This window comes from Poeciliopsis prolifica, unplaced genomic scaffold (genome assembly GCF_027474105.1).
Source record: "Poeciliopsis prolifica strain line A6 unplaced genomic scaffold, Auburn_PproV2 SCAFFOLD127, whole genome shotgun sequence".
Taxonomy (NCBI): domain Eukaryota; kingdom Metazoa; phylum Chordata; class Actinopteri; order Cyprinodontiformes; family Poeciliidae; genus Poeciliopsis; species Poeciliopsis prolifica.
Genome location: NW_026562502.1, coordinates 340,150 through 402,500, shown reverse-complemented (window position 1 = coordinate 402,500; position 62,351 = coordinate 340,150). Strand labels below are relative to the sequence as shown.

The following is a 62,351-nucleotide window of genomic DNA, read 5'->3' as shown; positions in this document are numbered from 1 at the left end:
ATCACTGCAGCGGCTCCAGGCTTTTGTCCCTTAGTTTGGTAGTTGTTGCCACAGCAACAGGTTCAGGCCTTCCTGTTACCGCCAGGAACTGTGCTCTCCTGGACGGTGCGTTTCAATGACTTGAAAATCGTTGGATTTTAGAACCAGACCCCAATTTGCTGGATAAGAATCAGAGTTTCCCTCACCATCATCTGCGGCGCTAGCCCCGCCTCTCAGCTTTTGCCCCGCCTCTCAGCTTTTGCCCCGCCTCTCGGCTTTTGCCCCGCCTCTCTCCCGGTCCAGGTGTTAGCCTTTCCTGATCTCTCTGTGTTTCTGATGGATCGCCCTCTGCTGGTCGTCAGTTAAACTTTTTCCCGCCTTGACGGTGAATCAGTTCCTCCAGCTTCAGTTTCAGGGATTCCTGCAGTGCAGGATAAGCGGCGCGGTGAGTTTCGGTCTGTGGTGGGTGAGCGCATCGCCCCGAGGCCGGGCCGCGTGCCGCGACATGCAGCAGCTCCTCTGGACTCACCAAGCGCTCAGTCAGCCTGAACCGCCGCTGATGAAAGACTTTATCCTGCAGTCACACCCAGCCTGCTGCTTTCTGTGAACTGCAGAAGGAACAGCAGAAATCAGTTTCCAAAATCCTCCTGCTGCTTCGCTTCGCATCATAACCCCCGTATTACCGCAGCAAACAGAACCGATTGGGCCGGGCCGGGGCCGGGTCGGGGCCGGGGCGCATGTCTGTAGAACCAGAAAAGTTCCTGTGAAAATTTAACAGCAATAGTTTGGTTCATATGTTTCAAAGTTACAGTTTAACTTTATTTAAGGTAAATATAGATAAGCAAATATTTAGTGTTCAAGCTAAACAAGCTAATTATTTAGTCATCCAGGAAAATACCTAACTATTTTGTAGTTAAATAAGCTAAACATTTAGCTTAATGTTTAGCTATTTTAGTTTGAAGCCATGACATTTACTTTGACTATGCCGGTGTAAACGGGTCTCCTGGCTTCCTGTCGAGTCGCTGCTGTTGGTTTCTGCCTGGCTGTGCCGTTATGGATGTGGCCAGCTGTTTGAGAGAACAGGCGGGATTTCCCTCCCCGTGTGTGTGTGTGTGTGTGTGCGTGTGCGCAGCAGCTGCTGAGTGTGTGTGAGCACACGATGAATGTATCGCTTGTTGAGCAGAGAGACAACTGCAGGAGGAGGAGTGTTGGAGTCCTCTCAGGATGGATGGAGAGCGCAGGAGGAGAACAGAACCGCAGCAAAACGGAGACGTTTTGGGGATAAACAGCAGCTGGTTGACGAGTCGGGAGATCCAATCAAAACTGATAGATCATTATTGATCAGCAGAATCAACTGAAAGCACATTTGGCTCAGCAGGCGTCAGAATAACAGAAATATAAAATCTGCTCAGAATGATGTGATGGTTAACTTTTCCCTGATCTGTGACTGAAGGCAGCCAGGTTAGCATCTGTTAGCTCTGGATGAATAGCAGTCTGAGGAGAGGTCAGAGGTCGCTACTGTTTCTGACACCTGTCTCTGTGTGTATGTGTGTGTGTGTGTGTGTGTGTGTGTGTGTGTGTGTGTGTGTGTGTGTGTGTGTGTGTGTGAGAGAGAGAGACAGCTGCTCCCATGTTACTGCTCTCCTTTTCCTCCATGTCTGTAATTACAGAAGAAACCTGGACAGAGGAAGAGGAGCACTGAGACATGATGAAGAATGTCCAGTTTGTCCCTCTGTTTTCATAACTGGAGGCTGTGTGTGTGTGTGTGTGTGTGTACGTGTGTGTGTGTGCAGGTTTTATTCTGCGTAATGAATCTTTACCATCAAAATAAAAGCAGAAATTAAATCTGAACTTTGCTGATTCAGATGAAATGATAATTTCTGCAGTTTTTTCCGTCTGCACCGATCAGCTTCTACCGGCACCCACCGATTTTCCTGTTTATCAGACAGACTCACATTAGGAACCTGATTCATTAATGACCAGAAACATGTTCATCTGGTTACATTTATAACTTACCATATTTTGCTAATTTAGCAGCAATTATCCATAAGAAACATTTAACTTGTGAACAAAGCAAAGATGGCAGCAGCTTTACTGAAGATGTTTTTCTCTAAAAATAAAAGCATAAATATTTCTGCTTATTTTGTTATTATTGAGGATAAATCAACAGTTTCCAGGTTAATTATTTTAATGTAGAAAACATTAAAATGTGACAAACAGAAAGAGATAAAAAAGAATCGAAGTAACAAAAAAAAGCTTAGAAAACATAAAAAATAAATAGATCAGGATGACAGTTATGAGATTTATGGCTGCTGGCCCGGTTCATATTTGTGATGAAACCATCAATGAGATTCATTTTATGACTGGGTGACCTTTGAACCCAGAGGTCACTGATAGGAGATGAGCCATAATGAGGAGACCTGCTGACTGAAGTGGGTTCTGGAGGAAGCGGCCATCTTTACCGGTTTGGCCCGATTCGTTTTGGGTTTGTTAAAGTTTTTCTCATCATCAGCTGATGAGAAAATCTGCAGCGTTTAAGTTTCAGGCCATGGGGTCAGGAAGTGATAGTGCCGCGTCACGCCGGACCAGAACCGGGCCGGCACCCCGAACAGAACCGGCAAGGAGCGGCCCTGCCCTCCGGCCTATCAGCTGTCAGCTTGTGGGCAGCCGGCCAATCAGGGCAGAGTTTGCTGAGAGCGGCTCGTCTGGTCTGGCTGGATTCTGAAGACGTTTGCTTCTTTCTCGGGCTTTCCGTCGCCTCGTCTTACTTCCTGTTCTGCGTCGCCGTTAGCAACCACTCCGTCCACATTCTCTCTCATTCCTCCTGTCGCTCGCCCCTCCATCCTGCTCACTTCCTCAGTCTCTGAGTGTTTTTCCCCAATTTTCCTTCTTCGCATAGCTCAGGTGCTTCTAATGCTCCTCATCCTCTTCCTGCTCCTCCTCATCCTGCTCCTCATCCTCTTCCTCATCCTGCTCCTCATCCTGCTCCTGCTCCTCATCCTGCTCCTCCTCATCCTGCTCCTCATCCTCATCCTGCTCGTCATCCTCCTGCTCCTCCTCATCCTGCTCCTCCTCATCCTGCTCCTCATCCTCCTGCTCCTCATCCTGCTCCTCATCCTCCTTCTGCTCCTCCTCCTGCTCCTCCTACTGCTCCTCATCCTCCTCCTCATCTTGCTCCTCCTCCTGATCCTGCTTCTGCTCCTCCTCCTCCTACTCCTCATCATCCTCCTCATCCTCATCCTGATCCTCCTCCTCATCCTCCTCCTCATTCTGCTCCTCCTCCTGATCCTGCTTCTGATCCTCCTCCTCATCCTGCTCCTCCTCATCCTCCTCCTGCTCCTCATCCTGCTCCTCCTCCTGATCCTGCTTCTGCTCCTCCTCCTTCTCCTCCTCATCCTGCTGCTCATCTCATCCTCCTCCTCATCCTGATCCTGCTCCTCCTCCTGATCCTGCTTCTGCTCCTCCTCCTCCTGCTCCTCATCATCCTCCTCTCCTGATCCTCCGCCTCATCCTGCTCCTGCTCCTCATCCTCCTCCTCATCCTCATCCTGCTCCTCCTCCTGATCCTGCTTCTGCTCCTCCTCCTCTCCTCCCTCTCTCCTCATCCTCCTCCTCCTCCTGATCCTGCTCTGCTCCTCCTCCTCCTACTGCCTCATCATCATCCTCCTCCTGCTCCTCCTCATCCTCCCCTGCTCCTCATCCTGCTCCTCCTCCTGATCCTGCTCTCCTCTCCTCCTCCTGCTCCTCATCATCATCCTCTCCTGATCCTGCCTCCTCTCCTGCTCCTCCTCATCCTCCTTGTCCATCCTCCTCATCCTATCCTCCTCCTCATCCTGCTCCTCTTCCGCTCTGCACTTGTCCATGCCTGTCACCAGAAGCGGAGCAACATTCTTCGGCGCACACATTCCTGCTCTGCGGGTTATTTTTACCACCGCTGCTGCTGCTGCTGCTGCTGCTGCTGCTGCTGCTGCTGCTGCTGCTGCTGTTGCTGCTGCTGCAGCAGACTGCAGCTACTGCTGCCGTTGCTGCTGCTGCTGCTTTTTCAACCACTGCACTCTGCCATCACAGCTCTGGTTTTCTCCAGTCGGCCCAGTCCAGTGCAGCAGGCTCCCAGGACAGAGTGAACGCCTCGGCTGGCTGATGTTTCAAGCCTCGTCACTCGATGTGGTTGGAGAAAACAGGCTGTTCCTGTTCAGCAGCAGAAAGAATTTAATTCACTTTTATGACAATTTGCTTCAGAAAAGCTGCTAATAACCAGGATGTTGACATCATTAACACTTAAAAACTTTTTGTGTATCATTTACTTCATTTACATCTTTGGCATTAAAAAGTTTCCCTGCATGTTGTTTAAAAGCACCAAGTAAAGCAGCTGGGAAGCTGCTGGCTTATGAAAAATTTAAGCTAATTCCAACACGTTTTTTCAAATTTTATCTAATACTGGAAATGAAAATAATATCTTTTCAGTTCTAACATCAGTCTGAGTTTATACATCAAAATAAACCTGAATTGTTTCCTTTTGACATTTAGAGGAAAGGCTACATGTTAGCACTACAAACCGTTAGCATGCTAAAGATAATCCCAACATGTTTTTTACATATTTTTTCCTAGCAAACTAATCCAAGCTAAGCAGCTAATGCTAACATGTGGCTCATGATTTTTATTTTGAGTAAATAAATTTGTTTTCCTTTTAACATTTTAATTTTGATGAAAACTTTTTCTGTCGATGGAGGCTGAGGCTTAGCATGACTCAACAGAAATATAAATCTGAAATTCAAGATTTATCAAACTTTATGGAGATTTTATAACTCATGGCAGCATAAAGCCTGATATGTGTCGTCTTTGTCAATGTTATCAGGACTGATCATAAATCATTAACCTTTGTTGAAGCGCTTAGCTGCTAACAATGGCTCTGACTGTAGCAGAACCAAGCTAACGTCAGTTAGCGGGCTAGCTCATTAGCTGCAGGCTTATCGTGGACTTTGTGGCGGCGGGGGACATGGTGATAAATCCTGGGTGAGGTGGGAGCCGCAGCTGTATCAGCTTACACCTCCTTTATCTCCAACAATACTCAGCTCATTAACAGATCCTCCTCTGAACAGTCCCTGAGTTTTATGGTCTGAAACTGTTAGCCCATTAGCTGCATGTAAACCACATCTGTTTCGGTGATTTGTAACTAATTGAGCTTTAATGCTGCTTTATTTTGGAGAATAATTTCTGTCAGCTGTTATTGGTCAGAGAAAACCTGGGATTTGACTGGATGTGTGTTTTCTATGCATGCATTCCTCAGCATGCACATCCTCAGGTTATCTGCAGTTTTACTCCCAGTTGCTCCTGATTGGTGATGCAGACCGAGGCGGTTTCTTTCCTCCTCACCTCCATCCTCAGTCGCCTCCTCCTAATTAGCCTTACCAACCCTCTAAGCTCTTAATCTTTTCTTCTGTCTCCATCCCCCTCTCCTCTTCTTCCTCCTCCTCATCCCTCCATCCATAAATACGTGGCTGAGCCCTGCAGCCTGTTGCTTCCCTTTTATCCGCCCATCTTTCTGTCTTGTCTCCTGTTTCCGTTAAGTTTCCTCACTTTGTGCTGCCTGACAGCAGCAGATTATCCTCTTTGTGCCGTTCGACTAAGCCTCCATTTGCAGCAGACACGGCCTTTGTTTCCTCTGCTCCAGCATCCTCTTCCTCCTCTGCTGGATGTTCTTATTTTGACTCCTCCTTTGGTCCAGCTGTCATTATTGTATCAAATGGTCCGTTCAGAACGCACAGGGTGTCCTTGTTATCTGACTTTGGCCTACATACTGCAGATACCAGGTATCTGTTGGCTTCCCATCATGCATCGGGCCGCAGCATGGCGCTCCTGTTAGCGTTATCAGGCAGCGGTGATTGCATCAGCAGGCCAACCTCTGACCTTCAGACATTTGGGACTGCATGTGTTCAGAGTAACTGCTGCAGGCTGATTACAAACTGCTTTCTGTCCATGATGCTAAAACAACTTCCTGTTTGTCACTTCCTGTTCTGCTGTGCATCGTTTATGTTCACATGTTGGTCATCGTTCCAGATCTGGTCGCAGAGAAACGGACTTTAAATAGACAAACTGGTGCAATAAATGTTGAGAAGAAAACTGTTTTTTTACGTCATATCAATAATAAAACTTGGATTTGTTGATAAGTCCTAAACGTCTCTCGGACCCTGAAACTTGCAGCAACAAACAAATCTGATCACAGATTATGGATCATCATCCATCCATCAGGCTTCACCCTTTCATAGATATACATTATTAATCACTTCATTAAACTTTCATTTCTGTCACAGTTCAGAATATTTACATGAAAACTTTCTGTCCACTGAACATGAGGTTCTGACCGGTATCGATCCGGTCTGACGTCCTGCCAGATCGCATTTATTTCTCTACAGATTATACATTTATAAAAATGACTTTACATCACCTGCCAGACCTGAAGCGGTCCAGAACCAGAAACTGGGTCGGTCGGTACCGAATGTTTTCATGACATCTGATGAGATAAAATATCAGTTTCTGTTATTATTTATTTAGATTAAATTTAAAATAAAATAAATCAACAAAACTCTGATTTCAGCTTCTCAATGCCCAAAAAACAAAAAGTAAACATTAATCATTTTAGTTCTAACGGATTTTAAACTAAACATCCAGATATTAACGAGTTTATTAATGTTGGGATTGTTTTTGTTTATTAGTAATTTAGATTTATTGTCGTTTTGTGACATCTGAACATGTTTTCTGTTAAATGTTCAGAACAAATTTGATTAATCTTAAGTTAAGAAAAGTTTTTGTTATTTGATTGTGTGTTGTTTACTTCCTGTTGTTTCCTGTTGTGTGTTGCAGGTGTGTGTTACTGTTACTGTGTGTTGTAGGTGTGTGTTACTGTGTGTTGCAGGTGTGTGTATTGTTGTTGCAGTGTGTGTTACTGTGTGTTGCAGGTGTGTGTTACTGTGTGTTGCAGGTGTGTGTTATTGTGTGTTGCAGGTGTGTGTTACTGTGTGTTGCAGGTGTGTGTTACTGTGTGTTGCAGGTGTGTGTTACTGTTACTGTGTGTTGTAGGTGTGTTACTGTGTGTTGTAGGTGTGTGTTACTGTGTGTTGTAGGTGTGTGTTATTGTGTGTTGCAGGTGTGTGTTACTGTGTGTTGTAGGTGTGTTATTGTGTGTTGCAGGTGTGTGTGTTATTGTGTGTTGCAGGTGTGTGTTATGTGTGTTGTAGGTGTGTGTTACTGTGTGTTGCTGGTGTGTGTTATTGTGTTAGTGTGTGTTACTGTGTGTTGTAGGTGTGTTATTGTGTTGCAGGTGTGTGTTATTGTGTGTTGCAGGTGTGTGTTATGTGTGTTGTAGGTGTGTGTTATGTGTGTTGTAGGTGTGTGTTATTGTGTTGCTGGTGGTGTTACTGTGTGTTGCAGGGTGTGTTATTGTGTGTTGTAGGTGTGGTTATTGTGTGTTGCAGGTGTGTTCATTGTGTGTTGTAGGTGTGTGTTACTGTGTGTTGTAGGTGTGTGTTATTGTGTTGTGTGTGGTGTTACTGTGTGTTGTAGGTGTGTGTTATTGTGTGTTGCAGGTGTGTGTTATGTGTGTTGTAGGTGTGTTATTGTGTGTTGTGGTGTGTTATTGTGTGTGAGGTGTGTGTGTTACTGTGTGTTGTAGGTGTGTTACTGTGTGTTGCAGGTGTGTGTTATTGTGTTGTAGGTGTGTGTATTGTGTGTTGTAGGTGTTGTTATTGTGTTGCAGGTGTGTACTGTGTGTTGTAGTGTTATTGTGTGTTGTAGGTGTGTTATTGTGTTGCTAGGTGTGTGTGTGTTGTAGGTGTGTGTTATTGTGTGTGCAGGTGTGTGTATGTGTGTTGTAGGTGTGTGTTATTGTGTGTTGTAGTGTGTGTTATTGTGTGTTGCAGGTGTGTTAATGTGTGTTGTAGGGTGTGTTACTGTGTGTGTGTGTTGTGTGTTGTAGGTGTGTGTGTGGTGTGTGTTATTGTGTGTGCAGGTGTGTTATTGTGTGTTGCAGGTGTGTGTTGTGTGTTGTAGGTGTGTGTTATTGTGTGTAGGTGTGTGTTATTGTGTGTTGCAGGTGTGTGTTACTGTGTGTTGTAGTGTGTGTTATGTGTGTTGCAGTGTGTGTTATGTGTTGAGGTGTGTGTTATTGTGTGTTGTAGGTGTGTGTTATTGTGTGTTGTAGTGTTATTGTGTGTTGCAGGTGTGTTATTGTGTGTGCAGGTGTGTGTATTGTGTGTTGTAGGTGTGTGTTATTGTGTGTTAGGTGTGTGTATTGTGTGTTGCAGGGTGTGTTACTGTGTGTTGTAGGTGTGTGTTATGTGTGTTGCAGGTGTGTGTTATTGTGTGTTGCAGGTGTGTGTTACTGTGTGTTGTAGGTGTGTGTTATTGTGTGTTGCAGGTGTGTGTCATGTTGTTGCAGGTGTGTGTTATTGTGTGTTGTAGGTGTGTGTTATTGTGTTGCAGGTGTGTGTTATTGTGTGTGCGGTGTGTTATTGTGTGTTGTAGGTGTGTTATTGTGTGTTGTAGGTGTGTGTTATTGTGTGTTGTAGGTGTGTGTTATTGTGTGTTATGTGTGTTGTGTGTGTGTTACTGTGTGTTGTAGGTGTGTGTTATTGTGTGTTATTGTGTGTGTAGGTGTGTGTTAGGTGTGTTATTGTGTGTTGCAGGTGGTTATGTGTGTTGTAGTGTGTGTTATTGTGTTGTAGGTGTGTACTGTGTGTTGTAGGTGTGTGTTATTGTGTGTTGTAGGTGTGTGTTACTGGTTGTGAGGTGTGTTATTGTGTGTTACTGTGTGTTGTAGGTGTGTGTTACTGTGTGTTGTAGGTGTGTGTTATTGTGTGTTGTAGGTGTGTTACTGTGTGTTGTAGGTGTGTGTTACTGTGTGTTGTAGGTGTGTGTTACTGTGTGTTGTAGGTGTGTGTTATTGTGTGTTATTGTGTGTTGTAGGTGTGTGTTATGTGTGTTGTAGGTGTGTGTTATTGTGTGTGTTATTGTGTGTTGTAGGTGTGTGTTATTGTGTTGTAGGTGTGTGTTATTGTGTGTGCAGGTGTGTGTATTGTGTGTTATTGTGGTTGTAGGTGTGTGTTACTGGTGTTGTATGTGTGTGTTATGTGTGTTGTGTTATGTGTGTTGCAGGTGTGTGTTATTGTGTGTTGCAGGTGTGTGTTACTGTGTGTTGTAGGTGTGTTATTGTGTGTTGCAGGTGTGTGTTACTGTGTGTTGTAGGTGTGTTATTGTGTGTTGCAGGTGTGTGTTATTGTGTTGTTGTGTGTGTCTCTGTTACTGACCCTCTCTCTGTTTCCCCCCCGCAGTGTGAACGCTCCTTCAGACTCAAACACAACAAACCCCGCCCCTTCCGCCCCGCCCCTGAGACTCGAGGAGTGAGCGTGATTAACGAAAAAGAACGGGTAAATAGCTCCTCCCTGTATCCATGCTGACCTCTGACCCCTGCTCCTCTCTGTTCATCCTCCTGTAAACCTGCCCGCCTCCTTCCTGTCAAGTTTCTCTCTGAAATGATGGAACTTGTTTCTGTTTCTCATCACTGTGCTGGTTGGGCTCTGTCTACGTCCTGGATGTCTCTGTTTCCTCTGCTGCAGTTTCCTGTCTTACGTCTTCTGTTTATAGATGCAGCCAGAGGTCATCTGGGTTCATCCAGGGAGACCTCTTGACCCTTCCAGGGTCAGCAAATATTAGCTTCAGGCAAATATCAGGATTTTACTTCAAATATGGAAAAAAGGAACATGAAGTTGAGTTTCACACATTCTTCTGGTTGCATTCTTAGAACATGCAACCCATTGATGGATCCCCCTGATGGATCCCCCTGATGGATCCCCCTGATGGATCCCTCATTAACCAACGGGGCATTCTGCTGCTTTTTGGGCCCCAAGAATCTCAGGGAGTAAACTGGACCTGGGTCCGGTTAAAATCAGTTTTAACTGACTTTGTGCAAGAAATTTTTAAATTCTATGAGCAAGATGAGATATGAAGGTTTGGCTGCACAGTATTAGAGGAGAAATATTTATTGGCAATAATCTTAGCAAATATTGTGATCAAATTAAAATACAAAATACTACTATAAATTAGAGTTCTTTATCTTTAACATGCATAACAATGTCAGTTTACATAAAATAAACTAACCAATTGTAGCTGTTTATTCAGCGTTTATTAATATAAATGTTCCTAGATTCCTTTACAGCAGTCCTATTATTATAAACAATAAAAAACTGCAGTAAGTAATTTCCAGACCATCAAACTGTCCCAGTCTGCTTCCGTAGATAAGATAAAGCGGCTCACAGATGGATAAACCTGCGTGTTTGGGAGGAGAAGAACCTGCCTCCTGATTGGCTGGCAGTCGGCAGATCTCTCCACTCTGAGAGGAGCTGTCTGATTGGCTGAGATGCTTCCCTCCCTCCTGCCCCTGCTGCGGTATGCCGTACAGTGGAGCTAACACACGGCTGATGCTATCTCAACACTTTATCACGGCGGTTCTAAACTCCACTTTGCTCCACCGCAAACAGACAGTCAATGTGTAACCGAACCGGGCCGGGAGGGTGAAGGGGGTGGAAGACAGAAATAAAAGATGGAGGCAGGAGAGGTGGAAAGCTGGTGTCTGTCAGTCTGGGGCGCAGAGGAACCGAGGAGCAGAACCTGCCAGCTCGGTTTCATAAGAGACAGTTAACAAGTTTGGGCAAAGTCCTGCCGGGAGACAGGAGCGGAGGATGGGTGATGGCAGCTGAGTTTTAGCTGGAGGCCTCTGAGGGGCCTGTCGGCCAGGCCGGCCGGGCGGGTCAGCGGGAAGCTCCATCAATCACATGAGGGAAGCAGCGAAGCGTCTCTGTGACTCCCGAGAGTGTCAGCTTCCTGTTGCGGTCGAGAATTTGAGAAACAGAAAGATAAAGAGAGAGATGTTCTTTCAGTTTCTGCTGCTGGATTCAAAGACGGCGGCAGCATCGCTTGTCACGACGCGGCCGGTTGTAGCTTTCTAAATTTAGCTTCACCCGTCAGTTATTCACCCGGCCTCGCTACATTAATGCGCCACAGAAATGAGCCGCTGCTCTGAAACTTGAGGCTGAAACGTTGGATTGGTTCCTGTTTTAACAGTTAACTGTTTTACAGAGATAGTTGTGTAGAGGCGACAGGTTAAGTTAGCTTAAACTATTACGTTAATCCAAAATGCATCAGGGTTAGCTAATTAGCAGTGGCTAGGCTAATTAGCGTAGCAGCTCAGTGGTGGGAGCTATTTTCTGGATTAAACTTAACATAAAATAGTCATTTTGATGTTTTAGTGTAAAATTATATAGATATATGAATATTATAATTATTGCAACAATCAACGAATAAGCAAATTATTAAATTAACAAATTGTTTATACTTCCAAGGATAACATTTAGTTAATTAGTGACGTTTTGGTTGCTCAGCTGAACCTGGTTTCTGCTAAAAATAGTATTGTTGGGTTTATATTTATTGTAATATATCATTGATATAATTCCTACAACAGTCAAGAAATAAAGTATGATAATAAATCTTTTAAACGTTGCTGCATCAAGGCTGAGCTAATTAGCAAAGCAGCCCAGTTTTAATGTAGTTTTTGTCTCTTGTAACAAAAAGAAATATGGTGTAAATTCACAAAACTTAGTGTTATTTTTTTGTTGAAAATGGGCAGAGGATTTATCCTGTGGTCTGATAGAATCATAATCATAACTTTAGGGTTACAACTACCTATTAGCTTTGCTGAAAGCTGGTTTTATGTTTTTAGCATTAATATCTCAGTGAAACAAAGATATATGATGAATAAAATGCTTTCAGTCCAGGACGAAGTGTTCCAGTAAAAAATATTAAAGTATTTTCTATCGGACTGGTGTTAATGGGCTGAAGATTTATGTTCCTAGTAAACATGGAGAGACATTCAACTTCACAGCTAATCTCTGGAGAGAGAAAACAAAACCTCAGATTTAGAATGTTGTTTTTTCTGCGTTAATCCTGACTTTAAATCAAATATATTCATCGTAAGCGGTATTAAACCGCGGCAGCGTAGCATTCTGGTGGCCGACGTGTTGCTGTGATGCCTGGATGCATAAATCTGGAGCAGTGGGAGTTTGTTGTGTTTGATTCCCAGGTCGTATCTGCCAATCTGAAACAGTGATGGATGTTCAGATGAGGACAGAGACAGTTAGCCTGAGGTAATAAATAGCCAACATATGGTGAGTGGATCCTGTCCTCCCCCACTCCTCTATCTGTCTCACCATACATCCCTCCATTGCTGCGCTCTCACTCTGCCAAGCGCTGTTAACCGACACCAGATATCCACCTCGCTTCAGCCGCCATGTAAAAGCAGACGGAGGGAGTTAAAATAAAAGACTGCAGCAGCACAAATTTATTGGGCTGAGAGCGAGTCGGCAGCACACAGCCAATCACACGGCCGCTTTTATTTCTGTCGAACTCTGGGCGAATGAAGAGGCTGCAGAGGATTTATAGGCTTTCTTCCCCTCCTCAGCTCTCCATCCTTCCTTCCATCTCCGTCATCCCTCTGTCCCGCCTGTCACAGAGTTACATCCTCACACAGGTGCCTCTCAGCAGGAGGCGGGACAGGAAGCCTTCGCCCTCAGTTTGGGCTGCAGGCGCCGTTTCCAGATGCTCTGCTGCATTTTTACCAACAGACTGGAACATCGAGATTCAGCTAAATTAACTCTTCTGATCACTTTCTTTAAACCATAATCAATAATTAATATTTGTGTTGAAATACTTAATATTTTTGTGCCTTTTTTGTAGGATTTATTTACATAAACTTTTCAAACTCTTTTCCTTCGTTTTGTTTCAGTGTCTGGAAACAGATTATCTGCTCTGACTGGATCAGGAATTGGATTATTAATAATTACAATAATCCAACATTATTACTGGATTATAAAAGGCCAGAACGTTATTTGGTCCTGAAAGGGTTAATTCAGATCAGACCGCCCACTTTATCACTTTCCCTAAAATGTCTCAACCCGGCCCGGAGCCGAGTCCGACTGACACAGATCGCTCCTTTTACTCGCCGACTCGCTCGCTGTGACCTTTTTCCAGCTTTTGCAGGGATGTGCAGGAATGTTGGAGCGTCAGCGCTCTGTGTGAGTGAGTGAGTGTGTGTGTGTGTGTGTCGCAGTGAGAGCTGACGGCCGGGAACAGATGTAGTAACATCAGCTCTCTCTTGCTGCTGCTGGAGTCGGAACCACCGGTTTGGGTTTAAGCTCCTTTTCAAAGCAGAATCATTTCAGAACATTAGCCTGGTCCAAACCTGGTCCACACTGAACCAAACAGCACTTCTCTGGCCCTTTGACACATGAAACATAAAATCACTTTAACAACATGAAGTCAACCATCTTAGCCGTGGTTCTGGTTCCTGCAGCAGCTCTGCATCTTAAACGAGGTTCTGGATCTTGGCTCCCCTCACCGTCGTCTGCAGGGCTCTGAGGAAAAGTTCAGCCAGTTAAAGTTACTAAAAGTTTTCTATTTAAAGCCTCAGGGGCTCTAAAAGTTGCTGAAGTTGTTCTTATTGTATATTTCTAAAGTTTGCAGCTAATTAGCAGCAGCTATGCTAGTTAGCATAGTTAAAGTATTAATCTGATAATTCTGGTGTAAAATATAATTAATATTATAATAAATGAATAAACAAAGCATCTCAATGACCTTCATTGTTTTACTGCAAATATTATTTAAATAATAAACAAAATATTCAAATTCAAAAAATACTTTATTGATCATTTAAGAAATTAAATGTTGTCAGAACGGGTCTGGAGCCAGTTTCATCCTGATCCAGTTCAGTTCACAACAGAATCAGAACCGGGTCCAACTCAACCCAGTCCTGTGAGCAGAACCTCCCCAGCGTTCAGTGGACCTGAACCCGGCTAAAGATCCAGATGGGATCATTTCCATCCCGACTCTGAGGGAGGGAGAGGTTCTGGATCACAGGAAGTTCTGGACCGCGTGGCGATCAGAACCGTCTCCTCTTCAGCTCCAGGCTTCCTTCCTGTCGGAGCGAGGAACAGCGACTTCCTGTGGGGGCAGCCCAACAGGAAGCAGTAATTAGCTGCTGCTGGGTAGAGCCAGGTGTGGAGGCCTGACCCGGTCCGGTCCGGTCCAGACAGAAAACACAGAATGTTGATCAGAGGGAAGGTTTTCCCTGGGAATGTTGGGAATGCTGCACCTTTCCAGACTGCGGCGTGACTTCCTGTCTGACTTCCTGTCTGTTCTCCTTCCAGCCATCATGGAGAACCCAACAGAGGAGCCGCAGGAGGAGGGCGGAGCCAGCAGCGAGGCCACCACGGAGGAGGCGGAGCTACAGGTCCAGGCTGCACACACCAACCTGGAAGGTAGGCAGCCGCACGGCGTCACGAGACGCCATGATGGCGTCTGGCCTCCATCGTGGCGTCTGCAGCGCAGCAGGAAGTAACGGTCTGGTTTCTCAGCAGCGATCAACAGAGCGTCTGACGGAGCGAAGGAGGCGGCGAGTGAAGGAGAAGCACTCCAGAATGGAGAGCGAGGAGGAGGAGGAGGAGATCTGTCCTCCATCAACGCCATGATGTCCACTGTGATGTCAGCAGCCGGGACCATCAATGGAGGAGGAGGAGGAGGTGATGAAGGAGGCAGCGGCGTCACCTCGGCCAACTCCTCAGCTGGACCGTCTCCCAGGTGATTCCAGATGTTCTGCACACCTGCAGGTTGTTGTACGCCCGTCGCCTCCTGATGAAGATCAACCTCATCCTCCATGTTGTAGCGGATATAAATATTCCTCATCATTATTATCATGAATTAAAAATAATTTACAATAATACTCAGCAGCAATTGATTAATTCAGTTTATGAAATATTTTAATTTTATTCATTTTAATATTTTTCTTAATAGGTTGTTTGGTTATATAAATAATTGCATTTTTGTTTTATTCCGTATATTTAAATATTATATATTTTCTTTAAATTATTTTAATGTTTTTGATCAAAGTTTATATTTTTTAATAGAAGAAAATTAAATACAATTATTCAGAGTTTCTGTCTTTAAAATAAAATAAATATTTTCTCTCATGTTCAGGACGTTTTGCTGCCTGATTAGTTTTTGAACATAGATTTATAATTTTATTAAATTTTCCCTTTAATCGCTGAATCAGCAGAAAGTTGGTGCATTTCCTGTAATGATCTGTCAGCTGCTGCCTTGCTTCAGGGAATCCAACCTGCAGCATCTCAACCTTCTTCTGTCTGCAGCCCATCGCCCAGCAAGTCCCTGACGGCCGCCATGCGGGCGCCGCCCAGCCGCAACGCCCGCCGCAACCAGGTAGGCCCGCTGGCCCCGCCCTCTCCCATCATGCAGCGGGGCATTCCTGCTGCCGTCAGGGCTTCCTGTGGCTTCAACAGGAAAAGGAAGTTCTGGCTGCATGTGTGTGTGTGCGTGTGTATGTGTGTTAGTGTGTGTGTGTGTGTGTGTGTGTGTGTGTGTGTGTGTGTGTGTGTGTGTGTGTGTGTGTGTGTGTGCGTGCGTGTGTGTGTGCGTGTGTGTGTGTGAGCAGTAATCTGCAGAGATTGTTTGGTCAACGTTTCCTCAGAGTTCAGCGGCTCAGTGAGGCGTCTGTCCTCCGGTAGGGGACGCATCCTCATGGGGGAGGTTCTGATGGAACCACTGAGGTGGTTCTGATGTACCACTGAGGTCCATCAGAACCAGTAGCACCAGCTGAACCAGTAGGACCGTCTCACGCTGCTCTGATGTTTCCAGGACTCCAAAGACGACGGCTCGGCCTTCATCTGCCCGCTCTGCGACAAGAACTGCCAGACGCAGCACCAGCTCACCATGCACATCCGACAGGTAGGCCCCGCCTCCGCAGGTCCGACCCACACACACCGACACATTCTGACGCACTCTCCTCCGCCCGCAGCACAACGCGGACGCCGGCGCCACCGACCACTCCTGCAGCATCTGTGGGAAGTGTCTGAGCTCGGCTTCGTCTCTGGACCGACACATGCTGGTCCACAGCGGGGAGCGGCCCTACAAGTGCACCGTCTGCGGCCAGACCTTCACCACCAATGGCAACATGCACCGGTACAGACACACACACACAACACACACACACACACACACACACCACACACACACACACACACACACACACACACACACACACACACAGCAGGGCCAATCAGAGCGGAGAACAGTCTCCAGCCCAGCACAGAATCGTCCTGGTTGTTTCCAGCTGCTGCAGCCTGAGGCGATGGGGGAGACAGGAAGTGGGCAGCAGATTCAGATCCAGCCGCCATCACACCCACCAGAGCTCCACCCGGCCAATTATCGGCCGGGGCCGACGACCCGTCAGGCTGCAGGAAGAGGCCGGGTCCAGAATCGGCTCTTAGTAACCAGTAGCGGGTCCCAGCAGCTGTCCCAGTCCTCCCAGTCCTCCCAGCGCTCCCTGTTGGCAGCGCTGTGGTTCTGAGGGTTTCTGTCGGCCTGCTGGCCGTGGGCAGGAAGGAATGACGGAGGCTGACAGACACACAGCCGTTATTCTGCTCCAACACCGCGATCTGTTACCGTCATGGAATCAGACTTTCAGTTCAGATCTGAAGGCCGAACCACGATTAGAGTAAAATATTTAATAAAAGGAAAGGAGGAGGAGAAGGAACAACTCAGGAGAAACAGCAGATAAACCCGACAAGTCAGCAAAAAGCAGCAGAGACGCTGCAGCAGGAAGAAACTTTACAACAAGAATGAAAGCAGAGAAAGAATCAGAAAGAGGATTCACTGAACAAGAATCTGTTCATTTCATCAAACATTTATACAAAATATCTTCAATAACAGCTTATCAATGACAGCTTATTGATAACAGATTATTGATAACATCTTATCAATGACAGATTATTAATATCAGATTATCAATAACAGCTTATCAATAACAGATTATTGATAACAGCTTATCAATAACAGCTTATCAATGACAGATTATTAATAACAGATTATCAATAACAGCTTATCAATGACAGATTATTAATAACAGATTATCAATAACAGATTATCAATAACAACTTATCAATAACAGATTATTGATAACAGCTTATCAATAAGAGCTTATCAATAACAACTTATCAATAACAGATTATCAATAACAGATTATCAATGACAGATTATTAATAACAGATTATCAATGACAGTTTATCAATAACAGATTATCAATAACAGCTTATCAATAACAGATTATCAATAACAGCTTATCAATAACAGCTTATCAATGACAGATTATCAATAACAGCTTATCAATGACAGATTATCAATAACAGATTATCAATAACAGATTATCAATAACAGATTATTAATAACAGATTATCAATGACAGATTATTAATAACAGATTATCAATGACAGATTATCAATAACAGCTTATTGATAACAGATTATCAATAACAGCTTATCAATGACAGATTATCAATAACAGATTATTGATAACAGATTATCGATAACAGATGATCAATAACAGCTTATCAATAACAGCTTATCGATAACAGATTATCAATAACAGCTTATCGATAACAGATTATCATAACAGCTTATCAGTAACAGTTTATCGATAACAAATTATCAATAACAGATGATCAATAACAGATGATCAATAATAGGTGATCAATAACAGCTCCATTAGTTTGACGTCACTGATCTTCATAGCAGAAACAGGAAATAAAGTCGTAGTTTGCTGTAGTTTGATCTGCAGGGCAGCAACAGACAGGAAGTATCAGACATTATAAACCGATTTAATAACAGCAGAGGGGCTGATGGGTAATGTAGTTCCCTAGCAGGCTGCTGGCAGAGCACAACATGTGGAAACATCGTCTGCTTTGAATGTTTAAGGCTGAGAGATGAAAACTGATGGAAATGTTTCCTCTGGTCCACTGGTCACCAATCCTTCCTCTTCCTTCTCCTGTTCATCCTCCTCTTCCTCCTGCTCATCCTCCTCCTCTTCCTCCTGCTCATCCTCCTCTCCTCCTCTTTTTGCTCCTCTTCCTCTTCCTCTTCCTCCTGTTCATCCTCCTCATCCTCCTCTTTTGCTCCTCTTCCTCTTCCTCTTCCTCCTGTTCATCCTCCTCATCCTCCTCTTTTTGCTCCTCTTCCTCTCCTCTTCCTCCTGTTCATCCTCCTCATCCTCCTCTTTTTGCTCCTCTTCCTCCTCCTCTTCCTCCTGTTCATCCTCCTTCCTCTTCCTCCTCATCCTCCTCCTCCTGCTCCTCTTTTTGCTCCTCTTCCTCCTGCCCATCCTCCTTCCTCTTCCTCCTCATCCTCTTCCTCCTGCCCATCCTCCTTCCTCTTACTCCTCATCCTCTTCCTCTGCTCATCCTCCTTCCTCTTCCTCCTCATCCTCTTCCTCCTGCTCCTCTTCCTCCTGCTCATCCTCCTTCCTCCTCATCTCTTCGTCCTGCTTCTCTTCCTCCTTGTCCTCCTCCTTCTTCCTCTTCCTCCTCCTGTTCATCCTCCTCCTCTTCCTCCTCATCCTCTTCCTCCTGCTCCTCTTCCTCCTGCTCATCCTCCTTCCTCCTCTTCCTCCTCCTCCTCCTCTTCCTCCTGCTCATCCTCCTCCTCTTCCTTCTCCTGTTCATCCTCCTCTTCCTCCTCCTCATCCTCCTCCTGTTCATCCTCCTTCCTCCTCTTCCTCATTCTCTTCCTCCTTCTCCTTCCTCTTCCTCCTCCTCATCCTCCTCCTCTTCCTCAATGTTTTCTCAGGTCTTAACTTTCTTCCTGACTCTTCTGTCAGTCTCACTTTCCTCTCAACTTTTTTATGTTTCCATCCCTCCTCTCTCCCTCTCTCTCTCGCTCGTTCTCTGCTGACTCTGCGAGTTTGCTGCTCTCTGATTGGACGGTTCAGGGGTCATGGGTTTGTTTGCAGCAGCCTCTGCTCCCTGATTGGGCCCCCGCCTCCCTGCGTTCTGATTGGTTGATGAGCGTCTTCCTGTCAGCTGCTCCAGATCTGCTGACTGACTATCAGGACCTCTTATGGTCGTCCAGCCGGCTGCCTGAGGCCGCTATTAATAGCTGACACCTCGGAGCCCCTCTGCCTCTTTTTACTCATCTTCCTCACTGGTTTCTAGCAACCTTCCTCACCTTCCTCTCCATCTCCTTGTGTCCTTTGTTTCTTGCTCCCTTTTTGTCTCCTCAATATTTCTATTCTGTCCTTCCTCTGTCTCTTCATCTCAGTCACAATCTGCTGGCTCCGCCCACCATGCTGGCTCCGCCCACCATGTTTTCCCAGAGTTTCTCCTGCAGCTCCTTCCTGATGAAGATGATGACCTTTGACCTCCTCTCCCCCTCAGGCACATGAAGATCCATGACAAAGACCCGGCCAGCGGCCTGGTGCCCCTCAGCAGCCCCCCGTCCCCCACCAAGCGCCGCCGTCCCTCCATGAAGCGGCGCCAGGGCCTGGAGGACGACCTCGGAGACGAGCCGCCCGCCAAGAAGGTAAGAGCCGCGTTCCTCCTGCCGGTCCGCCCGGCGCCGCTCAGGGAACCAACAACCCGGCTCTGTGTCCAGGTGACGGAGGAGGGGGGGGCGGACGAGTCGGCGGCGCTGCCGGGGGCGGAGGAGGAGCTGCTGCCGTGTCCCATCTGCTTCAAGACCTGCAGCTCCAGACTGGACCTGGACGCCCACATGGACACGCACCCGGACACCATGCTGAGGTACGGAGGCACCAGTTACAGTCGGGTCGGGTTGGATTCTTCAGACCCCATCTAAACTCACGTTCTGCTCCAGAACCGGCCCAACGAGTCCGTGGTTCTGCTGGGTTCCTTTCACATTCAGATGTGCTGTGTTGAAAGATGGTTGGATGTTTAGTTGGATGTTTGGTTGGATGAGGAAGTTGGGTAAAAGGAGGAGGCACTCTGACAGGCTGTGTTGTCATTCATGGACAAAGAAACTAGAGATGGAGGGATGAGAAACTGGAAGCAAGAAAGTGATGGTCAGAATAAATTGATGAAGTGATGATAAAAGGAGGAAAAAATAATGAATAGAAAAGAAAAGCTGGAAAGAGGTCAGCAGGCGGCGCTGAGCTCGTTATGGAGGGAGGAGAATATTTAGAGGTAAATCCTCGTTAATCAGCCAGTAAGAGGATCGACTGGAGGAATGGAGGGAGACGAGGAAGGATGGAGTCGCGGTTTAATGGAGCAGCAGGAGGAGAAAGAATTTCAAACTTTTGAGGATCGAACTCCTGATGTTCCGGTTCGGTTCTGCTGGTCCGGTTTCAGTTCCAGGACCTGGTTCTGCAGCTCAGTCCGTTATCAGGTGCTGATATCAGATGCTGTTGGCTGTTTCATGCAGCAGAACCCATCCAGGATCCAAATGTTTCCAGGAACTGGAACCAAACGGGTCATAAAGCTGAAGAGATGAACTGGTACTGGGTTAATGTCCAAATCATTGCTAAAGAATCGTTACAGAGAGTAAAGACCAATGACTCCGCCCACTGCCCCCTAAACACACCCTGACTCCACCTATTGCCCCCTAAACACACAATGACTCCACCCACTGCCCCTAAACACACCCTGACTCCACCCACTGCCCTAAACACACCCTGACTCCGCCCACTGCCCCTAAACACACCCTGACTCCACCCATTGCCCCCTAAACACACTCTGACTCCACCCACTGCCCTAAACACACCCAGACTCCACCCACTGCCCCTAAACACACCCTGACTCCACCCACTGCCCCCTAAACACACCCTGACTCCACCCACTGCCCTAAACAAACCCTGACTCCGCCCACTGCCCCTAAACACACCCTGACTCCACCCATTGCCCTAAACACACCCTGACTCCACCCACTGCCCCCTAAACACACCCTGACTCCACCCACTGCCCTAAACAAACCCTGACTCCACCCACTGCCCCCTAAACACACCCTGACTCCACCCACTGCCCCCTAAACACACCCTGACTCCACCCACTGCCCCCTAAACACACCCTGACTCCACCCACTGCCCCTAAACAAAGATGTTCAGATTTAAATCTAATTCTGTCTGGTTTCTGCTCGCCAGGTGTGATCTCTGCTGCCTCTCTTTCCGGACACACCGTGGACTGCTACGGCACAACGCGGCGGTCCATAAGCTCCTCCCCCAGGACCCCAGTGGCCGCCCCTTCATTCAGAACAACCCCTCCATCCCCACCGGATTCAACGACCTGGCCTTCATCGACTTCTCCTGCAAGAAGTTTGCTCACATTGCTCAGGTGCGTCCCGCCGTCCCGTGGTCGGTCCGGCTCCACCTCGCCATGCCACGGCCCCGCCGGCGCTCTGACCCGTCCGTCTGTCCGTCCCTTCAGGTGTGGTGTGAGACCAACCTGCGGCGCTGCATCAGTAAGTTCCACCGCTTTGTCTGCGACTCCTGCGACAAGGCGTTCCCACTGCGCTCCGCCCTGGACCTCCATAAGACCGCCTCCCACCCGGACCGACCCGCTGAGGCCGCCGAGAAGCAGAAGGAGAACAGAGAGGCGCGGGCCGACGAGGAACGCCAGGAAGCGGGGAAGCCACCATCAGAGCAGAGCAGCTTCCTGGAGGCCCTGGGCCTGCAACACTTCTCCAAGGTTTGCTCCTCTCCTGCTTCCTGAGGCCCAGAGCTGCCGGTTCTGGTTCTGATGCCAATGTTCTCACGTTGCAGGTGAAGTCCGGTCCGACCGACGACGAGATCCATCAGGCCCACCTGGACAGCATCAAGGTGATCCACGTGGAGCCTCCATCCTTCAGCCTCCCTCAGGAGTCGGCGTCGGCCTTGCTGTCCGGCGGCCTGGGCGTGGCCCTGGGTCTGGGCGGCCTGGCGGCGCTCAGCATCCCGCTGCTGGAGGCGTCCGGCTCCGCCCTGCAGGGCCTGTCGCACCGGGACGCCCTCAGCCTGCTGTCGCTGCAGCCCTTTCAGGCCGGCTTCCTGCTGCAGCCGGAGGGAGGCGCCGCCACCGCCGGCACCGCCTCCTCCAGCTGCAAACCAGGAGAGTCCGGCGGCTCCGGAGTCGTGGAGCTGGCCGACATCCAGCAGATCCTCAAGGTGGCCGCCGCGGCGCCCAACCAGATGGGGCTGCCTCCGCTGGCCAAGGCGCCGGGCTTCACAGGTCGGTCCCTCACCAGCTTCTCCCAGTCTGACCTCCATACTAGTTCTTCTCTCTAACTGGTTCCGTCCTCCAGGTCAGCTCTCGGGTCAGAAGGCGATGCCACCGCTGAAGCCCAAGCCTCCCATCAGCCCCCGCTCCAGCCTGAGCACCACCACCCCGCCGCCCCTGCAGAGCTCCCAGCAGGCCTCACTGGGCTGCATCAGCCCCAGCCTGCCTCCGCCCACTCCCTCCATCTTCAAGACGCCCTCCTCTTCCTCGGCTCACATGGAGGCCGAGTCGATGGGCGACGCCAGCACGCCGCTGTCCGACTCGCCGCCCACCGCCACCACGCCGCTCCAGGAGGAGGCGGGGCTAAGCGTCAGGAAGGCGGGTAGCAAAGCGGGGAGCGCCGCCTCGGCTAAAGGCTCGTTCCCCTGCCGCTTCTGTGACCAGGTGTTCGCCGTCTCCGGCGCCCTGCAGGCCCACATGCGCTTCCACCTCGGCATCCTGCCCCACCAGTGCAACATGTGCGACTACGTGGCGCCGGACAAGGCCACTCTGATCCGCCATCTCCGCACGCACAGCGGCGAGCGGCCGTACGTCTGCCGCATGTGCCACTACCCTTCACTGTCAAGGCCAACTGCGAGCGCCACCTCAGAAAGAAGCACGCCAAGACGTCCAGGAAGGACATCGAGAAGAACATCAAGTACGTCACATTCAGCAGCGGCGGCGGCATCACCGCGGCAACCACCACACAGGAAGCGGAGGCGGGCTGCGAGACCACCTGCCGGTTCTGCGGCGAGGACCTGAAGACGTACCGCGCGCTGCAGATCCACCTGCGCACGCACAACGGCTGCCAGAGGAAGCCGTTCGAGTGCCGGCGCTGCGGCGCCGCCTTCCTGGCCAAGCGGAACTGCATCCACCACCTGCTGAAGCAGCACCCAGAGGTCCAGGAGCGCGAGATCGAGGGCCACATCACCACGCTGCTGCCCTCCACCGCCGCCGGCGCCGCGCTCAACGGCCTGGGAACGGTGAAGGCGGAGGAGCTGGTGTTCCCGGCGGAGCTCGACCAGCCGCTCGACTTCTCCGCCAAGGGCCGGAGCAGCCGGACGGCGTCTCCGGCCATCAAGACGGAGAACGCCTCGCACGGCTTCGACAGCGCCGACCCGGACCAGCCCATCGACCTGTCCATCCCCAGCAAGCGTCAGCGCCGGGAGGCCGGCGGCGGCACGGAGCTGAAGACGGAGCAAAGCGCCATCGTGGAGCAGCAGCTCGCTGCGTCTCCAGAGGAGAAGGCGGCGAGCGGCGTTCTTCCTCTGCAAGCTCCGCCCCCACCGGGCTGCTACCAGCTGCCTCCTCCCGCCGGCCGGGTGCAGCGCCTCAAACCGCTGCTGCCCAAGCCCTCCGCATCCTCGCCGCCTTCGGTGAAGGATCTGGCGCCGCTGGCCTCCATCGCTCAGATCATCAGCTCTGTGTCCGCAGCGCAGGGCATGCTGGACGGCGCCGCCCAGACCACAGCGCCGTCCTCACAGCATGAGGGCGAAGCCTCCGGACCCGCCGCCCTGGAGCCGCCCAGCGACGACGTGTCTGAAGGATCCTCCAGGTACTTCCCCTTCTTCTGCCAAACTTCGCCACCATCGGCAGCGTCTGACTCTTCCTCTCCTCACAGGCGGCGGGCGCGGAAGAAGCCAGCCGCTCTGGCGATGAGGGAGAAGGCAGTGAGCGGCGGCATCGACCTGGAATCCAGCGGGGAGTTCGCCAGCGTGGAGAAAATGCTCGCCACGACCGACGCCAACAAGTTCAGCACCTACCTGCAGACCGGGGCGGCTGAGCCGGCGAAGAGGCCCGAGACGGCGCCGGCGGCACCAGAACGGGCCGCGGCCGCCGGAGTGGAGGAGAGGCAGGGAAGGGCGAGAGAGGAGGGGAAGCCAGCGGTGGCCATGACGGTTCCTCAGACTAAAGGAAAGAAGAATGCCTACTCCAACTCGGTCCAGAAGATGACCTGCCCGTTCTGTCCGCGCGTGTTCCCCTGGATGAGCTCGCTGCAGAGACACATGCTAACGCACACAGGTAACCCGCCGCACAGACTGCTGCAGCAGCGCGGCAGGAATCCACGCGGCGAACTCAACCATCTCTCCGTCTCCCTCAGGCCAGAAGCCGTTCCCGTGTCCGCGCTGCGACGCCTTCTTCTCCACCAAGTCCAACTGTGAGCGCCACCTGCTGCGCAAGCACGGCGTGACGCACCGGACGCTGCGGCGCAACGGCGCCATCGTGAAGAAGGAGGGGGATGACGGCTCGCACGAGAGCGCCGGTACGGACCCCAGCCACTCCCCTGTGGTTTACCACCCGGTCCCCCGCCGCCACCCTGAGCCTCGTGTTGAGAACCCCGGGTCGCCTCCTCCTGACGGTTCCTTTGTGTTTCTGCAGAGAGCCAATCAGAGACAGAGCAGCTGCCACCAGAAATCAAGGATCTCACCCCAGAATCAGCCCCCGCCTCCATGGTCAACAGCCCCGCCCACTCTGACGTCACTCCATTAAGCCCCACCCCCAAAGCAAGCCAAGGTCAGCCAATGAAAACATTTCAATCTGTTAATGCCTCAACTATAAACAGTAAGCTAATGCTAACGCTAATGTTCATGCCTCAGGCTGCAGTCCACCTGCAGAGCAACAAGACACAGAAATCAGTGAGCAGCCTGACCAACAGGGGGCGCCAGAGACCAAAGGCACAGCAGCCAAACAGCCTCCGCAGAGCAGCAAGGTAACAGCCTGTCAGACACGATTCAGGGCTAAAACATTTACTGTCCGTTTAAATCCCTCGGCTGCCCTCATAATGCCTGATTTTACATCTCATTAAGTTATTACCTGTTCTGTTAGATGTTAAATTGATTTGAACACGACTAACCCGCTTAGCTTAAATTTAGCTATGATGCTAACTAGCTACACAGCTAACTTTGTGATGCTAATTAATCTATTTCATCCCAAACTCATTTAAGGAATGACAACCTGGACACACAGGTAGAACACCACCTGAGATTTATCTGCAGAGACAAATAATTATATTATTACGATAAAATGGTATTTAATGGTCATTTATTTCATTTGATATTTAATGTTGGCCTTCAGGGGTCACATTATTCTGACCCCACATTTGGGGTGAATTTACAGATATCAGTCTGATTCCACAGTCGGCCCATTTCAGCCGACTGCCTCCCATAAACCACATGCACTACACACTCCGACCACCAGATGGCAGCACACCGAATAGTATCTTTAGCATAACGACCAACATGTCTTCCGCTCTTCAGGCCGAGAACACGGACGACGACGACTGCCACAGCAACAAGAGTCTCGACCTGAACTTTGGCAAGAAGCTCATCGACTTTAAGCTCTCCACTTCCTCCTCAAGCTCCGCCCCTCAAGAAGAGCCACGCCCCCTGACTCCATCAGCCACGCCCCAAGATGCCACGGAGGTCCCCGAAGACCAGGACAAGCCGGCGCCCTCCTCTTCCTCGCCCGGCAGCCCAGCAGGGAAGCAGCAGCCCGACAACAAACACGTCTGTCGGGTTTGTACGAAGAGTTTCCGCTTCGCAACGACTCTGGCTCGCCACGAGAGGGCGCACCTCTCGGAGGAGGAGCAGGCTGCGGCGGTGACAGAGGAAGAGGAGGATCCTTTACCTGCAAAGGAGGAGGAGGAGAGCAGAGCTGCTCAGCCGGAGGCAGAGGAGAAGGAGGCGGACATGGAAGAAGATGATGGAGGAGAGCGGGAAGGAGAGAGCGACAGAGGCGAGAGTGGAGAGTCAGAGGAGGAGGAGAAGGAGAAGGAGGAGAGGAGCGACGAAGAGGCGTCAGAACCAAAGAACAGCGAGGGAGGAAGGGTGGACAAGAGGAAGAAGATCTGCACCGAGTGCGGGAAAAGATTCTGGTCTCTGCAGGACCTGACGAGACACATGAGGTCACATACAGGTGAGATAGACCCCGCCCCCTGGACAGGTAGACCCCGCCCCCTGGAGAGAGATAGACCCGACCCTGGAGAGAGATAGACCCCGACCCCTGGAGGCAGGTAGACCCCGCCCCCTGTAGGCAGGTAGACCCCGCCCCCTGAAGACAGATAGACCCCGCCCCCTGGAGGCAGGTAGACCCCGCCCCCTGAAGACAGATAGACCCCGCCCCCTGTAGGCAGGTAGACCCCGCCCCCTGTAGGCAGGTAGACCCCGCCCCCTGAAGACAGATAGACCCCGCCCCCTGGAGGCAGGTAGACCCCGCCCCCTGAAGACAGATAGACCCCGCCCCCTGGAGGCAGGTAGACCCCGCCCCCTGGAGGCAGGTAGACCCCGCCCCCTGTAGGCAGGTAGACCCCGCCCCCTGAAGACAGATAGACCCGCCCCCTGGAGGCAGGTAGACCCCGCCCCCTGGAGGCAGGTAGACCCCGCCCCCTGGAGGCAGATAGACCCCGCCCCCTGAAGACAGATAGACCCCGCCCCCTGGAGGCAGATAGACCCCGCCCCCTGGAGGCAGGTAGACCCCGCCCCCTGGAGGCAGATAGACCCCGCCCCCTGGAGGCAGATAGACCCCGCCCCCTGGAGGCAGATAGACCCCGCCCCCTGGAGGCAGATAGACCCCGCCCCCTGAAGACAGATAGACCCCGCCCCCTGGAGGCAGATAGACCCCGCCCCCTGAAGACAGATAGACCCCGCCCCCTGGAGGCAGATAGACCCCGCCCCTGGAGGCAGATAGACCCCGCCCCCTGGAGGCAGATAGACCCCGCCCCCTGGAGGCAGATAGACCCCGCCCCCTGGAGGCAGATAGACCCCGCCCCCTGGAGGCAGGTAGACCCCGCCCCCTGGAGACAGGTAGACCCCGCCCCCTGTGGTTGCCATGGTGACCCCCTCCTCTGTCTGTCCCCCAGGTGAGCGGCCCTACCAGTGCCAGACGTGCGAGCGGACCTTCACCCTGAAGCACAGCCTGGTCCGCCATCAACGGATCCACCTGCGGCCGCGCGGCGCCGACGGCGACGCCAGCGAGGACGGAGACTCCTGCGCCCCCACCCCCACCTCCACCTGCCCGCCGTCCGAGAACGAGAGCGAGTGCGGCAGCGGCACGGCGGGGACCAAGGAGCTGGAGGAGGAGGAGGACTGCAAGGAGGAGGTCGAAGGTCAGCGGGAGGGTTCCGGGTCGGCGGAGGAGGAAGATGTGGAGAAACGGTCGGATCCGGCCCCGCCGCCCTGCTCCGACCCCCACCAAGCTACTGAATCAAAGACGAGCACCAGCACCGACTCACCCGCACCACCGGACGGCGCCAAAGATCCCCCCAGCTGCCCAGCAGGGGGCGCCGCGGCAGACGGCTTCATCCAGGGGCTGCTGGAGATCCACAACCAGCCGCCGCCGGAGCGCCGGCTGCCCAACGGAGAGCCCTCCCTGGTGGGCGCAGACTGAGGGACCCCCATCACCGCAGTGCCATACGACCGAAGGACGACGATGATGATGATGATGATGATGATGCAAAAACCAGCGCGTAAAATCTTCCCCCAAAAGACAGAACCTCGTTTTCTTGAAGTGCCTTACTACTAGTCCAACTTCTAAAGATGTTTTTGTTGCTATATCTTTATCTGCGTTATTCCGGAGGATGGATCTAAATTTTTATAGCTTTTTATGATGACAGTGATTTACTATTTTTGTGCGGGAAATCTATATTTCAGCAATAAAAAGATTAAATGATTACGATTTATTGTTCTAGATTTGTGTTTTGAGAATCGATGATCAACGTGGAGACGCGGACGGACTTGGGAACTGTTCGGGTCGAACCGGAGCGGCGCCGGACTTCAGTTGCTCCGGTTTGAACATCATGTTTCAGATTTAGACTGAATGAAGTGGCGCCTGGCGGCGGGACTGAGGAAAGCTGTTGTAACTGGAAACCTGCGGGTTTAACTGCCGGCTCTGCTGGCTCATGGAAACCTTCAGACTGATCCGAGTGCCTGGGGGGGGCGCCGTCGTTCCTGTTTCAGACCCATCACACTACCCCCCAGAGGCGTTTCTCTCATCATGATTCTCAGTTGATTCCAGGCCGCCGCGCCGCCGCCGCCCGGCTCTCTCTGCATGTTTGCATTCATATTTAGGTGTGTTTGGGGGGGAAGCTTCTCGTTTTGTGGATTTTCTTTTTTAACTGAACAAATTGAACGTTTTGTTTTTGTGTGTTTTTCAGTGTGAATGTGGCCCCTGGCCTGACTCTCATTGTCGCCCCCTAGTGTTTGTTTTAGGGTAACTCGCAGGGCCTCCGGCATGCTAACACGTAGCGGCACTAACACCTGTTAGTTCAGTTTTCAGTTTACCTCAACTTTTGCTCTTTAACTGAAGCTGTTAGCAAATCCAACGTCTTCCTCCCGGGTCGCCCGGTTAAACCGAGGCGGCCGCCGCTAACGAGCGCTAACAGGCGCTAACGAGCGCTAACTTGTCCAGTGTGGGCGGGGCATGTCGGAGGTGTTTGGTGGCTCAGACCACGTGTTGCTGTTTTCAGCTCCGTGTCTCAGAGCAGGACGACACTAGATGGGTGAAGCATCATCCAGACAATCTGACCTTCAGCTCAGTTGAACCTGCATTTACTCCTTCAGTATTATCGTCTGTCTGTCTGCCGTTTTCCTGTCCGGGTTTCATCTCCTCTCCGCCTCCACGCCTATTTCCCTTTGGAAACGTCTGAACTTTACAGCTGACCCCAAAGGTCTTCAGCTGAGCATTAGAGACAATCATTGGTTTCCAGAAGGTGACAGCGGATGCGTTTATAAAGAATAAATCAGGTTGGTGTGAACACTATTCGAAACCTGCTGCACATTAAAGGGCTCAACGTCCATCAGCACCAACCTGAGCAGAGGGACAGTAGTCTGGCTGTCTCTTGTTTTCTGGCTTGTGTGTAAAAAACCTTTTTCCTGTTTAATATTAGATGACCTCATAAGCAAGTCAAACCTCAGTGGCTTATATTGGAACTGTAAGGCGGTGATGGTCGGTCGTTCAGCGCCTTCAACAGAGACGAACCGCGGATTGTCAGGAGCCGCTGCGATTGGCCCATCGCTGCCCTGAACTGGCACTAACGTTCCCACACCTAACGTTCCCACACCTAACGTTCCCACACCTACTGCTACCTTCTGTACTACTAACTGCAGCCAGGAGAGAAAGGCTCGGCCTCTTTAGCTGCTTCTGCAACAACTGGACTTTATGTCAACTAAAGCTTTAGTTATTAATTATGTTCAACCATCAATCAGGTGTCTGAAGCTTGAAAAAGCTCTTGAGTTGTAATTTTCTACCTGAGGTTGCTAACACCAGCTAGCGGGCTGCTATTAACTTCTTTAGCTAATATGTTGCTTTAAAAAACTAAATAAAATCTAAACTGGATGTTTTTCGTTTGATTTTTGATTAATTGAAGATAAGAAAATAGTTTGATGGGTTTTAGTCAAGATGCTACTTGGCTAGCAGGCTAACAGATCGCTGCTTCGTTTTAGTTTTCTGTCAGATTTCAGTCGAAACTTGGATTCAGTTTTTCTTTCATAATGATGGAAAAATTCTGTTTGATGAAATTGACCAGTTTGCAATTAATTTACCCAAACATGTAGCTTTGTTGATGCTAGCAGTGCTAACAGATGCTAGCAGCACTAACGGATGAAAACAGTTTTATTGGCTAATGTTTCCGTTCCCTCAGTAGAACGTTTTCTGAATAATGTCTGAAATGTTTCCTGATTTTCCAGATTATCGCAGATAAACAGAACTAAACCCAAAACAAGCGAGCTGAACTGTTACAAAAACAATAAATCTTTGTGTTTAGGAATGAAATTCTGTCATATGGATTGTACTTATTTTTCTTTCCAAAACTTTTTTGCTGAGATTTATTGATAAATGTTTTAATTCTTAGTGAATATGGGACATGGCTAATAGGCTAACTCCAGTTCACTGTTGCTAAGCAGTAAAAAATTGGCATAACTTTTCTTTTTAAATAAAATTATCACCAAATTATTTGAGATTAATTTTCACAAACCTGTCAAAGTTAGCGCTAACGTTGAAGTGAAGCTAATGCTAAACCTCACCTTTACTCTTTAGAAAACAATAAACATTTTTTAAAATAGTTAAATAGTGAATATAGTCCATAAATATCTTTATGTTCAATCTGAAATGTATATTGCTTTAAGATGCTAACAGCTTCATTAGCTTCTGTTGTTGGCGTTAGCTGTGCTTTTCTCATGAATTAAACTTCCTGTAGAGGGCGGTAAGGAGCGGCCCTTTCTCTCTCCATGGTTTCTGTCTCGTTGGCTTCCTGTGTCCTCCCTGTCCTCGGGGCGTTTGTCTCCTCGTCTGTCCCGTCTGCGTGTGCGGCCATATGAATACTGGACTTCCATTCGAATGCACATAGACTGTTTTTATTGTATTTATTTGGAGCCCAGGCGTGTTTCTGTGTGTGAGTTTAATTGTCTGCAATGACTTGAGAAGAAGCCATGTATTAAAATGTCACATTTATGCTGCAGAGTTGTTGAGGATCTGGTGTTTTTGTTGTTGTGGCTCGACCGGCTTGCTCAAGGGCACGGCAGGCCGCGAGAGACTCGGACTAGCAATAAGAATCCTTCTGAATCCAAAAGCTTTATGTAGATTTTCCTGTGTGTGAGTCGAGAACAGTCTGTCTGGGTCTGTTGGTTCTGTTTATTTTTAGTTTTCTTCTATGACATAAATGCATATAAAACTGTGAAAATCTATTGTGATTAATTAAAGGGTGAGTTTTAGGTTAGATTTTTTGCATGTTAATCTAATTTGTTCATTATGGATGATTTCTCCTTTCTCCATCACTTCTTGTGCTACACATAAAAATATCAAAATCTATATAATCTCGCTCTCAGGGTCTTTCACAAATCCATGATTTGAAATGCTTCTTGTTGTTTTCCTCCTGAGTCGCAGCTTGTCCAGATTACTTTGTCTTTTTTAAAGATGACATCATGATCAGATCTGTCAATCACTACATTTAGCACTTGACTGTGAACTCGTCGTTACCAGACACAGAAAATGTGGTTTGATTTTTGGTCTCCAAACTCTGATCTGAAGCCTTTTCTGTTTTATTTAATGAGTTTTTCTTTGTGTACTGGACCTCAATCACAAAGCATTATAAAAATGCAGCCTGGATCTTTTTCTGTCCCCTGCTGTTAGCAACATGACAGTGTTCACAGAGTCTAGAGATGTAAGCCTGCTCTGTATTCAACCCAATAAGAAAAGCAATAAAGATTATGTAAAGGAAAGGTGTGTCAATCAACATGGGTCATACTTCTGTCTTCTTTCATCGTCAGAACCGGATTCTGGGCCTCTTAAGTTTTCTCATTAAAGCTGTTTAACACCCGATACTCTCAGTTCTCTTTCTCACTAAGTCAAACCAGCCTGTTCCCCTCCTGGCCTGTGGGGGCGCTGCACCAACAACCACTGAAGGAAATGACACTAAAACATCTGTAGACACTGAGAGCAACTTCCTGTTTCACCAGATGAAACACGATGGAGGCGTCAGAGTTTAGTGATTTCTCTTTAGAAATGGCTCCTGAAGCCCAGGAGCCATTTCTGCTGCTACTGCTAGGCTAGCATGTTAGCTTTGGTTGTATTTACCCAGAATGCCCTGCGCTGTTGTACACTTCCTGCTTTTGGAGCGCTCTCTGGTCCGCTTGGCGTTCACATTCAAGTGCTTGGCGTTCAAATGTACAAGCGTGGACCGAAGAGGAGAAGCGAGCAGCACAGTTGCTACGGCACAGGGATGAGAGAAAGAGTCGCTCGGTCTGGGTTCACTTCAACCGAACCCAGACCGAGGTTTGGAGGATCAGAGGTCAGAGGTCGATTAGCGTTCACACCTCACCAACCAACCTAGGCAAACAGACTGGAGTTGGTCTAAACAGGTCTGGTGTCGATGCAACCTTAAATCTACAGTAGGAACGTTGGATGTTCCAGGTCTGGGTCTTGGTTCTCTGGTCGAGAAGCTCTTCAAATGTTTTATAGATTTCTCTGTAGAATCTCCAGAACTTCTCTAGAACCTCCTGACTGTGGTTCTTTTTGAGCGATTTAAAGGTTTTCCTCTGGTGACGGTTTTGATGAAAACATGACGTCAGACGACTGACAGTCACTGACTGCGTCACAAGCGCGACTCCCTTTCAACAAACCAACCCACCATTAAAAACGTCTGGCTGGGTTTAGGGACAATGGTGGACTGAGCAGAATGTCCAACATAACTTCTGTCTCCTCTGTCGTTTGTACGGATCACGTTTTGCTTCTTTTCAGACTCTGGGACGCCCAACTGGATGACGACACATTCACTGGAGCATTTATTCACCTGTAACGCAAAACAACCCAAAAAGGGCCTCTAAACTGGGCTTTGACGTCTGGTGTCTTTAAGATTCAGCTGAATTAACTTGTCATGATGCAGTGAAGCTCACTAATGACCTGATGGATTCAGGTGTGCTGAAGCAAAGATGCAGCTCACGCCGCGTCTTTCGGCCTGGAGTTGAGAAACCCGTGGCGCAGAATTAATCAGACAGGCCTCGCTGCAGGGCCAATGTTCCCTTCAGCCTCAAAATGTCTGCCTGTCACTTTTTCCCAGGATGCTTTCCCAAAAGCATCTAGACTTTTAGTCCAAGACTGAGATTACACAATCAAGAGTGGAGCTGGGAAGGAGGCCAGACTTTACACAGCATGTGAAGACATCGCAGAGACACGATGAGGTTTTAGTGGTTTAGTGGAGAAGATCTTCCTGATTGAACCGACTGTCCCACAGGACTGTGAACAACTCACAGCTCTGGGAGGAGCAGGAAGGAGCGTCAGGTTGCTGTGCTCAGGCTGGCGGACGCAGCGAACGGAGCAGCTGGAACAGGAGCAGTTCAGCTGGAGACCGAGAGAGGACAAGCAGAGCCTGGAGGGTGCTGGGGTTAAAGGTCAGTGGAAGTTGGATGCCACCTAAAGACATTCCCTCAGAGCTGAAGTAAGAGACTGAAGTAAGAGGCACCAACTCGAAGTTTTCTGTATTATAATTACCTGTCGTGTGGTTGGAAGAGGCCATAATCCTAAGATTAAGTGATTAAAAATATTTTTAAAAATTGTTTGTGTTGTTGGCTTCAAAATACTTTAAATATGTCCCAATGATCTGCTTATGAAATATTAAACACATTTCTGGTCCCAAAAGCATAATTGGAAGACCTGCAGTTCTGTGGTCCGCCAGATGGGGGCAGTGTAGGAGAATAACCTGAACCTGGAACTGTTCCGAGTCAGAGAAGAAACCAGCGGTCTGAACTCGTGAGTTTATGGTCTATAATAGAAGTTAATGTGGCTCATTTTAATATTCTAGTTGCATCAAATTCGTCTCGGATTATAACAGCCTCTTTACATTGTGAGTTGTTTTCCACCTGACGTCAATTTAACCGCGTTTCCCTTAAGCTAAACATGCTAGTTCGGCAGTAGGCTAGGCTAATGTAGCATCTCTGCTTTTAAGGGTTTTCAGCTGTTTTTGTTGGAATAATATGCAAAAAGTGCCACGTTTGGTATTATAAATATCTGCTTATTTAACTTTAATCTTCAAGTGTTCAGAATGAAGCTTTTTAAATTAGTTTGAAGGGATAATCTGATGATTTTGGTCGGTTCAGTTCTGCCCCCTGTTGTTTAACAGGTTTATATGTTTGGCATGTTTTCAAGAGTTTTATCAAAAATCATCCTGCTGGGTATATCCACATCCTGGATTATAATTACCATAAACATAACTACATTTTACTAGATTTCAAATTAATTTTATTTGTTGAAAATGCTTTATTTTCTTCCCAATCTTACTTTATGAACCATTTTGTGTCCAACTACAGTCTTCAGGCTCCTTCGGGTTTTGAGTCTGAAAAAGTCACAAATCTTTTATAAAAATGTGACTCACTGAAGGAAAAAGGTTAAGCTTCTTGTTTTAATTATTAGTTTCAGTTGCAGGAAGTGGTAGTTTGTGAGCACCGTCGCCCCCTGGTGGCTGTCAGGATGTCTGCAGCTTCAAACCTGCTCAGGTGAATAGATGCGAACTTTTAAATGTTGTGATTGTTCTGTCAGTGAAGAAAAGCTGTTAAGTTCACATACAATCCAGATTTATTAAAATACTTTATTTACATAATGAACACAGATTTACATCATTGTTATGCAGCCTCATACAGGCATAGGCGTAAATCCCAGGGGGTGAAGTCTGGAAGTCTGGTCCCCCCAAAAACAATCATTGAAGAAACATTTGCATTTAAATAATAATATGAAAAGGTAAAAGAAAACAAAATAAATCTGTCATTTTAGGTCCCAAACTACCATTATGAGAAAAATGGTTCAGTCCAAAGCTCTGCAGCACAAACATTAAACCCTCCAGTAAGTAAATACTTACAACAAAAGACATCTCAACATTTTATTTACTTTCGCTGCTCAGTGGGAAGAAACACATGAACAATAAAGATCATTACCTTTAATCATGATAAGCTGCCTCATTAGCAAAACTGCTGCACTGCTTTCATAGAAGGTAGCAAACATTCATATTTAACTCTAAGTTTTAGTGAGTTTGGAGGGAGGAGCTGAGAACAGAAGAAACAGCATTTATAAAACCACACAATAAAGTCTGAATAATTTTCTATATAAACTCTGGTGCTTTAAATGTGGTAAGTTATGATTCTCCCCAGATACTCATTTCTATCTGCCTGTTCTCAGTCATCCAGGACTAAACTAAAACAAAGTTTAAAATAAAGCAAGTTAAGTTATTATTTAAATAGCCCATATTTTGTATTGGGAGGCATTTCAATAAATAAATGTTTGAGGAATTTTATTAAGAGCAGTTCCTCATTAAAACTTTATTTAGAACCTTAATTGTAAAGTGTAGCAGAGAGTAGATCAGTCAGGCTGAACAAAACTGGTATAGAAGCAACATTTGAGTTTTAGTTTCTCAATAATTTGCTGACTGACATGTTTGATCTGCATTATTAGTCATTTTTGGTCCTGCAGCTTGAATGTAGTTTAAAAACTTTTTAAACCATTTTTACGTTACATTTTCCTGTAACTTCACCAACCCTCCAAAATTGGTCTTCAGATATTTTCCTGTTTTTTGGTCCCCCCCAATAATGAGCTGGATTTACGCCTTTGCATACAGGTGCAGCTCAGGCTCCGCCCACAACACCTGACCCAAATACTGATTTCCTGTTTCAGTGTTTATTTGCAGACATGGAGTCAGAGTGGCACAATATTAAAGCATTTTCTGCTATGAAAGTTGTCATATTTTAGGAATAAAGTTACATTTCACACTTTCTAATCTTCAAACAAAGTCATCTGCAGTTCATGGAGTTATAATTAGTTATTCACAGACAGATTTAGGATGTGAGGAAGAGGAGGATGCTGGAACCTTCCTGGTGGTTCTGCTGCGTCCGTTTGGTCCTATGGGGGTCAGAGGTCATCATGCGGAGGTCAGAGGTCACACTGTGGACGGCTTCATCAGCGCCTGCTCCCCAAACAGCTGCTTGAAGTGCGCCACATGCTCCTCACAGTGTTCCCCTGGTAGCCGACACATCAGACTGTAACTCAGATGCTAACGCTACCAAGCTAGTATTAGCATCAGATGCTAATGCTAAAATAGTTCTATAGTAAGGGATAACCGCTGCTAATCTCATTTCAACTGATTTTTGTCCCTTCGCTTTGGTTTCTCAAAAAGAAATGTTTTTACAGAAAATGTATAAACAGGCTTTCAGTTCAGTTATTCATCAGAATTCAAAGTCTGAATGAACACCAGCTGGAAACAAGATGGCGGCCGCACATCACTCTGAACTCCAGACGGAAGCGGTTCTGGTTCTGACCTGGGTTGAAGGACGGGTTTCCTCTGAGGCGCTGGTTCCGCTGCTGGAACGACCGGAACACGGTGTAGAACAACATCTGGTCTCCCGTCTGCCGCGCCGCATCCAGGAACTTCCTGGCCGACACGCTGTCATGGCCGCCTGCGTCAACAAACCGGGTCAACGGTTACAGGATGGCCTTATATGGTCAAAGAGCTGCGGCGCTAACGGCTAACAGTCGTACCAACGCTGCGGATGAATCTGAGCGCGCCCAGAACCTGCTGCTTGGACAGCAGAACCTCCACGATCTCATCGTTAGCCGTCGACAGGCGCTGGAGAGACAAGATGGAGAGCAGTTAGTGGCAGGGAGACAGATTAGCAGGATGGACAGGGTTAGCGTGTAGCATGGTGAGGTTCTGGTTGGTTCCGGCCCACTTCCTATTCGGTACCTTGAGCATGTCCAGAGATAGCTGGTGGGCTGGAGGGTAGGTGCTCTCCAGAGACAGCAGCAGGCAGGCCTGAAACAGAACCAAACACAACCAGCTGAGTCAGGTGGCTGCCCCCCTCAGCATGATGCTGCCGCCGCCGTGCTGAGGTTCTGACCAGAGGTTTGGAGTCACTGAGGACGTGGTACTGCAGGAACTGGTGCAGCATGTAGAACAGGTTGTTCTGGACCAGAGTCTTGATCACCAGCTCATACAGGTAATGCTGCAACCAATCAGAGGCAGCAGTGTCAAAGACGGGAAACGGGAGCGCTCACTCGCCTGCGTTTTACCTGGACGGTGATCTGGTTCTGGTTCAGGGAGCGGATGTACTCCATCAGCACGGCGATGATGAACTTATGGGACACGTCCTGTAGGAAAACAGCAGCAGATTAAAGTTTTTGGATTAGCCTAAATGAGTTTTAGTTTGGAGGTAATAACACTTTATCTGACATTAATTGTAAAAATTAAAGAATTTTGGTGAAAATGTACTCTGGACTATTTTTATTTTTATGTATGAAATGTTCTCCATCACAGCTGGAGATTAGAACAGTGCAGTTACAGCATGCGGCCATGTGGGGGCAACAAACCCCTGAACCTCTACAGGAACATCAGATGAATAAAATCTGAAATCAAGGATAAATTCTCCATGTTCTGATGATGGATCATTATGGGATGCCTCCCTGCTCCTCCCACCTTCCTCTCTGTGAACGCTGACAGGACGTGTGTGTACATGTCTGATTGGTCAATGACTGCCTGCGTCCGGACCGGCCGTTTCTGGGTGCCGCCGCCTCGACTCGGACCCGACTCCATGGCCTGCAGACCCAACAGAGACTCCTTTAGCCCAGCCGGGTCGCCGGTTGTTGAGAGAGCCGGGGATTCCTGCACTCACCGCCGTGTAGCTCTGCTCCGCCTCCAGGTACTCCTTGTACACCTGGTTGAGCTTGTCAAAGACGGTCGCTACCACGGGTAGGCTGCCCTTCACCTGCCCGTCCAGAACTGGAACAGAAACAGTCGTGAGTTTCCCGCCTGGCAGGTGGAGACACTGACAACTAGGATACGCACTCTGAGAGCACACCGACAGGATCACCATCTTGCAGTCCCTTCGCCGCAGCAGGAAGTCCATCAGCTTCCCCTTGTCCTGCAGCAGGTGGACAGTAGGGGGCAACCTCACCTGCAGGTACCACAGGTAACCTGGGGCACAGGTGAGAGGTTAAAGAACAATCCAATCACCGTCAACTCAGGCAGAAGGAGGACAAACCTTCACTGGCGCTGATGATGATGTCGGGCTGGAAGACGCTCCAGGAGGAAGAGTCTGGGTCAGAACTCAGGAAAATAAACTAAACGTGTCAAAGGAAGTGACCTTTGACCCTCAACGAGTCAAACAGGAGTTTAAAGTGGATACATAGATGCAGGGAGAGAAAAAATGAAGTTCAAATAAACCTAACAGAGAATCACCTCATCCCCTACCCCAACATCACCTCATCCCCTACCCCAACATCATCTCATCCCATACCCAACATCATCTCATCCCATACCCCAACATCACCTCATCCCCCACCCATCATCACCTCATCCCCCACCCCAACATCATCTCATCCCCCACCCCAACATCACCTCATCCCCTACCCCAACATCACCTCATCCCCTACCCCAACATCACCTCATCCCCTACCCCAACATCCTCATCCCCTACCCCAACATCACCTCATCCCCTACCCCAACATCCTCTCATCCCCTACCCCAACATCACCTCATCCCCTACCCCAACATCACCTCATCCCCCACCCCAACATCACCTCATCCCCTACCCCAACATCACCTCATCCCCCACCCAACATCACCTCATCCCCTACCCCAACATCACCTCATCCCCCACCCCAACATCACCTCATCCCCTACCCCAACATCACCTCATCCCCCACCCCAACATCACCTCATCCCATACCCCAACATCATCTCCCCCACCCCAACATCACCTCATCCCCTACCCCAACATCACCTCATCCCATACCCCAACATCACCTCATCCCCTACCCCAACATCACCTCATCCCCCACCCCATCATCACCTCATCCCCTACCCCAACATCATCTCATCCCATACCCCAACATCACCTCATCCCCTACCCCAACATCACCTCATCCCCTACCCCAACATCACCTCATCCCCTACCCCAACATCATCTCATCCCATACCCCAACATCATCTCATCCCATACCCCAACATCACCTCATCCCCACCCCATCATCACTCATCCCCCACCCCAACATCATCTCATCCCCACCCCAACATCACCTCATCCCCCACCCCAACATCACCTCATCCCCTACCCCAACATCACCTCATCCCCTACCCAACATCACCTCATCCCCTACCCCAACATCACCTCATCCCCTACCCCAACATCCTCTCATCCCCTACCCAACATCACCTCATCCCCTACCCCAACATCACCTCATCCCCACCCCAACATCACCTCATCCCCTACCCCAACATCACCTCATCCCCCACCCCAACATCACCTCATCCCCTACCCCAACATCACCTCATCCCATACCCCAACATCACCTCATCCCCTACCCCAACATCACCTCATCCCCCACCCCATCATCACCTCATCCCCTACCCCAACATCATCTCATCCCATACCCCAACATCACCTCATCCCCTACCCCAACATCACCTCATCCCCTACCCAACATCATCTCATCCCATACCCCATCACCTCATCCCCTACCCCAACATCACCTCATCCCTACCCACATCTCATCCTTCCCAACATCATTCCCCCTCCCCCCCCACCCCAACATCACCTCATCCCCCACCCCAACATCACCTCATCCCCTACCCCAACATCACCTCATCCCCTACCCCAACATCACCTCATCCCCTACCCCAACATCACCTCATCCCCCACCCCATCATCACCTCATCCCCTACCCCAACATCATCTCATCCCATACCCCAACATCACCTCATCCCCTACCCCAACATCACCTCATCCCCTACCCCAACATCACCTCATCCCCTACCCCAACATCATCTCATCCCATACCCCAACATCACCTCATCCCCTACCCCAACATCACCTCATCCCATACCCCAACATCTCATCCCCTTCCCCAACATCACCTCATCCCCCACCCCATCATCACCTCATCCCCTACCCCAACATCATCTCATCCCCGACCCCAACCAGACAGATTCATAAAAGAGAAGCTTCCCAACATGTTACCGTGTAATTTATTGATCTGAATGTCTCCTTTATGAATCTCACGATCAGGAGGAACTTTATTGGTTTGGAGAAATTCATAGGATGAATATACAACATCTGGTTCATTTCTAAAGTAAAATAAAAAAAATAAACTGAAATCTTGCAGGAACTAAACGATAGAAAAACCCGGATATGGAATTTTAATTTAGAAAAATTTGACCCAATAAATCAGCAAACCCTTTGACTTGTTTGATCAGATTTTTCCTCAAGTTAAATGTTTGAAACAGTAAATAAATTTTGTTTTTTGGTGATAAAGTTTGAACAATCAGACGTTAATTTAAGAAAATTAACTTCTGGGTTAAAGAACCGGGTCCACTTCCTGTGGGCTGTGAAGAACATCCCACTGACCTCTAAACCAGGAAGTGACCTGCTGTCTGCCTTAAACAGACCCGTAGTTTTAACAAGCCAGCGGTTCTGACCCGGTTCTGATGCTAAACCCCAAAGGATACAGAGCTGACACGGAACCGGCGGCTGAGTCGGAACGGCAGCTGGACCTGCAGAAACACTCAGTCAGGTTTGAACGTGGACTCGGAGGGCGGTTCTGACCGGGTCGGGTACCTGACAGAGGAATCCTGTAGGGATGGATGGACCGGGCCGGCAGAACCGGCTGGTGGGTGTTAACAGTGCAGTCGGGCTCCTTCAGCCTGATGTCGAAGATCAGAGACGTCTGCCGGAGAGAAAAAACGGGTCAGAACATCAGGAAAGTCAGAAACGAGTCCGCCCGGTACCAGGTCCAAACCCGGAGAGTCACAGGTCAGATCCACAAGTTTACAGAGAGAATGAAAATACAAGGAAAGACTCGAGTCTCAGGCTACAAGTCCTGTCTTGTGCAAGTCGAGTCCAGTATCTGAAGTCCGGTTGCCGAGTCCCGGTTCCGGTCCGCTGACCTGTGAACTCTGGTGGTGAACGACGATCAAGTTGTCGACGATGTTCAGGGCGAACTTCCCGGTGGTGTTGAGCTTCAGGATGTGGCTCTTCTTACAGGCGCCTTCCCTGGAGCAGAGCAGAACCAGAGGGACGGGTCGGTGTCGGAACCGGGCCGGTCCTGGACGGGTGTTCTGAACGCAGCACCGACTCACCTGGGCAGGTGGTACAGCACCACCTCGGCTCCGGGGCTGTTCGCCGTCCGGGAGTGGTGCTTCAGGTACATGACGTACAGCTGGCCGTAGCTACACACACACACACACACACACACACACACACACACACACACACACACACACACACACACACACACACACACACACACACACACACAGAGCGCTCAGCGTCATCAGCGGGCATCAAACGCCCCAACGCCCGCCACCTACATGGTTGCCATGGCGATGTCCCTCTCCGACAGCGTCAGCTTGGCCGGTTTGGGGACGACCGGCAGCTCGATCTCGAACTTGGTCATCTTGGTCATGGTTCCGTTCTGAAGGACAGAGACGAAGATGATCAATGTGTCAGATCAATGAATCACTTCACCGAACCTGAACAATTCAAGATGGCCGCCTTGCTTGTCATGGAAAATTCATTTTTGCACTAAAATCACAATCTAGATGCAATTTGGTGTCAAATCATAGCCTACATATTTTGAATAATAATATATTGATGTTATTTTTTTTCAGGTGAACATTTTTCAAAATGGCCGCCATGGTTTTTATGGAGATTTGACCCAGCAAAAGTTAGCACCAGTGGAAGCTAAAGCAAACCAATAAGACAGACCTTCATCTTCCAGTCGGTGAGACTCAAACTGCTGCATATTTTTCCTTTCAAGTTGCATGAAAATGTTGACCAACGTCGAAAACGAATGATGTGACAAAGTTTGTCCAAGTCATGAAACGTTAATGACGTTAAAAGGCTCAAAACCTGCGGCCATCTTGAAAAGAAATCCTAGAACCTGACGGGTTAGCATGCTAATTATCCGCTCTGTAAAGGTCATCACAGTACGGCTCAGAACCAGAACTTCCAGAAGCGGATCGGGAGAGACGGACCCGGAAGGCGAACGGCTGCAGGACGTTGCCCTGCACCGTGGTGGACAGCAGGATCACGGCCGTTTCCGGACAGTACTGGTACCAGTTCACGTTGATGCTCTGACTCTTCAGCAGCTTCAGGCTGCGCTTGTCTGGGAACACCTGGACACACGGACACACAGGTGAGCTGCGGGTCAGAACCGAGTCTCCGGGGAACGACCCGGACCGACCTGGTAGAACTCTATGCCCTGGTCCGTTATGAAGACGATCTCGTTCCAGCTGGTCCAGCAGAACCCCAGAACGCTGGCGTTCTTCGTCTGCAGGAGCAACAGAAGCAGTAAGCGGACAGAGCCGCCTCCACTACCTGACCTTTGACCTGTAGATGGACCGACCTTACACTCCTGGGTGAACTCTGTGTGTGGATAGTCGGGGATGAAGTTGATGAAGTCCTGGAAACCCGGTCAGACGGTTAGGAACCAGAACTAAACAGAACCAGGATACTCCGAATGCAGACGGCCCCTGAACTCACCACGGACTTGGAGGTCCGCTGGACCGCCAGGATCTTGTTCCGATGGAGAACTTGATGCACTTCACCTCCCCTTTGTCATCCATCCTGCAGAGGAAAGCAGAACCATCAGCCTCACCTTTGACCTCTTCACAGCTTCATCACGCTTAGAGCCTGACATGATCTGGTGTACCTGAAGGCAACGCTGCTTTTGTCATCAGGCCCTTTCACCACCACACCTGTAGCTCCACCTGAACGCACCGCAAACACCTGCAGACAGAACGCAGGGCACCAAAACCCGCAGCATTTAAATTGTTTTTAAAAGAAAATACGATAAAATACACCCTTCTCCCTGCTGGTACCGGTTCTGTTACGAACAGCTAATTCAAACTCACCATTAGTTACCTGTGTAGCCAGGTGAAAACCAAGCCTTACTAACTGAGCAGAGGCTAACGGGTTAGCTCACCTGTTTGTTAGCTTCGTCGAAGAAGACGTTGTTGACGCTTGACGCATGCTCAAACTGGACCGGGTTCTCGCTCATCTCCAGGTAATGTTCCTCCGCCATCCCGACTCACCTGGCCTTCACTTCACCTGCAGTTTGAAGGAGGAAAACAGCGCGGAAGCAGCGGAGCATTAGCTTTAGCTGAAGGGCAGGACTTCCGCTTTACTCCTTCAAAATAAGAGCATAACCGGGATTTCACAGGGAATTCCAGTTTTAAATTAGCTATCGGTGTTTAATTACTTAGATACATTTTATATTTCATTTAATACTTATTTTAGACGTAGAATGTTAATTTGATGTAAATGTGCTACAATAAAGATTATGATTGATTTCGTCTGTTTTTCCTTCAGATCATTTTCCTGTGAATATTTTTAGAAACTTGGTTTCTTCAGCAGGATGTGAGATTATTTAAAACATCATGAATCTCCAGCGGGTGGAAGTTGGGAGATGCTGGATCCAGCACACACCTGAACAGGATCCCTCTTGTAATTTGTCTTATTTTGACAGAGCCAAACCGGAAGCATTCAGTTGTATAGTCATGTGATGTCATGAATCACGTGATTCATGTTTTTCAGCAAAAAAGCTGTTATGTGTATAAATAAGACAGCAGATTGTCATGTTTTCATATTTGTTTATTGTTTACCTGCTTCGTATGAGTTTAAATAAAAACATTTATGATGTTTCCTCACAGCAAACATTTCATTTCCACATTCAGTCGATCAATCCCAATATTCCTCCTGGTTAAAATCAGAAACACGGAGCTCAACACCTTTTAAAATCAAAACACAGACACTGATTAAAGATGAAAACGCTCAGTTTATGGCTGCAGCTCTTTGGATTTAACTAGGACGTCTGATTGGCTTTCGCTCATCATGAAAACCTTCATCTGCTTCTATTGTCTTCATCACATCAAACGGCGATAAGCAGGAGGACATGACGCTCTCTGCCTCCTGCAGCCAGGGGGCGGCGCTCCGTCCGGCCTGGGAGGAGGCGGTGGGACCGGACGCCAGCGGTTCTGACGTGGCGGATCAAAGCGAGTCGGGTCGTGAGAGGGAGGGGGGGACGACTAGTCATCAGAATCGGGGTCTAAAGGAGGACCGCCGTCCTCCGACGTCACCGGGAACGTCTTCTTCCCCCGCTTCTGGACGTGGTCCTCGTTCCGCTTCTCCATGGCAACGATCTGTGAGGATAGAGGGAGGGGTCACCGCACACGCTCAGAACCGACGGGTCACGCTCAGGACCGTCGGGTCACGCTCAGGACCGTCGGGTCACGTTCAGAACCGACGGGTCACGTTCAGAACCGTCAGGTCACGTTCAGAACCGTCGGGTCACGCTCAGGACCGTCGGGTCACCGCACACGCTCAGAACCGACGGGTCACGCTCAGAACCGTCGGGTCACGTTCAGAACCGTCGGGTCACGCTCAGAACCGACGGGTCCAAGACGTTTCGCTGGCCTCTTTCAATCAGCAGCCTGATGCTGAAGGTAACATTAGCAGCCAACTGAAACCAGCAGTCTCATCTGGTACCAGCTTGCTGCCTCCAGAACCGGCCCGGTCCGGTTGTTCCCGGTGGTCCGTTACCTCGGACAGGAAGCGCGCGTCGTCGTCGGCGCTGACCGGGATGTCGAGTTCGGTGACGGCGTTGAAAAGATCGTAGACGCTGAGCGCCTCGCTCACTCCCTTCTTCTGGAAGAACTGGAGGACCAGAACCAGAACCGTCAACCGACCCATCTCTGATGAAACGGGCCGTACCTGAGCGGAGCGGCCGTTACCGTGGCAACGTTCCTGCAGTCCCTGAAGAGGAACTCCAGGCCGTGAGGATGGGTGGGCTCCACCGACTGGCTGACGTCTATCAGCCACACCTGGAGGAACAGGAGGAGGACGGAGGTGAGGCTGAGGAGGCGGACTGGCAGGAAACGGGCCTTACCTTCCCCTGGTACCACAGCATGTTGTATTCACTGAGGTCGGCGTGGACCAGGTTACAGTCCTGATAGAGGCGCTGCATCAGCTGAGGACAGAGCAGAGAAGATGGACTGACGGTCCGAACCCCGGGGTTCGGACCGGGAACATTTACAGCCTGCGATTTGCGTATTTAATGAATTTTAGACACTTTAAGGCTGTGTGGTCAATGTGCTACCTGCAGGACCTGGCGGTACGCCTCCGCCGCCTCCTCGGACCCCAGCGACACGTCTTTGAGTTTGGGCGCGGGGACGTGCTCCTTCCCGATGAACGACATCACCAGGATGTGCTTCTTCAGCAGAACCACGTCTGGACAGGGAATCCCCGCCTTCTTCATCCTGAGGACAAGGTTGCCATGGTCTGCTCAGCGCTGCGCAACGCCACCACAAAATAAAACGCGCCGCACCTTCAAACATTTGTTAAAATGATGTAAATATGATGGTGAAAAACCAACTCTTCCTGTCTGGCTAAACGTTGCTGCTTCCAGGAGCAAAACCAGATGAATCCTGAGGAATCGACTAACAGTAACCAGCGTTGGATCCAAAGTCTGCTTGGATCTGATGAGACGTGGCGGCGGTTCTGGTACCTGGCCAGGTTGTGCATCTCCTTCTCGGCCCAGAGCCGGATCACCTTCCTGGGGTTCAGTTTGCTGAAGCGCTCCTTGAAGCGGTAGTCGTCCTTGATGTAGCGGTCCCGGTTCTTGAACTCGTTCAGCGTCGTCTTGAAGACTTTCAGAACCACTTCCTCTGGGACCGGCTGCTCCTCCAGGCTGGAACACACAGAACCAGACGGCTCGGAACCAGAGGTTTGGTCGGGTTCAGACCCTTGTCGAAACAGAATCCTGACCCGTTCCCATCTGAACGGATCAGAACTCGGAAAAGTTCTGATTTGACGAGGAATTGAATCGGGAATCTGTCAGAACCCGACCAAACCAGTGGAGTTCTGAGCCAACGGTTTGGGTCTGACCGGGCCTCACCTCCCTCCGTCGGCGTGGAACACCACCGACTCCTTGCCGGTGCTGATGCAGCCGTTGATGTTCTCCAGAACGCCGCTGTTCACCATCTTGTACATGAGCAGGCGGGTCCGCGGGTCCACGGCTTGCTCCTGTGGAGGGAGACGGGTCAGAACCGGAGCCAGAGCCGGGTCCGGAGCCCGGGACGGGTACGTACGGCGGTGGAATGCTCCTTCTTCTCGTGCAGCCCGGGCGCTGCGGCGCTGCTCGCTGTAGCAGTGCTGCTTCAGGGAGTTGAAGACCTGGTTGGACAGCTTCAGGTCCATCCCCAACCCGTCCCCCACGAGAACCTCCGGGGCGAACTGGGCCAGAGAGACAATCTGGTTATCATGACGACAACCAGAACCAGCCCAGAAGCAGGCAGATGGACTCACGTTGTCCATGCGGGCCGTGTTCTTCCGTCCGCAGGCGTCCTCGTCGTGTTTGGTGGTGATGTTCTTCCCCTTCCCACTGAAGCCTCTGCGGGCGCCGTTGGGGCTTCACTGGACCGCGCACACACACACACACACACACACACACACACACACACACACACACACACACACACACACAGGTTACCCGCTGGTCCCGGACAGTACCGCCGACCGTCCTGCAGCGGACCTCACCGGCCCGGTAGGGGTCGTGTCGTGTCCTGCCAGTCCACCTCGTCCTCTGAGCTGTCGCTGTCCTCATAAGGATGGACCTTCCGGTAGTTCTCAAAGGAGATGGACACTGCAGACAGAACCAGAACCACATGGAACCGGGTCAGAACCTCTGCACAACACAGTACTGAGCAGTCTGGACCACGAGGTTTCCCCCAGCAGGAGGATCTGGCTTCGTTTTAGTCTGAACAGATTCAGTTTTACAAGAGGCGAATCGGGAATCAGTTCAGATTGGATCAGGAATCTGGACCTGAGGTCTCAGTGGTTGTTGGGCTAAAGTTCTAATCAGAACAGCAGCCGGTCCAGAACCTGTGAAGCCGGTCCAGAACCTGTGAAGTTGGTCCAGAACCAGAACCTGCTCTACCTTTGCTGTCTCCGTTGAACTTCCTCTCCTCGCGCCGCAGCTGGTCGTCGAACTCGCGGTCAAACTGCATCTGCAGCATCTGGGCCAGCATCAGGTCGCTGTCCGTGTCCGGACCTTCCTCCGGGTCGGCTGCCGGCCTGGACCGAGCATAACTAGGTTACAGAACCCATCAAACAGGTCAGAACCAGGCGGTTTGTGTGAACCGGACTCACTGTGGGAGCGCTGGGAAGCCCTGGTTCTCCTCGTCCAGCTGCCGGGCCAGCTGCTCGCTCACCTCCGTCAGGGAGCAGGCCGGCGCCGCCGGGCCCACAGAACCCCACGGACTCTGGAAGAACAAAAAACAAGCGGTTTCTATTTGGTTCTGACCAGGTCATGTGAGGAAACCAGAATAACCCTAACCCTAAACCAGAATAAATACAGGAAGTAATCTGATTACTCCCAGGATGAGGCTGTGGAGATCTCTGCTCTGATTGCTCTTGTCCTGAGGAGGTCACCCAATCAGAGTCATGAAGGACAAGTTCCCACATGGTCAGAGCTCATTCAGGCCACGCCCACATACGATGACGTCACATACATACTAATTAAACGAATTTAAAGGTCTATTTTATCATCAGTTTTATCATCAGTAACGCCATCTGCAGTGTAATTAGGTTGACATGTTAATTCTGATTTTATATTTCATGCTTTCATCCCGAAAACCAAAATCTGGATCAAAATTTTTATTTGATTCTGGTATTGCTCTACCTTTGAAAAACCAAATAAATGTTTCCTTTGATGAAAAAGTTTCTGAAGAAAATCCATGTTTTTTTTAATCAATCACAGAACCTGGTATTATTATTGCTCTCAAACGTTTATATAATGATAATCAACTGACGTCATATGTCAACCAAAGTCTGGGATCATAAAAATAAACTGGAAACGATTTTCACTGTACTGTAAATATTTCAGGTTTCAACCAAGTCTCACGTTTTTACTTTAAACTGAATTAAAAATGTTTCTCCTGATTTGTTTCTCTGCTCTTTATTGGTCGTCCTAATTAAGCCTCGCAGTATTTAGGTTAGTTTATAAATAAATGAGTCATTTTGAGCCGTTTTGTTGGGTCTGGTTTCAGCACTGAAATATTGACTGAGGGAAACACCCAGTTATTAAATGCTATCTCCTGTCCAGCAAACATGGCCGACCCTAGAGAAACATCTAATTTAAAGAATAATTTCTCATTTTCACACGAATAAGGTTGATTTATTTTTATTTTAATTGAAAAGAACTATGTCAAAAGTTCAAGGTTTCAGCTACCAGCTAAAAGACGGAGATAAACTGTTCAAATTCAAACAAAACTAAAAATAGAAACGATAAAATGTTAAAACCTGACCTGAGCAACATGTCTGCTCACCTTCTCCGTTTGTGCTGCGACTCCTGATTGGTCCATGCTTCAGATATCGATCCTCTGATTGGTTCTTTTCGGGACGGATGATGCCTAGCTCTGGAGCTAACTGCGATTCAACTTCAACAAAGAAACGTCGGAAAAGACACGAAAACTGACCGGAAACCGAAGTGACGCAAACAGAAAGTCGCAGATTGAACTCCAGTGAATCTCAAATATGAAATGATTCAGTAGCAACAAGTTTTACAGGCGAGCTGAGATAGAAATGAGCCAGAAGAGCCACATATAACAGGGTGAACCTTAGAGGAGGAAGTGCGTCACAGCTCAATCTACATACACCACTCCTTCAGAGTAAAAGACAGTTAGTCCAAGGTGACTTTTATTTTGGTAAAAACCTTGAAAAATGCTGGAAAAAACTAATATATTTTATTATAATTTAAAAGAACCAGACTGATAATTTATGGTTGAGAATCATTTCAGTGAAAATCTGTTGAACTTAGATTTATATTCAAATTTGGATGGATTATTATTATTTTTTAAAATCCAAATAAAGCCTAATTCGAATTTAGTTTAATTAAAAACAGCCAAGTTATTGTATGTAAATTTACCTTATTTAATCAAGTCAGTCCTATAAATAAAATTGAAAAATTTACAGTATAAATCATCATCTTCAATTGAAAGAATTTACATAATTTAACAAATTTAAATACTAAATATTAGCAGATAGAGGTTAAATATTAACAAAGCAGACAAAGGGAAGTGAAATATTTACATTTTTCCTTGTCTTTTCACAAAAGACAAGGAGAACATTTTGGATTCATTATAAACTGATAAAAACCTCACCATCTCAGGCAAATGCAGGAAACTCTAAATAAATCATAAATGATTCAAATTGACCGTCATCGCAATGAAAAAGTGCGCGTCCCCGCCGGCGCGCGCTCCCAGGTCAGTCAGACCTGGGTGAGTGTGAACGCGCATCATCAAAGCTGCCAGCCAGCAGCAGGCGCGCAGGTAAGAAGAAATGACAGGAAGCAGCCCGAACAGTTGGTCGTCAAAATAAAAGCAAATGAAAGAGAACTTAAGTTCTGAGAATCTGATAAAAACATTCGATATTTCAAAAATGATGTAATCAGACAGACAAAAACCTAAATTCATGTGGGAATGATTGGATTTTAATCACCAAATGGGGAAAAAAATCTTATAAATAAGTGAATTATAAAGTGATAAAATCAGGCAAAATAAAATAATGGAAATGAATTTATGTGAATGTGATAATTACAACAGAAACTGCAGGTTTCTTCTGGTAAATATGTATTTTTGTTCAGTTTTCTCATATAGTAAAAATAAAAACAAGGAAAAGCAGTGAAGTGAAACTACAGTTACTGAAGTAACTATAACTAGTTACTCTGGTAATATGTCGCATATTTGTTCATCTGTTTTATCATATTTTGGATCCTGAAAATGTAACTGAACTTTTACAGATTTTAACTTTTATTTTTTAAGTCCTAACCGGAAGCTGTCCTGCTTATGGAGGCTGACTGGACGGAACTGGAGCATCCTGACGTCTTTTCTGAGCACAAAGTGAGATCTTTCTCCCCCTCCTCTTCCTCATCCTCCTCCTCATCCTCATCTTCCTCTCCAGCCTCTCGGACTCACAAGGACGAGCTTCCTCTCGGACTCCTCCAGGATTTATTCATTTCATTTCGGATCTCATTTCTCCTTTTTGCTTTATTTTTATTTAATGCGGGATAAGTCTGTGTTGCCCGCGGGATGCAGCCCTCCTCCTGCTGCTGCCCTCCTCCTCCTCCATCAGCAGCAGCAGCAGCAGCACCAGAGGGCCGATGGGCCGAGCAGGACGGCCGGGATTCAACCAGCGAGCAGGTCTCTGGTCTCTGTTCCTCCTGCAGGCAGGAGGTTCCTGGAGGAGCAGCAGGAGCTCCAGCTGCTCCTCCAGGAACCTCCGTCCATGTTGATGGTTCTCATCCCTCAGTGGAACCGGAACATCTGACCCGGTTCCTGCTGGAGGCAGATGGGATCAGCTGGGTGGGTGGGGTCAGTGGGGGGTCATCTGTCTGGACTGACCCTAAAAAAACGGATAACCGGAAATAAAAGCAGCAGCTCTTCAGCCCCAATGCGTAATATTTGAATTATTTGAGCTCTGAGTCCATTCTCATCTTCTGTTCATATCTGTTTGTTCATTAGAAAACTAATTATTTCCTGTTTCTGGCTGTGATTTTAAGCATGTGGACGTGAAGTAGCTGTCATGCCCAGAGCTGCCACAAGGGGCAAAAGTGAGTTAGCAGAAACCGAGTCAGAGCAGAGTCACGTGATTCCATCAGCCGTTGAAGTATCGCTATAGAAACTTTATTAAAATTCAAAATAATTTCAGAAAATGTTTTTCACTCTGGAGGCGAATTAGCGGCTAATGGATCCGCTAAAGGTTCTGAACGGTCAACGCTCCGATCCACCAGCTGCGCCTTACCAGAGGAACCAAACCCTCTGCTTCCTGTTGGTTATGTTCAGCTTTTCTTCTGTCTTTGAAACATTTTCAGTCATTTGCTCCATAGTTGGATGAAACATGGCTGCTGCTGGGTTTGGATGTGATGATCGATCCTCTTCCTGAAAAAGCCAAACTCACCGCGGGCTGTTTGTGTCCCGCAGGCTGCAGCGAGGCTCCCAACCTTTAACCTCCAGTTTGCCGATGGACCGAACCTGGAGCGGCCATGATGGGAGCAGCCGCAGGAGGAGGAGTGATGGGATGTGAATCTACGGCATCGTCTGCAGACCCGGACCGTTTCTGCGATTTAGATGATCCAACATGTCTGACGGTTTTAACGACAAACTGACGATTCCAATCCGACAGCGGAGATGATTGTCGGTCCAAACATCCTGATTGTTTTCTTCTCCTTCTGATTGTCTTTTGTTGGAGATCAACGATTGTCTCTGATCTTCAGGCCCGAACCTGAAGCAGCTTTAAGAGGAAAATAAAAACTGTGACTGGATTAGATTTATTCTGGATTAAGATGATGAACCACGTGCCTCCCGGACTGAACTCGGAGACCACGGAGAAGGCCCGGCTGGAGCTGAACGAGAACCCGGACTCTGCACCAGGACATCCAGCAGGTACCACTGGGCCGAACCGGGCGCCGGGCCGAACCGGGCGCCGGGCCGAACCGGCGCCGGGCCGAACCGGGCCGGGCCGAACCGGGCGCCGGGCCGAACCGAACAGTTTTAGAAAACGATTATTCTGTTCAAACATATTTCTTTAAATCAATTCAAACGACATTCGGTTACATTTGAACAAGATCAGGTTTGTGCATGAAATCCTGTAACTATGGCGCTGATCGTAAATGGCGTCACAGTTGCCCGGATGTTGCCCAACCTGAGTGGGAGTCTGAGCAGGTGTGATCTCCGGAGCTTCTCTCAAAGTTTACAGATTCAGAAGCTTCAGAAAACTTGATGATATTTTCTGCAGGGATCTCAGCCAGTTAGCTAACAGCGCTACTAAGCTGTCAGTGTCAGGCTAAATATTGATTCATCAATGGTTTGCACTTCATTTTCTGGTTAAATATTCAGAAAATGTCTGAATCGATCAGATTGGACAGAAGGATGTAAAACCATGGTTACCATGGCGACACAGCCTTGGATAAGGAAACTTTCATTTTCTGTCTCGTTTCGTAACGAGACAGAAAACTTTTCCCAACTTTCAGAGGGAAAAGTTGAAGTTCCTCTGATCTTCTCTGTAGGTGCGGGATATGATCGTGACGCGGCCGGATCGGCTTCCTGCGAACAGACGACGACTTCATCCTGCGCTTCCTCAGAGCCCGGAAGTTCGACCACGTGGAGACGTTCCGCCTGCTGGCCCAGTACTTCCAGTTCCGCCAGCAGAACCTGGACATGTTCCAGAGCTTCAAGGTCTGGGCTTTTATTCTGAAAGGCCCGCTTCAGGCGTTTCCTGGTTCCATTGAAGCTCATGATAAAACATGGAGGACTGGGATCATTTCAACATTCATCATTTTAAAATTAACCTGAGATCAAATGAATTTGGATTGTTTTTCAACCAAAAATAACCTTTAATGTGAAAGTAAAAACTGATTTATGCCAAATAAAGGCAATCAAATAAGAGATTGTATAAATTCATCCTTCATCAGTTCTTTGGCCTGATGATTCCAAAATGGCGTCTTTTGACAAGACGCCTCGTTTATTCGTCAGAAGAACGAGCTGAAGATCAGCGATGGTCTTTATTTTGAAGAAATCAGTTTCCACTTTGACATTAATGTTTTTATGATCAAAAAGGTCCAATTGATTGATCCATTTTGATCTGTAGAACTTCTTCAGCTTCACGAAACTAAACGTTGGCAGGGGAGATAACTGATTGATTGATTGGTTGATTGATTTATTGATTGATTGGTTGGTTGATTGATTGATCGATTGATTGGTTGGTTGGTTGATTGATTGGTTGATTGATTGGTTGGTTGATTGATTGATTGGTTGTTGGTTGGTTGATTGATTGGTTGATTGATTGGTTGGTTGATTGATCGATTGATTTGATTGATTGGTTGATTGATTGATTGATTGATTGATTGGTTGGTTGGTTGGTTGATTGATTGGTTGGTTGATTGATTTATTGATTGATTGGTTGGTTGATTGATTGATCGATTGATTGATTGGTTGGTTGGTTGATTGATTGATCGATTGATTGGTTGTTGGTTGGTTGATTGATCGATTGGTTGGTTGATTGGTTGGTTGATTGATCGATTGATTGATTGGTTGATTGATTTATTGATTGGTTGGTTGGTTGGTTGGTTGAATATTTGTGGTCTGCAGACTGACGCCGCCGTGTCTCCCCCAGGTGGACGACCCCAGCATCAAACGGGCCCTGATGGACGGGTTCCCTGGCGTGTTGGAGGCTCCGGACCAACATGGCAGGAAGATTCTCATCCTGTTTGCTTCCAACTGGGACCAGAGCCGGTAACATCTGAGACTGGGGAGAAACTGGTGAAACCCAGAAGGTTCTGAGTATCTCACTGGGTCGAACCGTCTTTACACTCTAAACATTCTGGAGGAAAATCTGGAAAAAATCCTCCAAATTAAACTAAATGAATCGTTCAGACGGATTTTCAGAGATTATTTCCGGTAAAAGCTGTTAGAGGAATCATCAGTCTGCCTCTCCAGAACCAGAACCAGAACCACAGCGTTCTGAAGGTCTCAGCAGTGGCGGCCATTGCTAATTTAAAAGCTAGCTGCGCTAACTCTGAAGTGCTAACAATAAATATTAATTCTAGTAGCACTAAATCGCTAAAATAACATTATTAATGTGAGCTTATGCTAAGTTGCTATGGCAACATAGTAGTTAGTAGAAGCTAAATTTCAGCCATATTGATGGCGACCATGTGTTATATCGCCCCCTACAGGTCAACACTGATCTGCAGTTGATCACTAAAACAATCAATGAATTTTATCCAACTAGATAAATTATAATTTATCAGGAAAATTAATTTAGGGGAAGCTAAATGTGCTAAAGCTGTTCAGTTAGTGAGAGCGCTAAGCTAAGCTAAGCTAAGCTCTTTCTAAACAATTCTTGACAGCTGTGGATCAGAACCGGTTCAGGCCCAGTGAGAGCGGCGCTGGTCTCTGACAGAACCATCCGTCTCCTGCTGCCTGGAGCTTAATGACCCGGAAGACAGGAAGCCGCTCGGCTCCCCGCTGTAGCTAACGCTCAGGGAGCGTTTACTGATCGATCGATCGATCGGCTGATCGGCCCCTCCTCCCTGCAGGAACTCCTTCATCGACATCCTGCGGGCCATCCTGCTCTCCCTGGAGGTTCTGATAGAAAACCCGGAGCTGCAGATCAACGGCTTCACGCTCATCATCGACTGGAGCAACTTCTCCTTCAAGCAGGCGTCCAAACTGACGCCCAACATCCTGAAGCTGGCCATCGAGGGCCTGCAGGTAACTGGGTTCTGATCCGGCAGGTTCTGATCCGGCAGGTTCTGATCCGGCTGGTTCTGATCCTACCGGGTTCTGATCCTACCGGGTTCTGATCCTACCAGGTTCTGATCCTACCGGGTTCTGATCCTACCGGATTCTGATCCGGCAGGTTCTGATCCGGCTGGTTCTGATCCGGCTGGTTCTGATCCTACCGGGTTCTGATCCGACCGGGTTCTGATCCCACCGGGTTCTGATCCGACCTGGTCCCCCTCCCTGAACTCTTCCGGTGTGTCTCCTCAGGACAGCTTCCCGGCCCGGTTCGGAGGGATCCACTTCGTGAACCACCCTGGTACATCCACGCCATGTACACCATCATCAAGCCCTTCCTCAAGGACAAGACCCGGAAAAGGGTGAAGGCCCTCCCTCCTCTTCCTCATCGTTTAAAGGGCCGGTACCATGTGCTGGTCATTTTTTAGCACAATCTAGTAACTATGTTGATGAAATGGGCCTCTGTCTCTTTAAGAAGCTCCTGCTCTTTTTGAAGCTCCGCCTACAGGAAGTCATCCCAACATGGCTCCTCTATTAACCCTTTAAAACGTTTCGCCAACTGAGCAGCAGCTCCCATAACAAGCTCAGCAGCTCCACCAGGTGTTTGCTAATTGCTGGTGGCTAGTCTTAAGGAGCTGAGTGGAAAAATGGTGAGCAAGCGTTTAGGCACCCCTAATGGTTGCCACGGAGATTAAAGGATTTCTAAAGAATGCATGAAAGAATAAAAGCAACTCTCCAGAAAAAGAGGGAAAATCATCGATTTTAAATGTTACCGGCCCTTTAAGAAACTGTGTCTGGTTCTGTATTGTCATTTATCCAACTTCCTCCGTCTGTTCCAAACTCACTGAGACTCTTTTCTCTCCTCATCTCGTGTTTCTCAGATCTTCCTCCATGGAAACAACCTGAACTCTCTGCACCAGCTCATCCAGCCCGAGTGTTTGCCGTCCGAGTTCGGCGGGACGCTGCCGCCGTACGATATGGGGGATGTGGCGCGGACGCTGCTGGGACCCGACTACAACGACGAGACCGAGTACACGCTGACGTACGACGCGCTGCACGTCAGGGAGAGCTGCGGCGGCGGCGGCGGCATGATGAAGAGGTGAGGAGCTGCTGCAGCGCCTTAAAGGGACAGGACACGCCTTAGTTTATTATTATTATTATTATTATTATTGTTGTTGTTGTTGTTGTTATTATTATTATTATTATTATTATTATTATTATTATTATTATTATTATTATTATTATTATTATTATTATTATTATTATTATTATTATTATTGTTGTTGTTGTTGTTGTTATACATTTATTTATGCTCTAGTAACTAGAGCATCAATAAACTGCTTCACAGTGTAAAATGTGTTGGATTTCACTCCGGCCTCCAGAGGGCGCTGTACTTATGGCAACCTCAAGAGGGCAGTGATGTCACATATCACTGCATATAGGAATATAGGACTGATATTCTATTGGTTGGAACTGTTGTTGCTGGGCGGATTGACAGACCTGCTTGGCCGGTCTGTGGTGGACGGGTTGAGTCTTTTTGTTTGCCTTTAAAGGAATCAGAACCTTTGTCTCCAATGTGGCGACAGTTTGGACCAGAACCACGAAGCTACAGGAAGAGAAACATGTTGAATAATTCATGTCATTGTTTTTAAAATGATAAAAAGTTAGCTGGCATTAGCCAGAAACTTTAGTTGCGCTAAGAATAAAAGCAACATGATATTTAGCAGAAGCTAATGCTAACGCATTAACTTAAACATTTGTTGATGTTCACCAATAGTCAATGATGCCACATGGATAGTATTTTGCCCTCTACAGGGTCAAATTGGTTATTGGACATTTGTCAGCATGTTGACTCATCAGGAAGTGATTCTTTGGAGCAAAACTCTCATGGTTTCTGTTTGACACTTGTTGAGTTTTGCTAACTGTTGCTGATTTAGCCTAATTGATCACAGCAGGTGGTACTATACGTTTCCAGATTAGTAAAAATGCTAAAAATTAGCTACACTATTAGCAGATTGAACAGTCAAACTCGTACTGTTAACCTGGAGGGATTTAAATTCAGGGATTGTTCAGGTTAATAAAAGTCTGTCATGTCCTGTTAGACATTTTTGTTGTTGTTGCAGTGAATTTTATGAAACTGATTAATTAAAACCAACGGGTCCGAGAACACAGCCCTGAGGTCCAAAAGAGTAAGTGGAACAGACGTGATGTTCAGGGTTAACTCCACGCCTCTCCTGTCCCGTCTCAGGTCTCAGTCGACTGTGGAAGCTGCGGCGCTGCGACAGATGGACAGAGAGACGAGCACGCCGCTGCTGGCTCTGGACTGACCTGGCGCTCCCATTTAAACCGGACGGGACCGGTTCAAATCCAGAGATCTGGGTTCAAATCCAGAGGTCTGGGTTCAAATCCAGAGGTCTGGGTTCAGATCCAGAGGTCTGGGTTCAGATCCAGAGGTCTGGGTTCAAATCCAGAGGTCTGGGTTTGGTCGGTTTGCTGCCTGAACTCCTTCAGCACCAGAACTCCCATTAACCTGGAGCCTCACCAACTGGTCTGAAGTCATCGGTGTTTCAGTTGGAACCTCAGGATGAGATCAGAGTTTAATTATAATTATATTCCACCATTTCATATCCATCCTCCCCGCGGCACCAATCCCAGCCCGTCTGAGCCTCCCAGCTGATCCAGTTTCCTGGCAGCAGCACCGACCCAGCAGCACCGACCCAGCAGCACCAACTGCTGCCGGACTTCATCACGTCTCAGTCTGGAAACCAGAAAAACATAAAAACATGCAGCACAAAGATTCGGCGAAGCTAATGAAACAAAACCACTTCAGGATGAATAATGTATTATACTTGGAGGCCCCGCCCTCATTGGAATTAGGCCACGCCCACATGAGAACGATTTCAACGTTCTCTCAATTGGAGAGAACGTTGAAAACAAAGTTTTAAGGAACAATAAATGGTTTTTAAAGCAGGTTTTAGGGTGAAAGCTACAGAAAAAGCTACTTTTGTGAAAATGCTGACATTAGCATCATCTGGGTTGATCAAGACAACAATGGCGGATTACAGATTTGTGGTTGGAAAAAGTTCTGGAAAAGTTTTTCATTTTGGTTTGTTTACCAACCTTGTTTTCTTGGTTATGTGTACACTCCATGTTTAGCGCCACCTACAGGTCTGGTGGAGTGAAGACTGGGGGTTTTTGCTATTGTTTGTTTGATTTAAGAGAAGGAAACGTGGCGGGCGAGCGCTGAGCCTGTGGCACCCCGAATGTGAGCAGACATTTTGGTTGACAATAAGCTGAACTGTGTTGGAGCAAATACTGAGCCCTGTGGTACACCAGAAGAGTTCTAACCATATTTTCTAAAACTGTCAAGCCTGCTTTCAAATGCTGTGAAACAGTGTTAAAGTATGAAACTTTATTTTTTAGCCCATATTTATTTTTAAGGTGTAAATTCATGTCTTGAATCAGATAAAGTTTTATCTTTCTGCGGTTGCTACGTCACGTTTGTTTACAGTTCTCTGCTGCCACCAAGTGGCCACTGGCTGAACAGCAGGCGTAAACATGGCGCCTTTTGCTGGATCTTGTTTTTTGACCCGTGTTAAGTCAAACACCTGAAGCGTCACTACAGAAACACAGCAACTGAATGATGTGCATGAAACTTTTTTAGACGCGTTTCAATCGAGACGGTTTTCAGTTAGATTGTAAAGTAACATGGCGGAGTGACGTCAGCAGGAAGTGGGAGGGTGGGTCTTCCTGTTCATGAATGAGCGTCAGGGCTTCACTCGACCTTCATGTAATGTATTTACTTTCAATGAATGTACAGAAGTAAAGATTTACACCAAGCTGCTGGTTCAGGCTTTTATTCTGAAAGTGATTTCTGAAGGTTCACTCCATCAGAACTTCCTGTTTCCTTTCCTTAAAACTTTCAGACTAAAATAATCTGAACGGCTAAACTGCGTTTTCATCCATCCTTTAGAAACTGGACTGAAAATCTCTGGTTTGGGAACAAAAGGAAAGAAGAAGAAGAGAGTCTGAAGGAGAGTAAATTAAATTAATGCCTGAAAATCTGAGTGAACTAGAGAAGCAAAAGGAGAAGAAATTATTTCCACTTCTCTTCCAGTAAAACTGAACAAACCAAACAGGAAGAAACGTCAGAACCAGACGCTAAATTTACTTTTTTTAAATTTTTTATTTTTATAAAATATTAATCATCTTTTTAACATCTTGTATTACAAAGTAAATGTGCAAAAAAAAAAAGTCAAAACCAAAAAGCTGATCAGGAGCAGAGAGGCGGAGCTAAAGTTAAGTTAAAACATGATGCAGGCTTTTATTGTGAAGGTCCAGAGCTTCAGCTGTAGTGTTTCAATAATTCACAGACAGGGATGGACTGAAGGACGTGGTTCTGGTTCATTATGAAAGGAAGTGAATGGATCCATGATCACGACGGAACACCAGAACCCGACCCGATCAGAACCGGGCTCAGAAAGCCGTCCGGGTTAACGTCCAGTCAGTAGTTTAAAACATTCATCAGTCAGGCCGCTCCTTCCATGACTCAAACCGTGGGGTCCACAGAACCGGGCCGGCAGAACCGGGTCAGAACCGGTCCTAAATGGGGCTGAGCGTCTGGCGCTGGTACTGGCTCAGCTGCGGGGTGCCAAACGTCCACGATGAGGATCAGGCGGTAGCTGTCGGCCTCCTGCCACACCTCGTGCTCAAAGGAGTCGTCAAAGATCAGGACCCTCCCCTCCTCCCACTCCCTGCCAACAGGAAGTGGACGGTGATGTCACAGGAAGTGGTTGAAACTTTGGGCCGGTGGTCCCGCAGCAGGCTCACCTGGTCTGGTTGGTGCAGCGGATCCTGCAGCCCGGCGCCGGGATGACGAGGCCCAGGTGCATCCGCAGCCTGCAGTTGGTGGGTCCGGTGTGAGGCCAGACGTGAGTCCCAGGCTGCATCACCGAGAACTTTATCTAGGCCACGGCGACAGGAAGTCAGGAGGGACAAACCAGGGACAGGAAGTGAGGAAAAAGAAAACAGTTTAAACTCTGAGATTATTAGCAGCAAAGCTATAAGACACCAAACAGGATGATTGGTTGGAGTTCCCTCCATGGCGGGAGGTTCTGGTTCTGGTCGGGTACCTGCCCTCTCTTGCAGCCCGTCGCTTCAGGAAACCGCTCCATCAGGGCGCAGGTCTTCGGGACGCCCTGGCAGGCGTTTCCCGCGTTTCCCTGGAGACACGGATCAACACCAGTTAGCCGAGGTCCGACCAGCGGTTCTGGTCGGTCCTGGTTACCGGGTCAGCACCTTGCTGCCACAGCGTGTACTGGCCCCACTCTCCTTTCTCCCTCAGGTTCTCCTCCTCAGGAAGGAAGCGGCCGCGCGCGGTCCATCACCGCCAGCGCTTCGTCCCGGATCGTCTTCCAGTTCCGCTCCAGCATCTGGACACACCGTGGTCCCGATCAGAACCGGCCCTGAGCGGTGCAGGCCCGGTTCTGACCCAGTTCACGTGGGCCCTAAGCGGTCCAGGACGGTCGTCACGGCGACGTACCCGGACCAGGTCGGTGTATCCCGTCTCCTGCGGCGTCCACCAGGGCTGAGCCTTCAGTCCTCCACGTTGTAGAGCGAGCGCTGCCACACGGAGGCGAAGTGCCCTCGCTGGTGACCCCGCTCGTACCACTGGTACGCCTGCAGATGGACCGGGTCGCTCAGTCAGAACCAGCACAGACAGAACCAACAGAGGGCGGGACCAGGGGAACCAATCCTCACTCCTGATTGGACCAAACCAGCTCAACTGCTTTCAGGTCAACCAAATTAAACTTTTCATTCAATTCTGACCCAGTTCATGTGTTCATGTCCCTTTAACCCAAACCATGGATGAATGAATGAATCAGAAAGCGACACCTTGTGGCCTGCTCACAGAACTGCATACATCTGACCTTTAAAATCCAGAAAAAAAGCAATAAAATCCAAAAAACACAAAATATTAAAAACAATCCAGGTATAAAATAAAATTAAATTGATTAAATTAAATTTTATCAATTAAATAATATTTTAATAAAATCCAAATAGATTCCAGTGCAAACCAATAATCCCAATAAATTGTAAATTAAATTAAATAAATTCCAAATAGATTCTAAATAATATATTTTTCGGCATTCTAGATCATGTTTGTTACATAACTACAATTTTGTCTTGAAACTCCCTTCAATATCAATAAAAACTTTTTAAAACACATAAAACATTAATAAACATAAATAGTGACTTTTTTTCATTAGGAAGGAAAAGCTGAGAAAATAACTAATGAAAATGTTCAGTTATGGGGAAACAGCACCACCTGGTGGACAAACATGGACATTACAGCATTTAAAGAAACGCGTCAGCAGAAATGTTTTAAGTTTGAAGTTTTTGTTCTGATGAACAAATGTGACTCTTTTTTGACATTTTAAGCTAATTTAATAATTTAAATAAGTGAAAACATGAGCAACATTCATTCAGTGGAGGAGAAATTGTTGCTCAGTTCTGATCTGTTCATGAAGCAGTTTTAACTAATAACTGATGATTTCCTGATTATAACTGATATTGATCAGTCACTCACGCTGTCGTCTCCGACTCGCTGCAGAGCGTCTCCCAGGTGGAAGTAAAACCTGCCGTCGTCGGTTCCCGGCTCGCCGGACTCCAAGCCTTCCTGCAGAAACGGGGTGGGGAGGGGCGATGGTCATTCCTCATTAATAATCAATAACGCAGTGAGCCAAAGCTGCCTGACCCACCCTGAGGAACGGGATGCTCTCTGCGATCCTTTTTCCGCCTTCAGGATGAAGCCGTAGTGAACCTTGGCAAACCCGTTGCTAGGGGCAACAGCAAGGACCTGGGGGCGGGGCAAACGACACGCAGCCAATCAGCAGGGAGCTTAAAACCCGAAACAGGAGCGTCTGAGCGAGCGAACCGACGCACCTCTTCGTAAACCTTCTTGGCTCCCTTGTTGTCGCCTAGCAGCAGGTGGGCGACGCCCAGGTCGTTCCTCAGGTCGACGTCGGGGGAAAAACGTCGACGAGTTTCTGCAGCGTCGCCGCCAGCGACCCCCGCATCCGACCTGGGAGCAACGCAACATGAACTTTGACCCCAGGGTCCGGCCTCCACATGCAGATCAAAGAAGAGATTCTACTTCCTGTTCCTGTTTTTAACATTTACGTCAAAAATCATATGAAATCCCAAACTACCCAATTACATCCACCCAAATAAAAATAAAACTGAAAATATCCTAATAAAATTAAATGAAATCCAAATAGATTCCAATTCAAATCCATCAAACTCCAAATAAAAACGAAATCCAGATAGATTACAGAAAAGCAATAAAATCCAATGAAACTTCAAATAAAATTAATTAAAAATGCAAAAATATCCAAATAAAATTAAATGAAATCCAAATAAATTAGCAAAAGTCCCAAAGAAATTAAACTAGAATCCAGTGAATCCAAATAAAATCCAATTCAAATCCAACGAAATCTAAATTAATTCACAGGAGAAACGCTGAGTTTAGAGCATCGACATATTAAACCCGGGTCCCGGTCCTGACCCGGTCCGACCGGTCCTGACACTGTTGTTACCTAGGAACTGCTGCCTCTCAGCTCGTCTCTTCAGCGCTGCCCTCAGCAGGTCAGAGGTCACGTCAGGCAGCTCTGCGGCCTCTCCGTACGTGTTGATGGCGCTCTGCAGCAGATCGTTGCTGCGCAGCTTCTCCGCCAGATCGTCCTGCACCTGCCGGGTCGACACTGTGTTACGGACCAGAACCGGCCCGGCGCTGCGTACGGCCCGGCGCTGCGTACGGCCCGGCGCTGCGTACGGCCCTCCTGTACCCTACCTGGGCCTTCCCGTAGCGAGCGCGCGGGCTCAGAGGGTGCTGCTGGACCAGTGAATCAAACGCCTTCAGGGCCAGGTCCAGGTTCCCCTGAGGAAGAGGAGGAAGAGGAAGGTCACGGCGTGGATCAGCCGGAGGAAGAGGAAATGTCTCCCGGTCGGTTCCTCTACCTTCTTCCTCAGCCTCTCCCGCCGCATCGATCTCTGATTTGATGCTTTATCCATCTTGTTCAGCAGTTTGGGTTTCTTCTTCTTTGCTGGAGGACCAACAGAACGACGAAGGAGATTAAATAAAACCACAGAAGAAGATTTCATGATTTTATTTTTACCTTTTTCCTTCTGCTCCTCGGCCGCTTTCTCTGCTGCTCCTGACCCACAGAACCGAACCAGAGGTCAAAGGTCAAACAAACAAACTGGACTTCATTCTAACGGTAGAGCCGGTCCTTGTCGGCTGGGTGGCTCCGTGCAAAAGTCATAAACCAGCAGCGAGTTCTCACCATCAGCTTCCCGCCTGCTCTCTGTGGGTCGGGTCGACCCAGTCTGGGGTTCTGGTTCTGCTTTTGGAGGCTCCTCCGCT

General features: G+C 48.4%; 3 protein-coding genes and 2 pseudogenes across 3 annotated transcripts; 2 read left to right on the top strand and 3 right to left on the bottom strand.

Annotated features, from left to right (window-relative positions):
* Positions 1-12,875: 12,875 nt before the first annotated feature.
* LOC129355210 (ras-responsive element-binding protein 1-like) lies at positions 12,876-31,330 on the top strand. Its single transcript, XM_055024748.1, is given in 19 exon segments — positions 12,876-13,099; positions 14,231-14,341; positions 14,441-14,660; positions 15,227-15,296; positions 15,732-15,821; positions 15,892-16,055; positions 19,300-19,444; positions 19,517-19,662; positions 21,015-21,204; positions 21,298-21,558; positions 21,633-22,077; positions 22,151-22,678; positions 22,681-23,659; positions 23,726-24,126; positions 24,206-24,367; positions 24,484-24,618; positions 24,702-24,814; positions 25,362-26,019; positions 26,963-31,330. Coding segments are annotated over 18 exon segments (5,340 nt in total). The 5' UTR covers positions 12,876-13,099; positions 14,231-14,235; the 3' UTR covers positions 27,490-31,330.
* Positions 31,331-34,141: 2,811 nt separating this feature from the next.
* Positions 34,142-42,788, bottom strand: LOC129355213 (regulator of MON1-CCZ1 complex-like). The gene is given in 22 exon segments (XM_055024750.1): positions 34,142-35,595; positions 35,895-36,032; positions 36,115-36,202; positions 36,320-36,388; positions 36,474-36,578; positions 36,646-36,723; positions 37,049-37,168; positions 37,245-37,351; positions 37,418-37,546; positions 37,614-37,667; positions 40,079-40,123; positions 40,188-40,296; positions 40,517-40,622; positions 40,709-40,798; positions 40,940-41,043; positions 41,606-41,746; positions 41,815-41,901; positions 41,977-42,033; positions 42,114-42,154; positions 42,157-42,197; positions 42,283-42,359; positions 42,556-42,788. Coding segments are annotated over 22 exon segments (1,965 nt in total). The 5' UTR covers positions 42,655-42,788; the 3' UTR covers positions 34,142-35,515.
* Positions 42,789-43,202: 414 nt separating this feature from the next.
* Positions 43,203-48,255, bottom strand: LOC129355219 (serine/threonine-protein kinase RIO3-like; annotated as a pseudogene).
* A 2,614-nt stretch (positions 48,256-50,869) lies between these two features.
* LOC129355220 (clavesin-1-like) lies at positions 50,870-57,152 on the top strand. The gene is given in 10 exon segments (XM_055024755.1): positions 50,870-51,047; positions 51,049-51,070; positions 51,694-51,722; positions 51,724-51,862; positions 52,800-52,918; positions 53,725-53,899; positions 54,179-54,218; positions 54,221-54,288; positions 54,808-55,025; positions 56,175-57,152. Coding segments are annotated over 10 exon segments (966 nt in total). The 5' UTR covers positions 50,870-50,970; the 3' UTR covers positions 56,254-57,152.
* A 995-nt stretch (positions 57,153-58,147) lies between these two features.
* The window catches only part of LOC129355218 (aspartyl/asparaginyl beta-hydroxylase-like), a 23,535-nt pseudogene continuing 19,331 nt past the window's right edge, over positions 58,148-62,351 (bottom strand).